The following is a 72,089-nucleotide window of genomic DNA, read 5'->3' on the forward strand; positions in this document are numbered from 1 at the left end:
AACTGAGTGACTTTCACTTTCCATCACACTTTCCAAAGCGTAAATACCTGAATATTCACAATGCATGTAGATTGGTCCCATTTTGTACAGGTATTTAGTGGCAAGGGCCAATAGTACTGATACATAATTCACTACATACCTAGGAGTCTAACACATCTAAAACATTCTAGACACTTATATGTTTGATATAAGACCCTTCACAGCATTTTATATAATAGAAAGAGTAAATAAAATATATCATGACACAATTATCATATGAAGTATTATGCAGCCCTCAAATAAATTTTTGAATGAAATAATTTCTATATGTAAGCAGGATACTAAATTATGTCAATGATCTGAGTCTAATTTTATTAAAATTACAAATACACATGGACATACTAGAAAGAAATATGTTATGTTATAGTGTTCATTAATGTGTGGTAGGTTATTAGTAACTTTTACATATTTTATTTGTATTATCAAAATCCTAAGTATTATTATTTTGCAATTTGATATTTTTTAGAAACACTGAACATTAATTTATACAATTAGTTTGCTATTTATACATATGGCACTAATTCTATATGTTACTTTGCCAAATTGACCTTTTAGTACATTGGTTCCCTCATCTTCAAAAATCATTTGACTTAAAGGATCTAATATCTCTTTAAACACAAAAATTCTCAGAATATCTAAATATAGAAGTGTCAAGAAAGCCCTAGGTTTATAATGTATTGCCCTAGAATCACTGCTTGGACTTGGCACTTTGCTATTTTGAACTCTGAACATGATCATGTCTTAAGTCATAATAAATGATCTTATTTTTCATCCTATCATTACATGAGTTTTGAACACAGCTAAGAAAGTACAAACAAGAGCACAAACTGTTGGGCAGTTGCTCTCTTAATTTTTCTTTATATTATTTTAAGTAATATTCTCATATAAAAGTCCATATTGTCAAAGCTATGATTTTTTCCAGTAGTCATGTAGGGATGTGAGAGCTGGACCATAAAGAAAACTAAGCACCAAATAATTAATGTTTTTTGAACTGTGGTGCTGGTGAAGACTCTTGAGAGTCCCTTTGATGTCAAGAAGATCAAAGCAGTCAATCCTAAAGGAAATCAACCCTGAATATTCATGGGAAGGACTGATGCTGATGCTGAAGCTCCAATACTTTGGCCACCTGATGCAAAGAGCTGATGAAACTTTTTTCTTCACCATTATCTGATTACAAATGAATATACTTGTGATCACGCTAATTCACTTCAGTTGTGTCTGACTCTGTGACCCCCCCCCCCCCCCATTGACTTGACTCTGTAGCCCATCAAGCTCCTCTGTCCATGGATTTCCCAGGCAAGAATACTGGATTGCGTTGCCATTTCCTCCTGCAGGGGATCTTCCCGACCCAGGGATAGAGCCCACATCTCTTGTCTCCTGTATTGGCAGGTGGGTTCTTTAGCACTAGTGCCACTAGCTTCACCAAAATTCTGGTGCAAGAGTTCCCATGTGTCCAAGGGCAGGCTGGTAGAGTACGATCTTCCCAGAAGAATAGAGACCACACAAATAAATGCAACTCCTGATCTGGTATGATTTTAAGTGATACTACTTTGCAAATGAATTCAGTTCACCATCTGAGTTTGCAAATATGTTTCTTTGCATATTTCTTCAATACCAAGCAGTTTCTTCCTTGTACCACAAAACAAGCAAAAACAAAGAAAACAAAACAAACAGAACTAAGTGCACATCATTACTGGAAAGATTAATACTAAAGTTTTCTTTTTTAAAAAATGTACATAAAATGTTGAATTACCATGAATACTAAACTAATGAAAGTAGAGGTAACATCTAACAGAATCATAAGTAGCTGCCATATGTTATGTTTTCAATGTTGAATTCATTGGTGACTTGACTGCAGGTGATAACAAGCAAGCAGTAATGTGATCAGAGGAGAAAGCAAGCAAAGGGCAAACATGATAAAGTGTAATTAAGTAATTGAGATTTTTCTCTATTGACCTTATATGCTATCAATAATGAACTCAGATTAACATGTGACATTCTTACTATAATGATTCACTGAGAAGAGGAAGATATTATTGACCTTCTGTAGGGTTTTGTTTGTAATGAGTTACTTTATTTTGTTTAAATTTGGGATTCATAAAGGGGTATAACACTCGAGCTCACCCTCTGATTCAGTAATAAAAAATTTGTTTTTCGTAAGCATGAGACCTTATAACCTGAATATGAAGTTCCTCCATTAACAGGGCTTCAAATTGTTCTTGGAGTTTATTAAAGTGTCTCTTCTCTTGTTTTTGCTTGTGATACATCCAAAAAAGTTAATGTTTTCTATTAAAAACTGTTAGTCTAATGAACTTGATTCCTTTTAGGGCTTTTCATTACATCTTCTTGGTTAGTAATCTTATAATTGCTTGTGCTTACTTTTAAGTAAGCTTGATTAGCAGTCATGTTATTTACTTTTAAAAAAGTCCTAAAGTTGTCTATATTTCATTACTGCTACTGCTGCTAAGTTGCTTCAGTCGTGTCCGACTCTGCGACCCCATAGACAGCAGCCCACCAGGCTCCCCTGTCCCTGGGATTCTCCAGGCAAGAACACTGGAGTGGGTTGCCATTTCCTTCTCCAATGCATGAAAGTGAAAAGGGAAAGTGAAGTCGCTCAGTCGTGTCTGACTCTTAGCAACCCCATGGACTGTAGCCCACCAGGCTCCTCCATCCATGGGATTTTCCAGGCAAGAGTACTGGAGTGGGGTGCCATTGCCTTCTCCACTATATTTCATTACTTCCTTTTTATTCTGTAAACCACTGAAATATGGTGTCCATTCCTAGCATTTCAATAAAATTGTCCTTTCTAAGATTGGTAATGGGCTTTTTACTTACTAGACCCTCCGGAAACTGTTAAATATTTAACTGATAGCAAGAACAAATGTATATTAAAATGTCTCTTGTGCTCAGATTTCCTGGATTTTCTTTGAAACCTAATAATTATCTCTCTAGATAATTGTTTGATATTGGCCAAATAAGTAGAAATTTTATGCCCTAAATTTAACTCTTTTGTTTTGTTGGTTTAGATTTGGGGTAAGTAAAAATTGTTTGATTTGTGCAAAGTGAAGAATCAAAACAGATAAGCTCATCAGATGGTGACTGATAAAGCTGTAGCTCCAAGTTTAAACCTCAGGAAAAGATTTAGCAAGATTTAGCCCTGTGCCTCCTCCCAGGGCGACAGTAGCCAGGGATGCAGCAGCCTGGTCACTCCCTTCCTGCTCACTGAAACAGAGCTCTGGAGCACTCCTTCTCTCTCTTTCTTGTCTACTTGTCCCTCACTGCTCCCCCCAAAAAAGGGAACTACTGTACCACAGGGCCCTGAAACTACATAGCGCAATACTACTTTACTTCCACTTAACTCACATCCACCACTAGGCTTCGGGTTGCAGTTAAGATTATGGGATATATTTTCTGTTCAGTGACTTCCTTTCCCTTCTAGGATAGGGAAGTAGAGGTCATAATAAATTAGACATGGTATTGAACTCAAAGGTCTGGGTGAGTACTCCTTTCCTTGTCATTAGATGCAAAAAATAAGACAGGATCTTATGACCTAAGTGCTAAGTGCAAGACTCTGCCCCACAACCACAATTTCTCACACCTCTTACAGCTATAACACCACTGATCACGTCCTCATTAAAAGTCTCTCCCTCCTTAGTTTTAGAAATATTACACTTCTGTTATACATGGTGCTCTTTGTCCTTTCCCACTTTCAGTCTCACTAGTGTTTAATGAGCTCATTAAACACTGGGGTCTCTTATTTCCATGCTTGACCCACTCCTCATGCTCCAAACTCAATACTGTAAGTCTGTTTCAATATATTCAACTTTTGTGCATATTTCAAGTTTTCTCAACAGGTATGTAGGATCCACTGTCTCAGGTTTGATACCCCCAGGCATCTCACACTTGCCTAATCTAACTAGACTTTACTCCTAATCTCATTCTGTGATGTCTATATGTATGCACTGTCATCTATCCAGGTTTTCAAAATGAAGCCATTCTTAAAATAATCCCCTCCCTTTTTCCTCCCCCAAATCTGCTGTCACCAAGCAACATCTATATTTTTACTTTTTCCTATCTCTGGAATGCCTCTTCTCCTTGCCGATTCCACTAAACACGATCTCTCTCGTTATTTTTCAGGAAAGTATTTTTGTCACTAAAATATCTCCTTTCTCTTCCTACTCTACAAATCACTCTGTCACAATTTAGTCCTTCTTAAAGCAAGAAGTGACTTAGTATGCATGCAAAGCAAGAGCTTAATAGTGTCTTTTTCATACTTAAAATTGTATCATACTTCAGTCTCCAAGATCAAACCCAATCTCTTCAGCACAGTGTATGACCTTTAACTTGTGGTTCCTGCCCAACTTTTCCAGAATTGATTAGTCTAGATGCTGATAGCTCCTGTAACAAATTGTAATGACTTTTCTCACTCCAACTTTCTTTCTCTTCCCCGTAACTGACACGGTGAAAATTTCTAATCCATGGGCAGCTTTCATTCACACAGTGTTTCAGGGCCACAAAACCTCTGTTTTGTAGTTCTGTCATCTCTTAGGGTCTCAGCATAAACCAATGGAAGAGAAACAGTATGGTGAAGGCCCACCTGCTGCTTAAGATTCTTAGCTTGGAAGTAATAACATTTGTTTCTTCTCAAACTCTGTTGGCTGAAATTCAGTCACATGTTAGTTGGCCAGTTCTCAGTAACAGTTCTATACCAAGGAAGAAAGAACACAAACTTTGGTGAACAGTTTACTTTTTCTGCGTTAACACAGACTGTCTCTTTCCATTCCATGTCTTGCTCCCTCGTGCACTGCAGCCATGCTTAACCCTCATAATCCTGAAATACACTATGTCTCTTGGCATATATTGCTGCCTTTTGCTCATGGCTATCCTCTACTCATCTTTAAAAAACATAGCTGAGAAATCTTTTTGTGTAGAAAACTGTTACGGAACTCTTATTTTTGGATTAACAACCTCCTCATGTATTCTATATTTTTTTGTTGCAATAGGTTCTTGGAAAATCTTGATAGATGCAGTTATGTACATCATAATTTCAAAAATGTCCATTTCTCTTCTCAGTGGGACCTGAAAAAATATGAGTATTAAAAATGAAGCCTGACTCATTTAGACCATATTAAAAATTTATGAAAATATTTTTTGGTAAAGTCAAATTTATGATTTTATAAGTAGCTGTTATCATACATCTGGCAATATACAGTTTGTTAAACAGAAGCTTTTTGTTATTTTTAATCATATGTAAAAAACCTATAGAAGATGGTATAAAAATCACTTCCTTAGTAACTCATTACTTATCTTTCTGAAGAGATACAAGTGAGGCCATATAATTGAGTTCTGCCCAAGGAAATGTAGACAGAAATATGTGTATCAATTTCAAACCTGGCCCATAAAAACCTTTCATAGGCAACAACTTCTCCTTTCTTCTGCAAACTCAATGTCAAAGCCCAGAAAAATCTCAAAAACCGTACATGAAATTTCCATGAGCCTGGGTCCTTGAGTGATGCTGTAAAACAGAGCCCCAAGTCCACCAATAGGGAACATTTCCATTTGGCTGTTGTGTCATGAAAAAACAAAACAAAACTATGTCATTGATATTTTGAGGTTGATAATACCATCAGCATTATCCAAAATTATGCCCAGAGTTAATGACTAAAGAATTCATATATGGTGACCTCTTGGAAAATTAAAAATCTTTGCTTACATTAATAACTCAAAATAGAAAATTTTGTCTAATGGTGAGCCTGAGGTACCCATATTTCAAGACCTCCTTATGCTGTTTCCCAGGAAATCTATTATACCAACTTCACCTTGGGGCTGCGGCACTCTCTTGGAGCTACTGGTTACAGCAGCTGGCCTGAACAGGAAAACAAAGAGCAAAAGAGAGGATTTTAGAATATGTTTAAGATTTTCAGCGGTACAATGCTAAGATTACTTCATATTAATGCTGTGCCGTGCTAAGTTGCTTCAGTCACATCCAACTCTTTGTGACCCTATGGACTGCAGCCCACCAGGCTCCTCTGTCCATGGGATTCTCCAGGCAAGAATACTGGAGTGGGTTGCCATGCCCTCCTCCAGAGGATCTTCCTGACCCAGGGATTTGAACCCATGTCTCTTAAGTCTCCTGCATTGGCAGATGGGTTCTTTACCACTAGTGCCATATGGGAAGCACACTTTTTATTAATACTCTTCAACAGCTTAAACAGAAAGCAAGAATCATGAAGAGTTACAACCATGGTGTAAAATTATTAAGACATAAACCCCATCCAGGTAGAAGGGGACAGCAATATAGAAACTTGCTCATTTTGAGTAAGAAATCAGGTGAAAAACAAAAATAAATACTCTTGGTGAGTCCACAACCACAGGCCAGACTTCATAAAATAAAACATCTGGACTATGTAAGTCAGGGTCAGTGCTACAACTCAAAGGGGTCATCAAGTTCTTGGGATCTTCCCACAAGTCCTATATGTTTGTGTATATATGTGTGTATATGTAAGTGTGTATTCTTTGGAGGGAATGATGAAAGCTGAAGCTCTAGTACTTTGGCCACCTCATGCGAAGAGTTGACTCATTGGAAAAGACTCTGATGCTGGGAGGGATTGGGGGCAGGAGGAAAAGGGGATGATAGAGGATGAGATGGCTGGATGGCATCACCGACTCCATGGATATGAGTTTGAGTGAACTCCGGGAGTTGGTGATGGACAGGGAGGCCTGGTGTGCTGTGATTCATGGGGTCACAAAGAGTTGGATATGACTGAGCGACTGAAATGAACTGAACTGAACTGATATATGTATTTGTGTATGTATATACAGGCTTCCCTGGTAGCTCAGCTCAGTTCAGTCGCTTAGTCATATCCAACTCTGCGACCCCACGGACTGTAGCACGCCAGGCTTCCCTGTCCTTCACCAACTCCTGGAGCTTGCTCAAACTCATGTCCATCGAGTCAGTGATGCCATCCAACCGTCTCATCCTCTGTCGTCCCCTTCCCTTCCTGCCTTCAATCTTTCCCAGCATCTGGGTCTTTTCCAATGAGTCAGTTCTTCGCATCAGGTGGCCAAAGTATTGGAGTTTCAGCACCAACATCAGTCCTTCCAATGAATATTCAGGACTGATTTCCTTTAGGATTGACTGGTTTGATCTCCCTGCAGTCCAAGGGACTCTCAAGAGTCTTCTCCAACACCACAGTTCAAAAGCATTGATTCATCAGTTCTTGGCGTTCTTTATAGGCCAACTCTCACATCCATACATGACTACTGGAAAAACCATAGCTTAGTAGACAGAGCACATATATATATGTATGTGTGTGTATATATACATGTAAATATGTATATACACACAATTATATTTAAAATTAGGTAGGAATGCTTTTCTAGAAATCTTCAAGATTTTTCCTCAGCCAAATCTGAGAAATATGCCAACATGTGCACCAATAACAGGCAAAAGAGACAGGCTGGTGTCACCATGATTGTCCACCAATCAAAATTCATACTTCAGACTAGGACCCTTGTTCCATGAATGCACTGCTCCCCAATATCTGACCAAAATAGGATATCTTAACCAAGTGGTTCTTAAAGTGAGGTCCGTAGGATAACATTATCAACATCACATTTGAATTTATCAGAAAAGCACATTCCAGGCTCAATCCCAAACTACTGACTCAGAAAATTGAAAATAGTGCTTCACAAATTGAGTTTTAACAAGAATTTCAGGTGGTTCTGATGCACATTAAAGCTTGAGAACCACTAGTTTACCCTATAAAAGCAGATGCTGAGTTTTGGATAGGCAACTAATAATTTATGCTATGCATAGACATTTTCTAATTAAAGATATTTTCTAATTAAAAGTACTTTTCTTTAGAGATCATAATAAAATGAAAGCAAATGTAGTTAAAACAAAACAAAAACCAAAGCTATTAAAAGTACAAGAACAACAAGAAAATGTTAATGTACAGAGGGGAATAAAATCTTAACATGTTTGAGAAAATAGGAAGAGGCAGATGTAACTATTTTATAATAGGAAGTTATAGTGTGTAAAGAGGGGTGTAAGAAGAAAGAGATTCAACTTAGCACCACAGAATCTCCGAGAGACTGTCCTAGAGACTGAAGACTTCCTGATTTCAAACAAAAGGGGGAATAAAGCTGAAATTATAGATCAAAATGAGAAATTCTTGGAAATCCATATTCAAGAGGCTGAAGCACCAACCCTCATTCTCTATTGCCATGGAGAGAATGTGGCAATGGTATAAACCAACCGTAAGCAAGATGATGGAGACAGAAATGGCAACCCACTCCAGTATTCTTACCTAGAGATTCCACGGACGGAGGAGGCTGGTGGGCTGCCGTCTGTGGAGTAGCACAGAGTCGGACACGACTGAAGCGACTTAGCAGCAGCAAGAGCAGTAAGCAGATGAAGGAGATATCTTCTGTTAAAAGAAAACAGAACGTCTAGAGATTCAAGAACAATATTCATAGAAGAGGGGAGATTGAAAAATAACATTGTAATGCAACGTACTGGATCTCTACAGTTTTCCTATTCCTTCTGCAATAGATAATTAGCAATCAGAGAGCTAAAAGGCAAGGTACATCTCACTTCTTTTCTCCATATTCGGCTTTAATTGTTTAGAAGGTCATGTGTCACTTTGGTAAATGAAAGTGTGAATTGAAAAACAACAATGAATCTTTTATTTTAACAAATATTTTCTTGGTGTGCCTGTTTGCTAGTAGGAGCGCTGTAAACAGTAAACATTCTAAAGGGCTCTTCAAAGGAGTTAAACGCCATTTAGTGGAAAGAGAGAGACAGGAGCAGAGAGAGCAGAGACCAAAACAGAAAAAGGCTTGTTGCAGGAGATAAACAATCGCAACTCGTTGCCCTGTGTACTCTACTGCTCTCAGCTTCCCGGCTGGAAAGCTACTGGACTCTAAAGGACAGAGGTCGGTCAAGGCAACCGTAAAGGAAACTCCGCGGAACTCCGCACCCAGAGTGCCCCCGGAGGCGGCCACTCCCTGTTAATGACTTTGTAAGTTTCCAGCTGATTTCGATCTCCCAGTTCCTCGCGGACCTGAACCTCAAGACCTAAGTATTTGGAGCCGCTCTAGGGGCAAGGAAAGCAGCCTACAGCCTCTCCTCGCCGCACCGGGGCGTCGGTCCAGCCCCCAGGTCTCGCGCAGAGACGCGGAAGTGCCCAAGTGAGGAAGAAGGCGGGAAGCCCTTTTGTTACCCAGAATTTAGGAAACGAAAGTAGAAACCACGGGTTTCGTCACCGACGTCGCTCAGAAGACTGGGTAACTCCAGCCAAGGTTGTGTGTAAGGAGCACGCTCGATCGCCAAGCGTTGGAAGCAGAGCACAGGCTCCGCTCCCGGGTTCCCGCAGCTCCTCTCACCGCAGGTAGCGCCGGAGCAGCTGTGCAGACAGGTGGGCGGGCACCCGGCGCGGGGCAGCGAGGGTTCCCAGGGTGGGGCGGAGGGGCGCTGGGGCACTTGGGAGCGAGGGGCGCGAGCGCAGGCGGGTTGCGTTTGCGCTGAGATTGGGGGTAGAGGGTGGGGGTTGGGGCCCCAGCGGCCTAGAAAAGCGACCGCCGAAGCTGAGCAGGAACTGAGCCCGGGGTCCGGGCGTCCCAGTCCCATCCTGGCCAGTCTCAGAGTCTTTCCAAGGTCAAGGTATTTTCTTCTTGAAACCTCCTTGTAGGTTCGAATTAGCTTAGTCCATCTCTTAACTTTGGCCACCTCATGCGAAGAGTTGACTCATTGGAAAAGACTCTGATGCTGGGAGGGATTGGGGACAGGAGGAGAAGGGGACGACAGAGGATGAGATGGCTGGATGGCATCACTGACTCAATGGACAAGAGTCTGGGTGAACTCCGGGAGTTGGTGATGGACAGGGAGGCCTGGCGTGCTGCGATTCATGGGGTCGCAGAGTCGGACACTACTGTGCGACTGAACTGATCTCTTAACGAGCGGAGCAGCGCTGGGTCGTGACCAGAACCTGAACTCAAGGGTTATCTCCCAGCATTTGAGGGAAATCAAAGGGACGATTAATAGAGCCTGCTAGCTGTCTTTGAACAGGAAGTATTAATCAGGATTGTGGATGGAGGCAAAACTATGCTAGGCACCCGGAAACACAGGAAGAATTGCCAAGACAGGTGGTTTATCACGTAGAAGGTAAAGTAGGAATCCACCTGCCTGACTTGAACGTGTCTCTACTACTTGATTTCTGTGGACTCCTGGGCACTTTCCTCCTACACATTCCTTTCTTGGCTCATATCTGAAATTGGGTAACGATCAAAAGTTACAAGAGTTAGAGTATGATGTATAACTTTGGCACTGCAGAATATGCTCAGTAACGTTAGATTTATTACATTTAATATCTGACCAAGCCCCTGCTTCTCCAGGCTCACTGTCTGGTTCCCATGTGATTTATTCAGACAGCTCTTCCAGCAAGTCCTGGCACAGCCACTTTCCAGTTCCAGGAACAGGCAGGCAGTATTTCTCTTAGTTTAGCAGTCTGAGATACATGGTCAATGTATGTGTCACTTGCTTAGTGGAAAGTATCAGGCGATTCAGGATACCCTTCTTCTTCCTGGAACTTTCTTGACAATAGAACTTTCTCTTAATAGTGCCCTGGCAAGTATTAGGATTGTAGGGCTTTGAACGCTGAACAAGCACAAAGAAATGGAAAGGGAAATGAGTAGGTTTCTGCATTTGGATAGAAGTATCAGGTAAGATGGCTGAGTCACAGGTTAGCCAACCTTCACATCTGATTGGTAACTGTTCTTTCTGACCAAAGGGAATGAAATAATACTGAACACACTTTTGAATCAATCAACAAGCACCAATTAAGTGTCTTATCCTGACAGTCCATGTGCTGGCTTTTGAAAGTTTAGAGAGACAGAAAACCTGTAAGAACTGCTCCCTGTCCACCTCTCCATTTTCTTGTCTAATGATCTCTTTCTTTGCTCTGCCACCCACAGATCTTCATAACCTTGAATGAGCCAAGCTCTCTCACTCCAGCCACAGGACTTCTACCCATACAGTTCCCCCTGCCTCCCTGCCTCAATGCCTCGCCCCCCAAACACACACACATACACACACACACACACACACACACATACCTCCCTAACCTGGTTGATTTTAAACTGCCTTTGGCACTCAGATCTCACTTTTTGACAACCCACCACCACCATCTAAATTAGTGCCCCCATAACTCTTTTTATAGAGCCATTATTTTTATTCATAACACTATTATTTGTAATAATATGTTAATTGTCCATCATTTTGTCCTAATGATTGTTATAGTGCCTTCCATGCTCTGTGCCTTCCAGCAATATTCCTGGAAAACGGGCACAAACTTTATACTGAGTGAGTATTTACAGACATATGTATACATATATATATGTGTGTGTGTGTGGATTTATTTATGTGGGCATGTGTGTGTATGCTCTTGCATTTTCTTTCATAGTGCTAACTTTAAAAACCAAAGCATTGTAGTTAAACAGTGCTAACTACTGTGTTTACATTTTTCAAATTTTGAAAATAAGTGTTTACAGAAAAACTCTTGCATGCTATCCACCTTACCTAAGAAAGATACCATAAAGAAAGTCTTTTAACAAATTTCACTGGAACTTGGCAATTTGGGAGAATGTCCTTTTTTTTTTTTTTTTTTTCCTCAATGAGTCAAGGACATAATGGCAAAGGAAATGAATCATGAATCATTTAAATGAGCTAGATGAGTGAGTGAGTGAAGTTGCTCAGTCGTGTCCGACTCTTTGTGACCCCATGGACAGTAGCCTACCAGGCTCTGCCGTCCATGGGATTTTTCCAGGCAAGAATACTGGAGTGGGCTGCCATTTCCTTCTCCAGGGGATCTTCCCAACCCAGGGATCGAACCCAGGTCTCCTGCATTGCAGACAGACGCTTTACCATTTGAGCCACCAGCTAGATAGTGAGGTATATAACATTAAGTAACTATCTGTGCCGGGGTCCAGCCCCAGCAGGATCCAGGGGTATCCTCAGGATGATGGTATAGGCGATAAGGAAAGTAAAAAGAGAGAGAGAAGCTTGATCTTCTTGGTTTACACAGAAAGCCAATAAAGCTCCTGTGTTCCAAGGAGTCATCCTGAAAGAAGAACAGAAAGAGAAAAGGAGAGAAAAGGAAAAAAGAATGATACGGGGAGACCAAGCTTCGGTGAGCGAGGCCCATAACTTTATTTTCAAAAGGAACTTTTATATCTTGACTTGTACATAGAGGGAAATGAAAGATGCAAAGTCATACAGAGTCAGCCCAAACATTACATCTGTTTTGTCTTTATCAAAACCAGGATTTTTTCTGCATACCTTTCCCACAAACAATGTTGTGTACAATATCTTCTGGCCTTGGAGGCCTGTGGACATTTTATGACCCTTTTTTGATAAAGGCTGATCAGCCAGAAAACTTGTTTTCCCTTAAAGTGTTTCTTCTTTATTTCTCCCAGCCTCAGAAAGTACTAAACAGAGTTACATTCTCACTGAGCAAAGGTGCAGTGGGTCACAACAAAGAAAGAACCAATTAGCTCAAAGGTCTGATGTGGTTAATTCCAAGGCTGCTACTTGTTTTTCTTACATTCCAACTACGTTAACTAATGCACTCCCAGGTACACAGTGGATAAGGGGTATGGGCACTTGGCAGCAAGCTTTGGCCCAATAATGAAGCCCTTTACCAGTACTATCTATTCTAATAATTTTTCATCCCTTAAAGGACTCTATGCTCATTAGGACTTTTAGAATGTTTTGGCCTCCCGTGCCTTTCAAGGTTGGGGAAGAGTATGGATAAACCTGTCAGGCAAGCTATAATGCCAACAGAAGGGTGAAAATAGAAATATTCCTTTCATGCCCAGGAGACTTATTAATTAAAGCCCTAAGTTGACTTTTTCCAGAGAAAGGTGGTTGGGGATAGCCCCCTGTTAATGACAGAAGAATTGGTGAAAGGCACAAAATAGTAAGACAGACAGATTCTAGTTTTGGGGTAGATGCTCGAGCAGATTCAGGGGGTCCCTTGAGGCCTGATCCGCCTTTGCCTGTCAGATTCTCTCCGCATGACCTTTGTCATGGGTGGGATCTCCCGTGGTGGCTTCCGGCATATCTGGGCTTAGTTTCCTCATTTATAATCTTTCCGGACTTTGTTTCCTCATTTATAAGGAGGAAAGGAAACAAAACAAATTTGTGAGGGAGCTATAAGTTGCCAGGGAAAGGTTTTTCAGGAGTAATAAAGCAACCAAACTAGGATAACTAACATAAAGATTAGTTTATGTGTCTTTGGTCTCTTTGGTTTAGTTGTTTTGTAGGACACTTGACCACCTGTCAGATGGCACCAATTGATGTAATGCCTATGATTTTCTTCAAGGTTTACTGTTAAATGCTATTCCAATGTGGTTCTAAGTATATTTGTTTTCATTTCTTGAATCTAAAATACCGCAGTGGTATTTTATAGATAGGGTTCTTCCCTGGTGGCTCAGTGGTAAAGAATCTGCCAGCTAAATGCAGGGGATGCAGATTTGATCCCTGAGTTGGGAAGATCCCCTGAAGAAGGAAATTGCAACCCACTCCAGGATTCTTGCCTGGAAATCCCATGGACAGAGGAGCCCGGCAGGTTGCAGTACGTGGGGCTGCAAAGGAATCGGACATGACTTAGTGATTAAAAAACAAAACACATTTTATAGATAGACTCCTTCTCATCAGGTTCCTTGCGTTGATAATAGCCTCAGCCATCCCACTCTGTGCCATCTTGGATGCGCATGTTCTGATGTACTCAAATCCACACCAACATCTTGGCTACCTATTTGTGTGAACCAACCCATCTGTGTTTGCTCCATTTGCCCTTTACTAAAACTACAGTTCAACAAATGAAATGCTTTCCCTTTAGATGTTAACCTTTTAAATGTGTAAATTTTACCTGCAAACATAGCTGAGCAACATGGAAATTGCTTGATTTGTGACTTACCTCAGCAAGTACTGAGTTCTCCACTACCTCTGTGTAATTCCTTGCCTCTCCCTTAGTCTAGTACCTGATTTTCACTTATTCATAGGAAGTTAAGGATATAGAATTCTGGGATTGTGCTTAGAACAGTAATGTTTTCCTAAAATAATAACACATATTCCCATCCTGGGACTTGGAGAAAAATGTCAACTGGCTTGGTTTTAGGCAATTAAGAAGTAGATTTGGATAAGTAATCCAAATCTAGTTAATACCTAGTTTATAGGCATAGTAGTTTCAGAATCTTTCAAAAGTTAGGGATATTTACCCTTTGAATTGCAGGTTATACTTTAATATTTCTTGACACAATAAGATAAAAACTTCAGAACCCCAAGAGATGGGTCAAAGGGTTTCCTGGAATATGAATTGTGGGAACATAACTGTATATGACCTGCACTATTTCTCCTTCTCCCTGGTAGAAGTTTATGATTAATATCCCAGAGCATCAATAGAATAGGTCTGATAGACTAAATCTGACAGAGATATGCTTATATGTGTATAGTATATGATGCTTTAATTTTCTCAGATGCTCTCATTGAACAGGTTAGGAGTGTGTAGTAATCCAATTATAATTTGAAGTTCTGTATTTGTCCTGAAGCAGTTATGATTCCAGTGGTACAGTATATAATATGATTTCATTAGAGATCTTTTTCTACTACTACAAGATAAATATGATTTTCTTGGAAGTCTTTCTGTGATTTGTTTCTTACTAGGAGCAGTGGAAGACATGATTTAAAAGTTATATTGAATTAAGTAACTAATTAATTATTCCAGGACACAGCCCAGTCATTTCTAAAACTGAGTGATGTTATTTATATCTTGTAATAGACCCATTAAGTCTGTCGTTTTACCTTGAAACAGCAAAGGAGACCAGACAGGGATGAACATGGGGGATGTCTTTAGTCCACAAGTACGTTGTTGTACCTGGCACATGTACAGGTTCCACTGTTACTTCACATTTTATACCAGAGCTTATGATATACCATTTTTCCTGCTTCAGATATTATGAAATTGTGAAAATTCTAAAACCTACAGAAAATTGAGGACCCAGATTTTGTTCTGTCGTTTTACCAACAGATATTCATCCTCACAAAGCTATAGGTTAAGACTCAGAGTAATGTGACCTGGTGAAAGTGAAAGTAAAGTCACTCAGTCGTGTCCCACTCTTTGCGACCCCATGGACGGTAGCCTACCAGGCTCCGCTGTCCATGGGATTTTCCAGGCAAGAATGCTGGAGTGGGCTGCCATTTCCTTCTCCAGGGGATCTTCCCAACCCAGGGACCGAACCCGGGTCTCCTGCATTGCAGACAGACGCTTTACCATCTGAGCCACCAGGGAAGCCCAAATGTGACCTGGTAGGAAGGGAAAATGTAAGTATGAGCAAATTAGCTCTGAGTCTATTTAGTTTCCCTTCCTTGGATTTCTGTGTAAGGAGGGAATTATCTCTGGCTTCATGAAAGGTAAACACCCTTATATTCACAGTTAGTACCCATTTAGCAAGGATTTGGGAACTTATTTCTCTGTTATTTAAGAGCCTCCACCTATTCCTAATGTGATGCACAGCATTTGTGTATAAATTTCCTCTCTTTGTAGCACATTCTTTATTTCTGACGACACTGGATTTCCCAGGATCAAACAACAAAATGATAAGAAATACACTGTAAATTAAAACAATTTTTTCCATTTCAAATGGATAGACTTGCCCTCCAGAAACAATGAATTTTTTTTTTACTAATTTAGTGATTTTCTCATAAAAATAAATTATTTAATTCTAAAAATAATATCTCCAGGTATTATTTGAGATTTTTCCTTGAACTGAGTTTCCTTCTGGCCCTTTAGGAAAGGGAAGAATGACTGAAACAATACTTCCTTAAAATTACTTAGTTGATTAAAGAGCCATAAAACATTTTTTAAAGACTAATCATACTTATAAAGTGATCCTATGAGAAACAGTGGTAAAGTAAAAACTTGAGCTGTTTAGACTAGTGTGTTAACTAAGGGATACTACCCATTTCTACTCCAGAATGTATTAGGTTTTAAATTTTTGTATATGTTAAGGAACTCTTAGTACATTTGAAGATAATGAGTATGAATTTCAATATACACTCTTTGATCACAGAAATGAGTGTTGACAAAAGTAATCATGGCTTATTGTATATAAGAATTTAGTCTTCTTTTTTAGTTCATGTGATAGAACATAAAACACTAATATGGTCTTTGAAAATTTTTGGCATACGTTGGTACTTGTGTTTTTTAGTTTATTGTTCACTGTTCTAGAATAACTGCAGAAAAGCATAAGATGTTATTTTTTTGTTCTTTTGGCCTGAGGAGGTCCATAGCACTTGGTTTCTGACCAGTTAATGCTAACAGGAGTTATTATTGTTCTAAAAAAATCCAAAAAATCAACACTACAACAAGAAACATATTTTTTTAACTTTTCCAAAGCTAAGAAAACCCATTACTGAACTTCTTGAGTATATATAATTAAGAGGTGACTATAATTGGAATATATTTAAGAGCTTTGCTGTATTATTAAAATTTACGCTTATGACAGGCAATGACAAATCAATAATTTGGAAGAGAGGAAGGATGCGGTTTCTTCTCGGGAACACCAGATTTTAGTTAAGGATATGGAAGGATCAGTTGGCTTTTACTTATCATTTAGGGTAACACAGTAGTTGGAGTTATTAAAGGGGCAGCAAAGACTGGAGAGGGCCTGGAAAGGGCTGAGCTGATTCATATTAGTGTGCAGGTCCCAGAGAAAACAGTCAAGTAGCAAGTTTTTGCCTAAGGTGTTAATTATAATTAACATGCATACCGGGATTGGGATTTAAGGTAGAGAGGTGGAAAAAGTAGTGACTAGGTAATAGTGGGAAAAACTAGGATGGATCAAGTCACTAGAAGACAAAAACAGCTTCTACAACCTCTGGGTGTACGTTTTTAGGCTAAAAATCATTAATTGATATACAAACAGGGGGCCAGGCCTTCTCAAATTTGCTATTCAAGCTGGGCAGAAAATATCCTCAGGGCCTGGGATTTCCAGAGATATCTGCAATAGTGTGACCCGATAGCTAACCTTTCTCCCTTTCATGGTGGACCACAGCTGGAGCCCAGCACTGTGGCTCGGTCCTGGATTACATGCTCCCTGTAGGTTGTGTAGATTGGAAGGCTCAAGTTTTTAACTGGAGGGCCTTGGGCTCACAGTGTTTCTTTTCTGTCTTCCTTCCTCTTTGGACCCTCTCCTCCCAAGATTTTTAGAAATCGTTCACCATCCTGGACTGACCCACAATTTCTAAAATCCTACTCAGAAACACAGCAGTGGGAAACAAAGTCAAGACCGAAGGGTTCAAATGACCAGATTCTCAATGGTTAGATGAATAGAGGAGTATCTTGTGTGTACATAGTTTCCGGGTATCCTTTTACATATATTTGACCTATATATTTATATCAGGTCTTCTTTTTCAGAACTGTTTAAATCATGGACAAGCAAAGTAAGTAATCTGTTTATTTTCCTCCTATAATATTAAATCTCTTGTTAATGTATTACTTGTCAAAATGTTTTATTCAGTTTCTGAAAGAATAGAATTTGATTTGTGTTGTTTATGTTCCAGAACCCTCAGTCTGGGGCAGTGTTTTGACTATAGAGAAGATGTACACAAATATCCACTACCACTAACTTTCCCTTTAAAAATAAAAAAGCCTTAGATAAACCTATGAAATTTTAGGCTTAAAAAAAATGAGATCTTAGGTTTACTGGAAAATATATAATTTAATATTACACTTCATCTGAATCAGGTTTCCCTTTTCTTTGTACATTTTATATACAAAAAAAAAGACTATTCAAGTCATATTATTTAATAAACAATGGACTTAATATGCCAGGGCATTGTAATAAAATGCTCAGGTACATCCCCAATATATATCTCATAAAATACACATTTGAATAGGTTTAAATAAATATGTCTTTATTTTCTGGCTTTTTTATTTCCTCAAGAAAATTCTAAGATGAGTATTGGCCAAACATGTAATAAAAGACTTTGTCTTTCAAAAAATCTAAGTTTCTGAAGAGAAAAAAAATCAAATTGGGAAAAAAAATCCTGTCTTCAGAAGGATCTCTATTCTCTATCTTTACTTAGATAACCAAAGAGATGTTTATCTCTACCACAATGCCAGCCTTGCTACATATATCAGATCCTCTTTAGGGCCAGAAACCTTGACTTTCTTTCACAAAGTTTCATGATTTTTCTTAATATATGCTATATTAATTTAATTAACAATACTAAAAACTTTCAGAATGTAAATTCATATAAAATTAAGCTATTTTCTTTGCTGTAAGCTTTAAGATGCTTCAAGTCACTTAAATAATTGATTGGGTCATGGTCATAATTACCTTTTAACTCTTCAGCTTCATATATACAAATGTATGAATTTGTGTGTATACATGTACATAAGTAGAATGTATATGTATGTGTGTGTGTGTATATATATATATATATATATATACACTGATACAGAGAAATAACAATAAAATAACTTGTTGACAATATGAAAGTCCTATGATTTTTTAAGTTATTCTAAGTTACATTGCACAAATGCAGAAATACATCCATAATTCATTTGTTCTTTGATCTACTTGAGCACTTGCCCATTCACTTATTGTTTTTCTTTGTATAACTCCCCCCTGGAATTCCTGAAACTGGGATTGTTGCTCTGATACTGAAACCCCAGAGATCAGAGCCTCCTAATTTCTTGACTCTGTCAGCTCCTTGATTTGTGTGTGTATTTACTGTTGTTCAAACAGCGGTACCTGGTAAGAAGTGCCAAAATGTGACATACCATTTAAGGATGGGTCTCGAAGTCACACTTGTAGTGTGTTTCCTTGAGATCTGTTGAGTCTTACTCTGTGAGGGGGCTGTGGGCAGAGCCTGAGGAGCTAGAGAACTGGAACTGGCCCACTCACCTGAAGCCAAGACAAGCAAAGAAGAGATGGTTATGACAGAATGACTTGTGATATTGCAGTGATGTGTAATAATTTGGGGTATGCTGTGGTCCATATGGGGAAAAGCCCTAACTCAAGTAGAGGATTTTCTGTTGCCTGAATTTGCACAGTATCCATGGACTCCATTCAGCTGAAGTTATTATGAAGCCAATAATGGGAAAAAAAAAAGAGGGTAGGAGTAGGGCATAACCCAGTCTTCCTGTGATATCATATGACTTGAGTGGTCTTTCAAGGCACATGATAGAGAAATATACAGGAAATGTGTCAGATTGAAAGTCTGGTCAACTTTTTATTCTACATTCATGCTATGTTCCCATTATTCAAAAACAAACTATTTTGAATTTACAGTTAATAAGCCATAGGAAAGAAAGGAGAACATTGCATAAACGGAGTGTCTGAAAGTGAAAGTGAAGTCGCTCAGTCGTGTCCAACTCTTTGCGACCCCGTTGACTAGCCTACCAGGCTCCTCTGTCCATGGGATTCTCCAGGCAAGAATACTGGAGTGGGTTGCCATTTCCTTCTCCAGGAGATCTTCCCAACCCAGGGATTGAACCCGAGTCTCCCACATTGCAGGCAGACACTTTAGCCGAGTGTCTACTAGACCATAAATTCCATAAAGGCAGAGCCAGTGTAGCCATTGAACCTAACTGAGGGCTGACACATGACATGCTAATAAATACTTATTTTCTGGCCAAGGTGGTTGCTAAAGGAATGACTAGACAAATGCAGATATGAAGAAATAGGAAACTGAAAAATTTGTACATACATTGAGATTATTGAAAGCACACTGATTCGCATATAGCAAAATGTAATATGTTTGTTTATTGTAATTAACTCAGTTATGATTTTTGTCAGTCAAAATCAGTCAAATACTAGGAATTTCCTATGGTATAAACTTAATGGGATAGTTCCAGAGTAAGTATTAAAAGGATATTTAAATACTGAAGTACATGTAAATATTTAAAACATAATTCTTCAAGCAACAATTAACAGATTAGATCAGTCGCTCAGTCATGTCCAACTCTTTGCGACCCCATGAATCGCAGCACTCCAGGCCTCCCTGTCCATCACCAACTCCTGGAGTTCACTGAAACTCACGTCCATCGAGTCAGTGATGTCATCCAGCCATTTCATCCTCCGTCGTCCCCTTCTCCTCCTGCCCCCAATCCCTCCCAGCATCAGAGTCTTTTCCAATGAGTCAACTCTTCGCATGAGGTGGCCAAAGTACTGGAGTTTCAGCTTTAGCATCATTCCTTCCAAAGAAATCCTGGGGCTGATCTCCTTCAGAATGGACTGGTCGGATCTCCTTGCAGTCCAAGGGACTCTCAAGAGTCTTCTCGAACACCACAGTTCAAAAGCATCAATTCTTTGGCGCTCAGCCTTCTTCACAGTCCAACTCTCACATCCATACATGACCACAGGAAAAACCATAGCCTTGACTAGACGGACCTTTGTTGGCAAAGTAATGTCTCTACTTACCAAACCCACATCCAACTAGTGTCATTTATCTGTTTCTCCAGTCTATATGTGGTTTTAAAACAATCTATTTTTTCCTCATAACAAAATCAAAATATGGAAGAGAACACTCATCAGACTTTTTTGAGACATAGAAATTCAGTACCAGTAACTTAGCTGCCTATTTTATTCAAAGAGAATTTGAATCAGGATTCTACTGCAAATTACCTTTGATAACAGGCACCACTTTTGTTAAGTGAAGAATCCACACGGTTTCAATACAACACGAAAGCATGTAAATGAAATTATCTAAGAACTATGCATTTTTCTGATATGTATATATATTTTTAAGAAGATATATGTTTACCTTTTGTTGAATTACAGATGTGCAAATGAATCCTCCACACCCAGGAACAAATTTAACAGGTGAGTATCCCCTTGAATATCCATCAGCAGCATTCCCAGGTAAACATTGGCTTAAAGAATAAAAAAAAAAAAATTTATCAGTTATGGACATTCCCCAAAGGATGTGTGTGTGTGTGTGTGTGTCTGTATGTGTGTGCCTATCTCTGTGTGTATTTTAGTAGTGTCTTTTATTAAAGGGGCAATAATGAAATTGACAGTGTAGTTCTTGATTTTTTCTTTGATTATATGTTTTCATAAAGATCATTAAAATATTTTTTCTATACAGGATAGTAAAAATATAGTGTTAATAAAAACAGTAGTGAGTTGACAGTAAATGAAATACAAGGTTGCACATAAATTAAAAACCAAAATACACATATTAAGTAACAGATTTTATTCATTCTCCATTTGTTCTGAAAAATATGGTTATTCAATCACATGTAGGAGATTTGTCTATGGGTATTTCTGAGTTATTTATTATCTGGAGTTAATTGTGTTCGGTGATTGTCATGCAAAAGAGATGACTGCTTAAGCATGGAAGTTTCACTCAACTGAAACATAGCTACCCGGGATAATTCTCACTTTCATTTTGAAACACAAGAATGTGAAAGCTTTACTTTTATATACATACTCAACTGTGCCTTGCCTTTCTAAGAAAGGTAACTGAGTCATATCACTACATACACCAAGGAATATATTATTTCTTTTGAACCACTGCCTAGAAGGCTTCAGAGATTTTCGTTTAGACAAACGCAGTCATCAACATTTCCAGAACTTTACCAGATGGCAGAGTTCATTTGCAAGTAGGCAGGCTACATCTTGAGAGACCAGGACTTAGGATCAAAAGGGATCCAGTTTGGCCACAAGGGTTTATGCATTTTGTATTCTACTCTGAGCAAGCACATCTCCTTGGAGCTGAGTGACTTGTTTAGCTGTCTAGCCAGGAACCTCTCAGTGGAGCCTGGATCTCCTCCAGATGTTTGTGTTTAAAAAAATGTGAAGTAGAAAGACTGCCAAGGTTCTAAGATAATAGTTCTCAGAGGTGCCTAGGCTTAAGTATTACTTGTTAACTGTTGAAAACCCTAGCACCGGGGCACCATCCCAGGAAAATTGAAGCAGAAGCTCTGGTTGTGGCACCCTGGGATTAGTAACTTTTTAATTTCCCAGGTGATTCTAATGTGCAGCCAGGGCTGAGAACTGCTACTTGAAAATTTTATATGGTTGGTGTTTAGAGAATTATTAGCACTTGGGGGATATTTTAATCCACCCATGGCTAAATAACAGTAGATGGTACATAATTAGGTTCTAACCAGACTGGCGAGCTTGTGAGAAAAATAGCTCAACTTTATTTCTCAAGTCTAAGGCTCATGTAGCACAGGTCTTTTATGATAATGATGCTAACAACAGTGATGGATTAAAATTGAGAGCTAATCATGCCGACTGTGGATTAACTCATTTAATTGTCAGACAATATTAACAGGGTAAATACTATTAATTATCACCATTATGCAAGTGCAAAAACAGGCATAGAGAGACTGGATCAGGCTTCAAGTTCTGGCTTCTATATTTAATCACTGTGTAGTGGTTTTAAGCAAGTTGCTGTGCCTCCAAGCCTCAGTTCTTGTGTATAAAATGGGCATAATATTTTCTAATTCAGGTGGTCTGAAGATTAAATGAGACTATGTGTAAAACACCCAGCACAATGCTTTACAATTAATAAATGACAAATATTTGCTATTATATTAGTAATATATTAAATCAGTTGGGCTTTAAGTAAATCAAATATTATTTCAGGTAATTCCATATGCCTATTTAATCCATTGATTTGGAAAATAACTATTCTCTCAAAGAATCCTGTGAAGATTTAATAATGCTAATAATGTAACCAATTAATTCACATCTCTCCCTCACTGGCTTCCTATGGTTTGATCTTTGCACTATAGTCAGTGCTGTTTAAAAATAGATATGTTAATGTTACAGACAGTACCTAATGGGTGAGGCTTCCCTGGTGGCTGGCTCAATGGTAAAGATACCACCTGACAATGCAGATGATATGGGTTCAATCTCTGGGTTGAGAAGATCCCCTGGAGAAGGAAATGGCAATCCACTAAGTATTCCTGCCTGGGAAACCCCACGGACAGAGGGGCTTGGTTGTTACAGTCCATGGGGTTGCAAAAAAGTTGGACACAGGAACTGAAAACAACCAACAACTATTAAAATATTGTAGGACACAGAATTTTCTTCGAAGTTATATTCCATTCCTATGGAACAGTTCCTCTGTGGACTATTCATTTAAATTATAAAGTTACAAAGCTTCATATTTGTAATCACAAATTCATGTGGAATAGAATAAATACTTATTGAATTTCTTCCATGACTGTGCTTAATAAATACTTGAGGCAATTTTGCCTGCTAGAAGTTTTTACCTTCCTTGATTCTCAAGTTATATTTTCCAGAGAGTTGCTAAATTGTGAAATTTAAATTTGGAATGTAAGTATCATAATTAAACTTTTTTTTTTTTTTTTTGTCTATGTGGAGGGTTTTAGGAATGGAATATACCATGGGTTAAAACTTCAGGCAAAACTGTTAACCCAAGGGAGTATCTTGACAGTAGTGGAAGGAATGACATGCATTTACCTCTTTATGAGGGTTTCTCAACAAAGGCACCATAATATTTTCAGAGGGATAATTCTTTTTTTTTCAGGGCACTGTTCTGGTGCTTTTAGGCTATTTAGCAACATCCCTGGCTTTCACCCACCTGATGCTAATTCTACCCTCTAATTGTAACAGCCAGAAGGGTCTCCAGATGTTGTCGAGTATGCAACGAAGGGACAAAACTACTGTGAGAGCTATACATATTGGAAATGTCACTTGTTAGAATTCTAGAATCATTTTTTCACAAGGTGGTTTGGCCATAGAAATGCTGACTCAGAGCCTCTATTTGGGGCTTTCTACTCAATGCCATCCCTCTTTTTCAAGAAGCTGTTTCAGAAGTTTTATGTACCTGACTCCAGATTGTTGTTGACTTTCTTTTACTTCCTTAGTTTTCAGGCATATTTTCTTCTGAGTTTTGAATGATAAGGGTAAGTCTGTGTGGCAACTCTGTACACAGAGCCTAAAATCCTCAAAATAGGAGTGGACATGAAACCACAGATATCTCATTGAAAAATCACTGAAAGATAAAAATATCTTAGAATCCTAAGAATCTTAAATATCTTAAGATTTAAAAATATCTTAGAATCCTGTTTCTTACGGGATTTCTGAGTAGAAATTGTAGTTTGTAGACAACTGGGGTGATCCTAAAAGACTTGGTTTGCATTTTTCTGTGCAGTTACGAATTATTTCACATGTCCATATTTCAGGACCTCCAGGACATATTGGCTATCCTGGCCCCCAGGCTGGCTATGCGGTGCCACCACCTGGCTATGCAAGTCCTGGCCCAGTCGGCTTTCCTGTCCAACACCAGCCAGTGACTGGTCACCCAGGAGCGCCCACACAGGTACCGTGGATGCCAGCACCACTACCTCCATTAAACTGCCCGCCAGGACTGGAATATTTAACTCAGGTAATTCAATGCCTAAAACACTCATTAAAAACAAAACAGTGCTCCCAGTTTACTTAATGAGATTAACAATTAACTAATTCACAAAAGTGTGAAACAGTAAACAACTTTACTAACAAATTACTCTAATTCTTCTAGGTCAGGTTTACTTTTACAGCAAAATGCAAATGTCTTAGGAAATTGTGTGTTCTATGATCTGGAATATAATCTGCAGTAACAACCAGTAGCAAACCTTTAGTAAGCACTGTTTTCCATGCTTTATTCCTAAGTATAATACATGCATTAACTCATTTAATTCTTATGAAAAATTCTGTGATATGTAAGCATTATAATTATCACCATTTTACAGAAGAAGACACTTAGGTACAGAGAAGTTACATAATTTGCTCAACATCAAAATGCACAGGAGTAGGAACAGATTTTTACTTCCGGGACCTTGGCTCTGAAAACTGTGCCCTTTAATCCCAACACTGAATAATTTCCCAGGAGTTGGAAAGAAACGTCAAACTCAATTTAGTGTTCGTTTTCCACAAGTGGTACTAAGAAAGGAGTTAATAATCTGTGTATGATATGACCTACCTTTTATAATAATTAGAAAAATACATTTTTATGTTGCTTTTGTTCTTTGGAAGACCCAATTTTATTAATGCTACCAATAAGGAAAAAACATTCCTGGGTTTTAATGTACAGCATAATGGCTTACCTCAGCAATATGAGGTTTAGTATTTGTTTGCCATTAGAAATCTGGTAAGTTAGTTTTCAGCAAATGAGCTCTCTATTGCACTCTGCACTAATTTAATTTCCCATAATGCACTTGGGCAGCATATAATATAAGAATTTGGTAGTTCCTAAATTCTCTAAGAAATACCCTAAGTATGTATTTTTTAAAAGAAAAATTAAGCCCTTACAATATATTTGGGGAAGTCATCACCTACTACAAATGATATTAAGCACACTTAAAAAGAAAAATATTTTTATTTGTAGAAAAAAGCTCTTTAAATGGATGAAAAGGTCTTAATATTTCTTAGGCCCTTTCTGGAAGGAACATTTTTTTCTAATCTTATAGGGATTCCAGTGTAAGTCAATTTTGCTTGACTTGAATTTGCCCACATTAAAAATAAACACGTTTCAGTAGTTGTTAAAAATATACTAACTTTAGTTTTATACCTAGAAGTGATATAAACAGTTATGAACTATTGATAGTATTGATAAATGTTGATAACTGATTATATACCGTTCTTTTAAAACATACAAACACTGATGTTAATTTGTTTGGCTTAATAACATGGTTACAGCTCTTTTTTTTTTTTTTTTTTTTTTTTACTATAATAGATAGATCAGCTATTGATTCATCAGCAAATTGAACTTCTGGAAGGTATGTATTCATTGTATTTATCATATTTCTAGGAAGAGAGGACATTTATGCAGATAAAAGCGTATCATCAAACACAGATATAACACCTTCAATGATGTTGAAATTAAACTTGGTTTTAAAAATATCTCTGTGATAATGATAATCCTGATAAGGATTATCAGCAGCTCATTTTTTGAAATTAATAGTCAAGTGGTAAAATACCATTAAGCTGGACATCTGTCCTCATGATACAGACCATGACTTGGGAGGAAACCAATCAAAACTTACTTTTGTTCAGTCTTCTCTCTAGAAATCACTTCAGTGATTTTATCACTAACCCACCCTAACCTCTAACTTTTCTTTCTGCAGTTTGTGATGAGCTTGAGATTGTTGAAGAGTCACAAGCAGTAGTTCAGTTACCTTACTACATTTCCAAAGTAAATGAACACTGAATTTGGATGGATGGGGATGTTTTGGAAAACCTCATTATTGTTCATGGTTTTTCTTGGGAGTTCAGATGAACCCTATAAAACCTTGGTTCCATGGGCTATGAATTATCACCTTGGGCACAGGGCCACTGCACTGAAGGGTGCTGACCAGTCAGCCAAAACACCTGACTTCCTAGAATATCACTGCTGTTCCTATGAATGGGGCCTGACTCCTACAGTTGTTTCCTTTGGTCCAGGGCTCCTCAGGTGCAAAGTAAACTTAAGAAAGCCAGTAGATGTTTTAGGACTGCTGCCAGGGAAAGAGAACCTGGGTAAATTCATGAACCAACGTATTTTCCTTATAGACAATTCAGTGAAAACTCTAATGGATTTTAGAATATATCTATTAAATCTTTCTTCACATCTCTGCAAAGTTCTTTACCACTGATAGGAATAATAAAGTGAATTGTACTACTATAGTAATATGGTTAATATTTGGTTAGAATATATAACTGTTTATTCCACTTAAATTACTTGTGATGTTCACTGTTAGAAATTTAATGTTCTCTTTTTTTGGGCGGGGGGGTCCTGCTGCCCAGCTTGTGGGATCTCAGTTCCCTGACCAGGGATTGAACCCAGGCCCTCGGCAGTTGGAGCGTGAGATCCTAACAACTAGAGCACCAGGGAATTCTCTGTGGGGAGTTTTATTTGTTTTATTTTTTAGTGTCTGGTCATGTCTCTCAGTATGGGCGATCTAAGTTACCCAACCAGGGATCGAACCCACACCCCCTGAATTGGAAATGTAGTCTTAACCACTGGACCACCAGGGAGTCTCATCATGTTCTCATTTTTATTAGTTTGTTTATACTATATTTTCTCTGGAAAGGAGTATGATAATTTGAATTTTCATTTTTTTAATGATTCATTTTAGGGTTTATTTTTGATATTATAAAAACCAAAAAATCAGACACTGTACATTATATAGCACTCCATTTATAATTTTCAGATTTATAAGTTTTATATATATTTGAAAAAATATGTATGTATTAGTCATGAAATACAAAGTAAATTTCAAATTTAATAATTATAAATTCTTCAGTTTTTTAAAAAGTGTATCTAATTTTCTTATTTTTGTCTTAAATTGCAAGTTTATATTTTACCATTATAAATAGTATAAAGAAAAGATTACTCAGTTTATTTTTTAGCACCTGAGACGTGTCCCAGTTCAAAACTTAAGAGATAATGAAGACAAAACCATAGAATTCTTTTATTTGTTTTCATTTTTTTATGTAACTAGAAAGAAAGAGATTATGTAAGCTCACTTATCTCACTTTACAGATAAACAAGCTGAAGAATTTTGAGATTAATTTACTTAAGAAGCACTTAGGTAATAGATTCCATTTAGTGATTACTTTAACTTTTTTATGTAAAATATTTGACAGGTGGATATTGAGGTAAAGGGTGGCTCTTTTAAAGGCAGAGTCAGGGTCTGCGTAAGTCATAGCAAAGACACCTAAGGGAGGTCATGGTGACGAAACTTGTGAAGAACGTCTGTATCTAAATCCATCCACACCAATATTAGAGGCTGATTTTTGTCTCTATATGTTTTAATTGCTCCATATTTTGATGACTTCTAATATCCCATGACTCACGTTAAAGAGGGCTGTGGACAAGTGTGTACATGTGTGCTCAGCTGTTCAGCTGTGTGCCACTCTGTGCAACCCCAGGGACGGGAGCCTGCCGGGTTCCTCTGTCCATGGGACTTTCCCAGCAAGAATACTGCAGTAGGGTGCCATTTCCTGCTCCAGGTGGTCTTCCTGACCCAGGGATTGAACCCCCATCTCTTGGCTCTCCTGCGTTGGTAGGCACTTTACCTCTGTGCCACCTGAGAAGCCCTTGTATCTCATATAGAAATTCCAAATTTCTCTGTACTCTAATACCCTCTCCTCCATCCCCTTCATTTTTTTCTATATTTAGATCATTTCTAAACACCTTTCCTTTTATTCCTCCTGTGTTAAATGAAGTACTGTCTAAAAATGGTATAGCTAGACACTATAGCATCTTAGGATAGACTGATTATTCTTTTAATGCTGTAGACATAATGAGTCCCTCTTTTTATGTTTTTAGTCCTGATAGGTTTTGAAACTAATAACAAATATGAAATTAAGAACAGCCTTGGACAGAGGATTTACTTTGCAGCAGAGGATACTGATTGCTGTACTCGAAATTGCTGTGGGCCTTCTAGGCCTTTTACCATGAGGATTCTTGATAATATGGGCCGAGAAGTCATAACTCTGGAAAGACCACTACGGTGTACCAGCTGCTGTTTTCCCTGCTGCCTGCAAGAGGTGGGTGAGCGATTAACATGGTAATTTTTACAAATACTTTGCAAAGTAGTTCTGTAGGAATTTTCACCTTATCAGTAAATTTATATAATAAAATGAGATTTAAAGGTGAAGTGGTTCACCAGCTATTAGTTTATGCTTGAGAGTAAATTGTAGGAAGGCAAGCAGGTGAAAAGGAGTGATCAGTTTGGCCCACATTTCTGAGCATTGTGCCCTCTAGGGTGAGATCAGAGATCTCAGAGACCAGACTTCTTGATCTTCAGGGAGAGCTGAGAACGTAGGGTACCTGGGTCAAGGCTCTTACCTGAAATGACCATGAGAGCCTGGCCAAAGCCAGATGAGGGCCCCATAGGGAATATCCTCAAATGCCATCCCAGTAGCAAGTGGACAGAAGAGTGAGGAAAAGAACACATATGTTCATCTCATAATTTTAGCCAACCTGTAGGGATCTAAGGAGGGCTTCCCAGGTGACACTAGCAGTAAAGAACCCTCCTACCAATGCAGGTGGATGTAAGTGACATGGGTTCGATCCCTGGATTGGGAAGATACCCTGAAGGAGGGTACGGCAACCCACTCCAGTATTCTTGCCTGGAGAATCCCATGGAAAGAAGAACCTGGTGGGCTACAGTCCATAGAGTCACAAAGAGTCTGACACAACTGAAGCGACTTAGCACAGGTGGCTTAGTGGTAAAGAATCTGCCTACCAGTGGAAGAGACCCAAGAGATGCAGGTTCAGTCCCTAGGTTGGGAAGATGCCCTGGAATAGGAAATGGCAACCCACTCCAGTATTCTTGCCTGAAAAATCCCATGGACAGAGGAACCTGGTGGACTACAGTCTAGAGACACGCAGAGTCAGACGTGACTGATCATGAATGTACACACAGGGAGCTACCCTAGGGGAGGCTCCCTCTGAGAAATTTCAATTCCTATGTTTTTCAGTTCTCCATTTGAAAGAGTAGTATATTTGAGTTCCTGTAATTCCTATTACAGAATAGTGCAAGTTGTGAGCACCTTCAGGCCCATAAAGATCAGGTGTCTTTTCCATAGCACTTGACAGCCCTATGACAGAGAACATGGATCTTGGGGGGGACACCAGGGCACAGAGTGTTTATAGGAAGTTGATCTTTCCTGTATCTCCACCGGCCTGAGACCAGTGCTGCTTGGGTTGCTCAGTCGTCCTCACGGGTAGCTGTGAGAGCAGGACAGACAGAACTACAAGCACATGGAAATTTGATGTCTAATACTGCACTGATTTTGAAAGGATAACTGAAGTTGTTCACACTGAATTATTTTGTTTTCCATGTCAATTAGTTTAGATATAATAATATTCAAGAATAGCTGAGGTAAAACAGAGTTTGATAGAATATGATTTACAATTTATAGAGCATGTTAGCATATAATTGGCCTTAATAAACAGATCTAGGAAGTCCTCAGTTACAGATGAACATGCCGAGATGCTCTCAAGGTTGCAGAGTTGAGGTTCAGCTTCAAGATTCCAGGCCCCATCTTCTTTCCATGCTGGCACTACTGACCTTATTTGAAGATTGCTCCAGTGATCTGGGCTCTGTCTATACATCTGCTGCTCCTGCTGCTGCTGCTAAGTCGCTTCAGTCGTATCCGACTCTGTGCGACCCCATAGACGGCAGCCCACCAGGCTCTCCGTCCCTGGGATTCTCCAGGCAAGAACACTGGAGTGGGTTGCCATTTCCTTCTCCAATGCATGAAAGTGAAAAGTGAAAGTGAAGTCGCTCAGTCGTGTCCGACTCCTAGCGACCCCATGGACTGCAGCCTACCAGGCTCCTCCGTCCATGGGATTTTCCAGGCAAGAGTACTGGAGTGGGTTGCCATTGCCTTCTCTGGTCCATACATCTAAACCCCTATTTTTAAAGGAGTTTAAAAAATAGCTTTTAATAATTTAGACATTTTTCATAAGTATGGAAATTGAAAAATATACGAGACTGACAGAGCAGTACTTCAGAGTAGATACTGGGCATGCAGCCTCCCTGAGTTGGTGTCTCATCTCTTCCACTTTGCAGCTGGGGAATCTGATACAAGTTAATTTACCTCTCTGTTCCTCCCCTTACTTACTGTATAAATAGGGATAATAGTTACAACCTGGTAAGAACATAGAGTGAGTTAACTGGTGCTTAGAACAGTGTCTGACAAACAATTTATATATCCTTTTGCTTTTGTAGATAGAAATCCAGGCTCCTCCTGGTGTCCCAGTAGGTTACGTTACTCAGACCTGGCACCCTTGCCTGCCGAAGTTTACAATTCAAAATGAGAGGCGAGAGGATGTGCTAAGAATCTCTGGTCCATGTGTCATCTGCAGCTGTTGTGCAGATATTGATTTTGAGGTAAGACGTGTGATAATGTTTATAGGTTTTGCTTTCCTAGTTAATAAAATAAGCTGGGAGGATGTTACAAATATATTAAATGAATATTTACATCCTGATATTCCAAGAGGGACTCAGTGTGCTCATACATTTATCTTTGGTCAGAGAGATGGTTATTGCTCTGATTAAGTGTTAGGGCTGATTATGCTAAGTGGAAAAAGAGAAGCAGAGATTTGTAGTCAAATAAATATAAACAAAGCATCTAACATTTAAACATGGTGGTTTCTGTGTAGAGGCACTGTATATTATCCCTTTGGAGTAAAACATTAACCTTGTCATTAATGTCTGGTTTCCAAAGCATATGGTCTTTCCTTAGTCTGAAACACAGGCTATCAGTGCTCTAGGCCCTCTTCAGAATCTCTGGCATCTTTGAGTTCCTACAAAAAGCCTAATTACACAAAGAGAATTTTAACAATAATATATTAGGTACAACCCTACCATGCTTCTCTATGATCTGTCCTTTATCTTTGTCTTAAAGTAACTAGAAATCATGATTTATCTGTGTATTTACTACCTCAAAGAACTTCATTTCAGCAGTTTTCAACAAATGGGGCCCAGACTTACAGCCCAAATTAATTGGATGCAAATGCTTAAAAGTCAAGCAACTATAAAACTTAATCTTGATAACATAATTCTCTTGTATAAGCATAAAATCTGTTAAACTGGACAATTTCCACAGAAGGGACAAATTCTAAAACTGAGCAGGGCTGGCCCCCTTATGATGAACCTATAGATTTCTTTTTAGAATAGTTTATCAGTTATTTATATTAAATTTATAAGTTAATCAACATAATAGTAATATAAGTTTATTATTTCTAGAAATTGAAATCATTTTATTATTTAGGTTTTTGTTTTTAAGATTTTTTTTTTAGAATTTAGTTAAAAATCATCTAGTCCTATTGACTTTCCAGTTGTATATCCGTATATACTTTTCTGTTCCTTTCCATTAAAAATTTACATATTCTTACATAAATTTTTGGTGAATTTTTAAATTTCTTTCTGTAGGAACAAAAAAAGGAAATCTTAATATCTTATAAGTCTAGTAGTAGGATTGTGGTGGCTGATAAATTATTTTTTGTATATTTAATTTAAAAGTTTTTCAAAAATCAAAAATAATCAAATTAAAAATAAAATGTAAGGTATAGATGTTTAGATGACAGCTATTAACAGATGAAACATGTAAGTGTGCAATAGAGAATTTGTATTAGTCTATTTTGCCATCGTAGCATAACAAACAGCCCCTAAAACTCATTGGCTTAAGAAAACAGGAATTTATTCTCATGCTTATGGATCTCAAGGTCAGCTGTGTCTGGAGGATATATACCTAGGCTTAGACAGATGGCCCTGATTTAGGCTGTAAGTTGGCCTCAGGTCTGCTCCAGGTATGTTCACTCTGGAGTTGCATCAACAGCAACTGCCTGGATCATGGTTTTTTAGTGGCTGATCACTGAAGAGCAGGACCAAGGCCAAGATCTCTGCTGGTGTCACATCCACTAACCCTCCATTGGTTAAACAAGGAACATGGCCAAGTCTTAATTTCAGCGTGCAGGGAAGTATACTGGATTTCAGAGGGAGGACACTGAAATGACTATTTGATGAACAGTAATCCAGGCTATCACAGCATTCATAGTAGAAGTTTATTTCAGGTTTTTAAAGAACTTAACTATCTACATCCAAATAAAATGAGTCAACTGTTTTTAATCTCCCCACATTTATGTAGCTGGTTTCAACCTAAGATAGGGCTTCAAATGTTGTTACCAGCATGTGTGGTACCTTGTGTACATTTGAAAAGCACACTTCTCTTCCTGTTCTGATGCAGCCCTGCCTATAAATACCCTGGCGAGTGTGGGCTACATTCAGCCCCCAAATGTCCACTTTGTGAGGTTCATTCCACTGGCTACAAGCTGTTCCATTCTTTATCATGGGCCTGAGCTTTACTTAGATAGAAACATAAAATTAGAAAAACTTTACTTTGGAGTCCTTTTGTTTCATACATCCTTCTTCTTTTATTGTTCAGTCCCATTCTGTTGTCCAGTCTTAACCCAAGCCTTGACCTGGGGCATCCCATCAAATTACTTATTGGTTACTTTACTTCACTCAAAACTACCAGTCCTCTTTTCCAGCCTCTTGGCATTTTATGTTTTCCTGAGTCCTTCCATCACCTTTAAACACTCGACCTATGTCAACTTTCTGTGCTAATCTTAAAGCTGAAGTCAGATTAGAGTTTCATTTACTACCCGCTCCCCCCACCAGATGGCTTCTAGAAATTTCATGCAAATAATTATTTCATAGTTGTATCTTTTCCTGCTTGAATTTTATTTTGGATAGATTCAACTAATTTATTACTGTATATCTTAAAGGAGAATAGAAAATGTTAACTATTTCAGCTAAACTACTTTCATATTAGTTCTCTGTAGCAAATAAAGTTTTTAAAATGAATCCGTAAGTAAACATAGGAATCTACCTGCATCTACTGAGTGATATAATGTTCACAGTTATGAATGGCATATAATTTTAATATTGGTTTAATTTTACTTCTACTTGGAAAGTAGCTTTATTAGTTTGCTAGAAGTTTTTGTCCTTTTTCTTTTTTCAATTTAGGTTAAATCTCTTGATGATAAGTATGTGGTTGGCAAGATTTCCAAGCACTGGACTGGCCTTATTAAAGAGTTATTTACAGATGTTGATAACTTTGGCATCCAGTTCCCGTTAGACCTTGATGTGAAAATGAAAGCTGTGATGCTCGGCGCATGTTTCCTCATTGTAAGTTTACTCCTGCCAATCTAGGGTACAGATGGTTTCTCTAGTTTTATTCTGAAATAATTTTTTAAATTTTATATATGTAAATGACCTTAAATTTGTAGGTTTTATTGAAAGTGGTCCTGTTTAATCTTAGCTCTGAAATTCCATTTTCTTCTGCTACTCTTGGTTCACAGGTGACTAGCGTCTCTCTGGAGGGTCTGTGTAGTTTCACACTGTAACAAAAGGATGTTATATGTTAAGGAGAAGTTCTGGTTTTAGTGGTTAAAAAAAAAAAGCCAGCACCACCACCAATAACCAAAAAAAACCCCAAATTGATACTTTGGAGAAGAGTTTGAATCTTCTAGTGTGTTTAAATGAAATAAGTCTCAGTGAAACAAGGAAATTTCTTCCTTATTCATTATTAAACCATCTAATACAGAAATACCAACTGCAATAAGAATCTACATTTGATCAAGTCTTGGATGGAACTATCAATTGAGAGGAAATGTATGGAATACAGCATTGATTCTGAACTTGTCTTCACATTAAATTAGCTAGGAAGTTTTTAGTAGTAAGCCATACCCCAGTTTAACTAAATCAGAAGCACACCATTAAAAGTTTGTGTAGCTCCCCAGATGATTCCTTATGTGGCCAATGTCAAGGTCTCTGGGGACAGAGCAGTGGTTTTCCACCTTAGCTGCACAGTAGAAACACCTGGGTAGCTTTTGCACTCCCTATGTCAAGACTACCCAGATCCAGTAAACTAAATCTGGAGATGGAACCAAGCCATCAAATGTTCAAGCTGTCATATGATTGCAATGCAAGTGAGGTTTGGAGCCACTAGATTAATATCTTAAACACTGACATGCAGAAGCAATCAGAAAAAAAAAAAAAACCCAAACACTAAAAAGTGAGAGAACATACAGAAAAGGATTCAGTTACTTCAACAAATAAATATCAGGAAGATAAAAATGAAAAGAGAAATATCAGTTTAATATAGTTTGTAGACTCTGTTTGGATACTGATTTAAACAAACCAGTATAAAAAGACAGTTACAAGACCCTCATGCATTTGAGAACACTGGCTATTTGATGATATTAATGAATTATTAAGGTTTTTAAAATGATGTTGTTATTATGGTTATGCAAAAACAAAACAGTCCATATTTATTAAGGGTATATACTGAAGTATTTCAGTATGAAATGATATGGTTATTTATCACAGATTTGCTTTTAAATAAGGGAGATGAAGCCAGGGGGACATAAGGGGTGGATTAATTGGTGAACTAAGCTGGGTGAGTAGTCACTGGAACTTTATTATGCTATTCTATCTAATTTGGGACAATATTTTCTATATAAAATTTTAAAGATAACTACAATTCTGTTTAAAAACTGTGCTTTCAACAAATGTTTATTTCACATGAGGAGAAAACTGTAATCTTAATCTTGGGGAACTGTTTAACCAATGATTTACACACCATAACCAAAGATATGATGTGTACAGGGCAGAGAGAGTAGTCTGGGATGTCTGGTTAGATGAGATATGGGATTGGAGGGTGCTGGTGGGGTTATGAAGTGAAAGTCCCTCAGTCCTGTCCAACTCTTTGTGACCCCATGGACTATACAGTCCATGGAATTCTCCAGCCCAGAATACTGGAGTGGGGTTATTAAGAAGTGAATATAGGGTAGATTGGGCAACTTCTTATAGACCTTGGGAAGATACTAAAAATTGTTTCCTTAACTGGTTAGTTTTAAGCTATGTATAAATAGAAATAATTATAAATCCAAATTTTAGAATGATAAATCCTGATGACGAACTGTATTAGTGCAACTGCAAGTGAATGGTTATAAAGATTCAGTTATTCCTTTATAAAGGAATAAAGGAAAATGACAGATGTGAGAGAACTAAAATCCATACAATTTAGAAGTCATAGGGATGAAAATTTGGTTAGAAACTGATGGAGTAAGACAAACTTAGGAACAGAGAGACAGGCTTGGAAGAGAAGTCATAAAATTGGGCCCCAAAATTCTAAGATGTTATTCTAAGTCTAAGATGGCTGTCATTCTCCTGAAACAATCTAAAGATTGTACATGGAACTCCATGTACAGTCATAACACAAGTTATATTACTAGAGAAGAAGTTCAAAAAGTTGAGGAAGAAATATTGAAAAAGGAACATTCTAAGAAACATGAAAAAAAGTGAAACTTAGAGAAATTACCTGATAATTACTTAAGTTCATGCAGGTATCAATAAGTTAACAGAATTGTAGGATTTAATTGACATTAAACTGGAAAGTTGAAGCTATCAATTTTTCCTGGATCTACCTATTACAGTTGATTTTTCTTGTTTAGCAAGTATGTTATTGTGTTTCATCAGATCCCTTAGCATTTATGCGTCTGAGAGCTGATCTCTGCTTGGTGCTGAAAACTCATTTCTATATTTTGTTTTTCTCTAGGACTTCATGTTCTTTGAAATGACTAGAGGTGAACAGAGAGCAGGAGTGTGGTAGTACATTCATGAAAGTCTCAGAAAATCTGAAGTCCGTATATCAATTGGGACTATGTAAAAAAAAAATTGGGTGGATTTTTTCTTTATGTAAATGACTTATTACAGCATGTGTAAATTATACTAGGATACCTGAAGCTTCAGGATTAATGATTTTACTTTTCAAATTAAACAGTCTATTTTCTATATCACTTACTTATAAATGTTTTTATACATTTTCTTTTTCATAGTGCATTTTGGAGAAAGGATATAGAAATTTTTACATTTAAACATAACTTCCTACGATGAATTGCTTTAAACTAGAGTTTCTGCTTTGTTTTCAATATGTACAGCAAAATTAATTAAAGTGTTTTTAAAGTAATACTAATATAAACATACATTATTTTATTAAATCTAGTTATTTCCTATGTAACAACTGTTATTTTGCAAAAATGATATATTCAAAAAAGTTCAAAATGAACATAATTTTCAGTGTTTATTTTTATAATTATGCTCAAATAATACTCAATATTCATATTATCAAGTGTATTTTTTTGTTCAGAAAATCACACTATGTTTAACTTCTATAATCTGCAGCTATTAACATTTTTATATTGACAAGACTATAAATTACCAAATTTTGATGATTTTTCATGAATAAAAGAATGATTGTGTACCAAAGAAGGACACACTTAGAGATTCACTCACTCTAAAACTGGGATACTATAATATTTTGAAGTAATTATTTATATATGGAATAATTAGCTTCTGTTCCATATTCTTTCATTCATGGAATATAGTAGTTTTCAGATCACTCAAGTGTTAATTAAATAGAACATATATATTCTGTCTGACTATAAATGTTTATAATGGTCTATTAGATTATTTTTGCCAACAATTAAATAACTAAAATAAAACATTGCTGATATAGTTCTTTGAATGTTTGGTTTTTGTTTTTAAACAAACTGTGAACAGTCAGTTCACATGATATTCTGAACTTTACACATTTACCTCACTTTCCCTTTCAAATCTTTAAAGAGCTAAAGCATATGATAATCTTTGGTAAAATACATATATACCTATGCTGGAAACTGAGTTTTCTTCCTGTCAGAAAGTTAGTGCAATTTTTATACACTGTTTCGTAGGGAAAACTGAATCTTGTGAGAGATGTGCAACCCACCATTTACCTCATGGGAAGGAAAAGTGTGTTTAGGAAATAAAGAGCTTAGGGGAGATTCTCTTTTATCCACAGCAGAACTCCAGCACCACTGGCTCCTAAGGATGGCAGAGGAGCTGGAGGAGGAGTCACGGCTAGACCACCTTTCACCAGCCTAAATAACTCACCAGTTGTCACATCCAATGATGAGGTGTAACCAGGCACTAACATTCAGTTTATAGATGGTACAGACAGCATGCCAGATACAGTGAGGTATTTGCACAGCTGGATTCTAGTGGCATTAGTTATGCCAGTTAGAGAAGGGAGGCTTTCCAAGCCAGCTGTAATGCCACAGTCAACCCAAAATGAGGCTAAAAGGACTAACGTTATCCCTGTGAGAGCTATATCTGGCTTTCACTTTCCCCTTCCTCCTCCCAATCTCCCCTAATCCTCCTCCTTCTTCGGATAGAACTCAAGATCTCTGGGTAAGCAAAGTAAAACTACAACTTATCTGAACAGTTCCTTCCTTCTTCAACTACACAAAGAAGATCTGAGCAGAAACCCACACTTTATCTGTAGAATCCATATAAGTTTAAATACTAGAAGAATATGCTCTCATTAAATATTTACAAAGAGAAGACTCATGATACATGGAAAGCTGCAAATTTATGAAAAACACTAGGACTTGCAACAAATGTCTTCATTGGTAATCTCAATGAGATTTGAAGGAATGTTGCAGATTTATTTCTGGAACAGGCAGGAGAGAAAAAGGAACACTCTGATGAGGAAAAGTTTTAATAAAGTTGAAAAGTATGATAACCACCCTTTAAAGTATGATGGAGACACTGGAACAATAGATTGAATTCGGTAGAAAGATAACACGATACAATAAAAGATATTTTAAAGAATAATCCCAGAAGTCAGATTAACACAAAGTACAGAGAGAAAAGGTAATTCCTGAGGAACACATAAATCCACGTCAAGTTACACACAACATAAATTCCAGAAGCAGAAATTAAATGGAGCGAAGAGAATACTTTATTTCCAATCAAAACAGACTGCTGTCTCTAGGTTAATGGATTTATCATATACAAGAAAAATTAATGAAAATGACCTATTTGTTTATAACTTTTGAAGAATAATTTCATCTATACAAAATTCCAGGTTATTGGTTTTTTCTCTCACTAAATATTTCACTCCACTCTCTTCTTGCTTGCATGGTTTCCAAACAGAAGTCAGATATTATTCTGATCTTTGTTTTTCAATAGGTATGGTGTTTTCCCCTGGCTCCTTTCACAATCTTTTTTACTCTTTGATTTTATGTAGCTTAAAAATAATATGCTAGGGTAGGTTTTTTTTTTTTCCCTCCTCATTTTTTTCCTGCCTCATGTTTGCTAAGCGCTCTGAACCTGTGGGTGGGTGTCTGACAATATGAGAAAATTCTCAGTTATTACTATTTCAAACATTTCTTCTGTTTGTTCATCTCTTTATCTTTCTTCTGGTATTCATATTACATTTCAGTTCAGTCACTCAGTCGTGTCCGACTCTGCGACCCCATGAATTGCAGCACGCAAGGCCTCCCTGTCCATCACCAACTCCCGGAGTTCACTCAGACTCACGTCCATTGAGTCAGTGATGCCATCCAGCCATCTCATCCTCTGTCGTCCCCTTCTCCTCCTGCTCCCAATCCCTCCCAGCATCAGAGTCTTTTCCAATGAGTCAACTCTTCGCATGAGGTGGCCAAAGTACTGGAGTTTCAGCTTTAGCATCATTCATTTTATGTTACACTTTTGTATTTTTCCCACAGTCCCTGAATTCTTTTTTTTTTTTTTCCAGTCTTTGATCTACCTGCTTTTCAGTTTTGGAGCTTCCTATTGAGACATCTTCAGGTTATATCTTCAGCTGTGTCTAGCCTACTAATAAGCTCATCAAAGACATTCTTCATTTCTGTCGCAATGTTTTTGATCTACAGAATTTCCTTTTGGTTCTTTCTTAAGGTTTCCATCACTTTGTTACCTTCCCCTCCTATGTTTGCAAGCTGTCTACTTTATCCATTAGAGACCTTAGCATTTTAATCAGGGTTGTTTTAAATTCCTAGTGGTAATTCCAATACCCCTTCCATATCTATTTCTGATGCTCGTCTCTTCAAATGTGTTTTTTGACTTTTGGTATGCATTGTAATTTATCCTGATAGCTGGGCATGATATACGAGATAAAAGGAATATTGTAAATAGGGATTTTGTACTGTGATGGTGACATGGGGGAGAATGGAAAGTGTTCTGTACTCCAGTGATTACATCTCCGTCTTTTACTGAGCTTTCCCCTGTGGACTGGAAACTTCACAAGTGTTTTTTTCAGTATTTTTTTTCTCCCTTCTTTGATGGGTCAGGAAGGCTATCAGTGAGCTGGAGTTGGGTATTTCCCTTCTATCACATGAAAGGCTAGAGCTGAATGGAGTTCAGTATTTCCTTGCCACCAGGTCATTTAGGCCATGGTTAACTACTTTTTCCTGAGGGCAGACCTTGTTAAGAACAGAGTGCTCCGGTGTCTTTCAAAATGAACGTTTTCCCCACCCCCTGTAGGAAGCACAAGGGCATTTAATTGTTTTAATTTACTGTGAGAACCTGATTGAGCTCCTGAGGGAACCTGTCACAAAATTGTGTCCCATCCTCCCCACACCCACCAATGACAGGGTTCGTGTGGAGTTTTTAACTCCCTGACTTGTCCACACTGAGTGTGCACCAATACATTTTCCTTCTATGGCACTGGTTCCTGTAGGTCTTAGCTCCAATAAGCCCTGATTCCCTGTGTTCACCTGTCTCTTCAGTCTTGGGGCAGCAGTTGCCCTTGTGACCTCACTTCTGTTACTAGATCCTAGAGTTAACTTTTCAGTCAGTTCAGCTTTTTATTTTTTAGGATAGAAGGGCGACTTCCAAGCACCTTCATGCAAAACCAGAAGTCAGTAAAGTGAAAGTGAAAATCTCTCAGTTGCGTCAGACTCTATGACAACATGAACTGTAGCCTGCCAAGCTCCTCTGTCCATAGAATTCTCCAGGCCAGAATACTGGAGTGGGTAACCATTCCCTTCTACAGGGGATCTTCCCAAGCCAGGGATCCCAGGTCTCCCGCATTGCAGGCGGATTCCTCATTGTCTGTGCCATGAGGAAAGCCCAAGAATACCAGAGTGGGTAGCCTATCCCTTCTCCAGTGGATCTTCCTGACCCAGGAATCGAACCAGTGTCCCATGTATTGCAGGCAGATTGTTTACCAGCTGAGCTACTAGGGAAGATGGAAGTGGCCCTTTAATTTTTTAATGTCAAAATTGTTGCTGCAATCAAATTCTTCTCTAGCTTGCATTTAGGCTGTTATTTCTCCTTTTCATGCCATAAAATAAAATGATAATTTTATTATGAATGTGAGCACATTTTACCCTATATCTATCTATCTTCTGTTTGTGATTCATCTTCTTTACTGGAGTGTGTGCTCCTTCTGGGTAAGCTCTGCCTCGAAATCATTTTCTTATCTATCCCCAATAATGACAGAAATGCTGTCCATTGCATATAGTTAATGTCAATAAATATTTCTTTTCATGTTGTGGAACAAATGAAAATTTTAAACAGATAACATATAACATCTCAGATGACTGAAAATCATCAAAATTTCAAAACTGAGAGTGTATTAACATTTCATGTAAAAGGAAAACAGGAGTTTATTTCATGATAGACCCAAGAAACCTCCAAAATAGCTAGAGTTTTTAAAGATGAACTGACAGAAATACAATACCCATAATGAGAGTGGTAGCTCTGGCACTGTATGTGTCAATGATACTCATCCTGGGGGTTATAAATACGACAATAACAGAATCCAAGCTCTTAGAACACTGGCAAAACAGGACCTCTGAGAAATAGGATTAAAGGAAGAAGAGTATGAAAACCATGCTCTACGAAGTATGACTATATAGCCTCAAGAGAAGACGTGGGTGCTGAACTATGGAAGTGGAATATCTTTATTCTTATATATGTGCTAAGCCACTTCAGTGTTAAGTCATTTCAGTGTTAAGTCGCTTCAATCGTGTCTGACTCTTTATGACCATATGGACTGTAGCCCACCAGGCTCCTTTGTCCATGGGTTCTCCAGGCAAGAATACTTGAGTGGGTTGCCATGCCCTCCTCCAGGGGATCTTCCCGACCAAGCTTGCACTGCAGGCAGACTCTTTGCCACGTGGTAAGCACAAATTTATTCTTAGTTGTTCCATAATATCACAGATTTCTTAGCTATAAAACAGATACCATAATTATATAATTCTCATAGAGGTGTTATAAGAGTTAAGTTACAACACGTTAAGCTCTTAAAATATGTTCTGCCACACTCTAAACACTATAAAAATGCTAGATATTATTATCATTATTATTCCTCCAAAGGGTTGAACAAGGACCAATGATTACTCATTGGAGAAGGGCATGGCAACCCACTCCAGTGTTCTTGCCTGGAGAATTCCATGGACAGAGGAGCCTAGTGGCTATAGTCCATGGGGTTGCAAAGAGTTGGACAAGACTGAGTGACTCACACTAACGCAATGATTACACATAGAGAGATTTTTCTTTGTATAAGAAAGAGCTTCAGCATAAATAGAATTTTACAACCTCTCAAAATAGTGAGATAGTTCATCTTTCAGCTTAAAGGCTTCGAGGTCAGATATAGAGAGAGTTTCAGTCGTGTGAAGAAGTCAAACTGCACAACCTCCCAAACTCTATATAGGAACTACTGATGAGCTGAATACAGCTATAATCATAAATGACAAATGTCTTGGAAAGTCAGGAGTGAGGAGTCTGCAAGATGGTCAAGAGCATTCCAAGCTGCCCTCCTGGCACTAAGCTGAAATTACTTACACTTTCAGTCAGCAATGTCTTCATGTTGGTGAGTATATTTTCATGATGAAATGTATGGCCATATGTACAGAACACTAAAATTAGGATTCTTTAGACATAAAGAACAATAAGAGTATGGGTTTAGGAGAAAAAGAGAATAAGTCAGGCATTGGCAAAGTGTCCACTTCATGACTCTAAAATACATCTTTTTTAAAAAATAGAGGGTAGTCAGTTCAGTCACCCAGTCGTGTCTGACTCTTTGTGACTCCTTGGACTGCAGCAACCAGGCTTCCCTGTCTATTGCCATCTCCCAGAGCTTACTCAAACTCATGTCCATCAAGTCGGTGATGCCATCTAATCTTCTCATCCTCTGTCATCCCCTTCAATCTTTCTCAGCACCAGAGGAAAGATTTGGTCAAGATATTCCACCCAGTAATCTTGACCCAGACTTGCCAGTGAGTGTCCAGGAGTCTCTGGCAGAGGCATGGGTCTGTGGAGACACTGGTCAGAGGTGGCCTAGTACAAGGTCAGGGTAATTGAATGCAGCAATGCCTGCATGGGACCTTTTGAAGGAGGTTGCCACTATCTTCATTACCTCCACCATAGTTTGGCCTCAGGTCAAACAATAGGGAGGGAACACAGAACCACCCATCAACAGAAAATTGGATTAAGGATTTACTGAGCATGGCCTCGCCCATCAGAACAAGACCCAAATTCCCCCTCAGTCAGTCTCTCCCATCAGGAAGCTCCCATAAGCCTCTTATCATTATCCAGCAGAGGACAGACAAAATGAAAACCACAGTCACAGAAAACTAATCAAAATAATCACATTGACTACAGCCTTGTCTAATTCAATGAAACCATGAGCCATGAGTGTAGGGCCACCCAAGACAGTTGGGTCATAGGGGAGAGCTCTGTCAAAATTGTCCACTGGAGAAGGGAATGGCAAACCAATTCAGTATTCTTGCCTTGAGAACCTCATGAACAGTATGAAAAGGCAAAAATAGAGGGTAAGCAAAGGTATTAATTGGAGAATATACCATCGAAAGCATAATGTCCCCAATGAGCATGGCGTGCTCTGATCATCGATAGGAGATAGCCAACTAGAGCACCTGCCAGTGTTTTGTTTCTACTGGGGAAAATCCACAAAGTCACGTAGAGGACTGTCTATGTACTATTGTGCATCATTTGTATGTGGGTGCATGTATGTGTATGTATTATAGTTACTAAGAACTAGGAGAGAACATGTTCTTTTTCCATATTCCTAATTCTATAGTTACAAAGGATGACCTGAGAGACTCTAGGATTTGATTCAGCACCAAGAAGTTCAGCCCTAATTTTTCGTAAGGAAATAGTTTATATCATAGGCTCAATATTTACCTAATAATATTGATTATAGGTAATAATACTCAATAATGATCTAAAGTCATTAATTCCACTTAGGTAGCTCAGTCAGTAAAGAATCTGCCTGCAATGCAGGAGACCCGGGTTTGATCCTTGAGTGGGAAAGATTCTCTGGAGAAGGAAATGGCAACCCACTCCAGTATTCTTGCTTGGAGAATCCCATGGACATAAGTTTGAGCAAACTGAGGAAGATACTGAAGGACAGAGAAGCCTGGTAGGCTACAGTCTATAGGGTCTCAAAGAGTTGGAAACAACTGACGTGACTTAGATGCTTGAACAGCCATTATAGACATACTACTTGTGTGTCCTAGTCACTATGTTCTGCACTACTTTCAGAGAGGAACAGAGAGCCCCTTTCAATTTTTATTCCCTAGTGCAAGGCACAGTTCCTGATGAGATAAAAGAAGTCTGATAAATAGCTACCAAATGAAAGTCAATCTTAGCTTCTGACTCAGAAATATGCACCAAATTTTCATTATATTCACTCCCTACAATATAAATGGAACAGATCCCACAGATTTATTATTGGATTATGTAATAGTGGATATATATATATATATATATATATATATATATGTACACATATATATTAGTTGTTAAGTCACTAAGTTATGTCTGACTCTGCAACCCCATGAACTGCAGCACACCAGGATTCTCTGTCCTTCACTATCTCCCTGAGTTTGCTCAAACTCATGTCCATCAAGTCAGTGATGCCATCCAACCTGATGTCATCACCCCCTGATGTCCCTTTCTCCTCCTGCCTTCAATCTTTCCCAGTATCAGGGTCTTTTCCAGTGAGTCAGTTTTTTGCATCAGGTGGCCAGAGTACTGGAATTTCAGCTTCAGCACCAGTCCTTCCAATGAATATTCAAGGTTGGTTTTGTTTAGGATTGACTGGTTTGATATCCTTGCTGTCCAAGGGACTCTCAAGAGTCTTCTCCAGTACCACAGTTCAAAAGCATCAATTCTTTGGTACACAGTCTTTTTTATGGTCCAATTCTCACCTGCATATATATGTATATAACTCACATAATATAATATATGACTATTGGAAAAACCACAGCTTTGATTATAAAGACCTTAGTCAGCAAAGTAATGTCTCTGTTTTTTAATACACTGTCTAGGTGTTTTATAGTTTTTCTTCCAAGGAGCAAGCATCTTTTAATTTCATGGCTACAGTCACCATTCACAGTGATTTTGGAGTCCAAGAAAATGAAATCTGACACTGTTTCCATGTTTTCCCCATCTACTTGTCATGAAGTGATGGGACTGAATACCATAGTCTTCATTTTTTGAATGTTGAGTTTTAAGCCAGCTTTTTCATTCTCCTCTGTCACGTTTGTCAAGAGACTCTTTAGTTCCTCTTTACTTTAGGCCATTAAAGTGGTATCATCTGCCTATATGAGGTAGTTGATATTTCTCTTGGTAATCTTGATTCCAGCTTGTGATTCATCTAGTTCAGCACTTCATGTGATGTACTCTGCACAGCAGTTAAATAAGAAGGTGACTATATACAGCCTTTACATACTCCTTTCCCAATTTGGAACCAGTCATTGTCATGTCTGGTTTTAACTGTTGCTTCTTGACATGCATAAAAGTTTCTCAGGAGGCAGGTAAGGTGGTCTGCTATTCCCATCTCTTTAAGAATTTTCCACAGTTTGCTGTGATCCACATAGTCAAAGTCTTTAGTGCAGTCAACGAAGCAGAAGTTGATGTTTTTCTGGAATTCTCTTGCTTTTTCTACGGTCCAACAGATGTTGGCAATTTGATCTCTGGTTCCTCTGCCTTTTCTAAATCCAGCTTGTACCTCTGGAAGTTCTTGGTTAAGTGCTGCTGAAGCCTAGCCTGAAGGATTTTGAGCATTACTTTGCTAGTATGTGAAATGAGTGCAGTTGTCTGGTAGTTTGAACATTCTTTGGTATTGCCTTTCTTTGAGATTGCAATGAAAACTGACCTTCTCCATATAGATGGAATAGATATACATACATCTATACATATATGTGCATGAGTGTGTACTCATGTATGTATCAGGTCTTCAACTTACTTTTTTTTTTTTTTTTTTTAGAATGAGGGTGGAGAAGCACTGATGATGCCATCTAGTTGCTCAGGCCACAGCAGAAATTATGGCATCCGCTGACTGATCTGACCTCAGTCTTTCCATTCCTTTCCTATGTCACATTCCCCTTGTGGTAAAGGAAAAGGCAAAGCCCTATGCCGAGATGGTGGACATCTGTCTCACATAGAAATTACTCACTCTAACTGATATTATGAAAGAGGGGTTATTTTACATTCTGTTGCACCTGAGATTTTCAAATAAACACATGCCATATCCAATTAAATCAATAATTATACTCTGGAATCATGGCTAATTTCCTTAGTAAAACAAGGGAAAAGTTGAGCTTGCAGGTCTTATAAATGGATATATCTGATGTCATTTGAGCCAATAAGAAAAATATAATATTTAAGAATGCTGGCCCTGAAGGTAGACTACCTGGCCTCAATTCTACCTGCTGTGGTCCCATTCCTTAACTTTCTACAAACATCCATCATCTGTCAAACTGTGGTAAAATTTAACTAAAATGCAAGGAATTAAATTTTTATAATCAACTTAGCACTTAAACTTAGGTTTGGCATGTAGTAAGTGCTCAGCTGTTATTTTATTTACAAAAATTTACAGATTATTTCCTTTACAGTATTTCTAATCTCTTAATCTTTATACGGTTCTGCTTCACTTAACTAGAACCAAGAACCTAATATGTCTGGAAACTTATAAGAGTAAGACATTAGTAGAAAACTATGAAGTTCATATTATTTCTATCTGCATCTGCTATTAGCATTCCATGGTTACTCCGAAATTATTAAAATCTCAGCCCTGAAAGAGAATTCTGAGAGTTCATTTACTTTGACATCTAGTTGATACCTAAGGCTGAATATCACATATTTACAATTTTTTTAAAAATAATGTATATATAAATTGCATTGCATTTTTTTTCAGTTTTGGAGCTCATAGATATCATTTTTCATATATAGATTTAAATTAACATTTACATTAAGGAACATTATAGAAATACTGCTTAAGAAATATGATATTTATTGGGAAACAAATTTGAAATATTGAACCAGTCCAGTAGATTCCCTCTATCTATTCTCTCTTTTTATGTAATTTGCATATGAAAAAATGATTATCAGAGTACAATTGCCTACAAATGTTGAATATTAATATTTAACATATCTATAATTGTAATTAATCCTGGTTAAAGACATCACATGATACAAAGTTCATAATATTCATATATCAGTTCAGTTCAGTCGCTCATTTGTGTCCGACTCTTTGTGACCCCATGAACTAACTGCAGCACACCAGGCCTCCCTGTCCATCACCAACTCCCAGTGTCCACCCAAACCCAGATGGTCAACACCAAAATCAGGTTGATTATATTCTTTGCAGCCAAAGATGGAGAGCTCTATACAGTCAGCAAAAACAAGACCGGGAGCTGACTGTGGCTCAGATCATGAACTCCTTATTGCCAAATTCAGACTGAAATTGAAGAAAGTGGAGAAAACCATACACCATTCAGGTATGACTTAAATCAAATCCCTTATGATTATACAGTGGAAGTGAGAAATAGATTTAAGGGACTAGATCTGACAGACAGAGTGCCTGAGGAACTCTGGATAGAGGTTCATGACATTGTACATGAGACAGGGATCAAGACCATCCCCAAGAAAAATAAATGCAAAAAAGCAAAATGGCTGTCTCAGGAGGCCTTACAAATAGCTGTGAAAAGAAGGGAAGCAAAAAGCAAAGGAGAAAAGGAAAGATATAAACATCTGAATGCAGAGTTCCAAAAATAGCAAGGAGAGATAAGAAAGCTTTCCTCAGTGACCAGTGCAAAGAAATAGAGGAAAACAATAGAATGGGAAAGACTAGAGATCTCTTCAAGAAAATTAGAGATACCAAGGGAACATTTCATCAAAGATGGGCTCAATAAAGGACAGAAATGGTATGGACCTAACAGATGCAGAAGATATTAAGAAGAGATGGCAAGAATACACAGAAGAACTGTGCAAAAAAGATCTTCATGACCCAGATAATCATGATGGTGTGATCACTGACCTAGAGTGAGCATCCTGGAATGTGAAGTCAAGTGGGCCTTAGAAAGCATCACTATGAACAAAGCTAGTGGAGGTGATGGAATTCCAGTTGAGCTATTTAAAATCCTGGAAGATGCTGCTGTGAAAGTGCTGCACTCAATATGCCAGCAAATTTGGAAAACTCAGCAGTGGCCACAGGACTGGAAAAGGTCAGTTTTCATTCCAATATCAAAGAAAGGCAATGCCAAAGAATGCCCAAACTACTGCACAATTGCACTCATCTCACACACTAGTAAAGAAATGCTCAAAATTCTCTAAGCCAGGCTTTAGCAATATGTGAACCATGAACTTCTAGATGTTCAAGCTGGTTTTAGAAAAGGCAGAGGAACCTGAGACCAAATTGCCCCATCTGCTGGCTCATGGAAAAAGCAAGAGAATTCCAGAAAAACATCTATTTCTGCTTTATTGACTATGCCAAAGCCTTTGACTGTGTGGATCACAATAAACTGTGGAAAATTCTGAAAGAGATGGGAATACCAGACCACCTGACCTGCCTCTTGAGAAACCTGTATGCAGGTCAGGAAGCAACAGTTAGAACTGGACATGGAACAACAGACTGGTTCCAGATAGGAAAAGGGGTACGTCAAGGCTGTATATTGTCACCCTGCTTATTTAACTTCTATGCAGAGTACATCATGAGAAACGCTGGGCTGGAGGAAGCACAAGCTGGAATCAAATATTCATATATAAATGAACATATATACACATATTCAGTAAAATATAAAAAGAATAGGAGAATTCAAAAAAGAACCAAAGATTCCAGATCTAGGTGAGATGGAGTAAGCATATTGCTCCCTGTCTCTCCCACTTAACCTAACTATAAAGTCTGGATTGGACATAGAGCTGCTATTTAAGGAATATGAAAATGTAGCAGAAGGCAGATTATGTTAACATCCCAAAAGCTTTTGTTTATGTGGATCATATCTAGTGATATTTACTAGAATTAGAAATCAAAACTGAGATGTTTTTAAAAGACAGCTCACACTCAGTATTAACTGTCAGAGCAGTGACCACATATCACAAAACTTTGGAAATTTCCACTGCGCACTCATAGAAAAAAGAATGAAAAAGGCAATAGCATCTTAGTGATATAGTGAATAGCTTTTTTTTTAAATTTATTTTTTATTGAAGGATAATTGCTTTAAAGAATTTTGTTGTTTTCTGTCAAACCTCAACATGTATCAGCCATAGGTATACATATATATCCTCCCTTTTGAACCTCCCTCTCATCTCCCTCCCCATTCTACTCCTCTAGGTTGATACAGACACCCTGTTTGAGTTTCCTGAGCCATACAGCAAATTCCAGTTGGCTATCTATTTTGCATATGATAATGTAAGTTTCCTTGTTACTCTTTCCATACACCTCACCCTCTCTTTCCCTCTCCTTATGTCCATAAGTCTATTCTCTATGTCTATTTCTCCATTGTTGTCCTGTAAATAAGTTCTTCAGTACCATTCTTCTAGATTCTATATATACGTGTTAGAATACGATATTTATCTTCTCTTTCTGACTCACTTCACTCTGTATGATAGGTTCTAGTTTCATCCACCTCATCAGAACTGACTCAAATGCATTCCTTTTTATGGCTGAGTAATATTCCATTGTGTATATGTATCACAACTTCTTTATACATTCATCTGTCGATAGGCATCTAGGTTGCTTCCATGTTCTAGCTATTGTAAATAGTACTTCAATGAACAATGGGATACATGTGTCTTTTTCAATTTTGGTTTTCTCAGAGTATATGCCTAGAATGGGATTGGTGGGTCATATGGTGGTTTTATTCCTAGTTTTTAAAGGAATCTCCATACCGTCTTCCATAATGGCTGTATCAATTTACATTCCCACCAACAGTGCAAGAGCATTCCCTTTTCTCCACACCCTTTCCAGCATTTATTGTTTGTAGACTTCCTGATGATAGCCATTCTGACCAGTATGAGGGGATATCTCATTGTAGTTTTGATTTGAATTTCTCTAAAAATAAATGATGTTGAGCATCTTTTCATGTGTTTGTTAACCATCTGTATGTCTTCTTTGGAGAAATGTCTGTTTAGGTCTTTTTCCCACTTTTTCATTCAGCTGTTTGTTTTTCTGACATTGAGTTGTATGAGCCTGCTTGTATATTTTGGAAATTAATTCTTTGTCAGTTGTTTCATTTGCTATTATTTTCTCCCATCCTGAGGATTGTCTTTTACCTTGCTTATAGTTTCCTTTGCTGTGCAAAAGCTTTTAAGTTTAATCAGGTCCCACTTCTTTACTTTTGTTTTTATTTCCATTACTCTAGGAGGTGGGTCATAGAGGATCTTGCTTTGATTTATGTCATCAAGTGTTCTGCCTATGTTTTCCTCTAAGAGTTTTATAGTTTCTGGTCTTACGTTTAAGACTTTAATAATTCATTTTGAATTTATCTTTGTGTGTGGTGTTAGGAAGTGTTCTAATTTCATTCTTTTACATGTAGCTTTCCAGTTTTCCCAGCACCATTTATTGAAGTAGCTGTCTTTGCCCCATTGTATATTCTTTTTTCCTTTGTCAAAAATAAGGTAGCCATAGGTGCATGGGTTTATTTCTGGGCTTTTTATATTGTTCCATTGGTCTATATTTCTCTTTTTGTGCAGTACCATACTGTCTTGATGACTGTAGCTTTGTAGTATAATCTGAAGTCAGGAAGGTTGATTCCTCCAGCTCCATTCTTCTTTCTCAAGACTGCTTTGGCTGTTCTGGGTCTTTTGTTTTTCCGTATGAATTGTGAAATTTTTTGTTCTAGTTCTGTGAAAAATGCCATTGGTAATTTGATAGGGATCACATTGAATCTGTAGATTGCATTTTGTAGTATAGTTATTTTCACAATATTGATTCTTCCTACCCAGGAACATGGAATATCTTACCATCTGTTTACATTCATTGTCTTTGATTTCTTTCATTAGTGCCTCATAATTCTCTGTGTACAGTTCTTTTGTCCCCTTAGGTAAGTTTATTCCTAGATATTTAATTCTTTTTTGTTGCAATGGTGAATGGGATTGATTCTTTAATTTCTCTTTCTGATTTTTCATTATAAGTATATAGAAATGCAAGTGATTTCTGGGTATTAATTTTGTATCCTGCAACTTTGCTAAATTCACTGATTAGCTCTAGTAATTTTCTGATACTATCTTTAGGGTTTTCTATATACAATATCATGTCATCTGCAAACAGTGAGAGCATTAGTTCTTCTTTTCCAGTCTGGATTCCTTTTATTTCTTTTCTTCTCTGATTTCTGTAGCTAGGACTTGCAGAACTATGTTGAATAATAGTGGCAAAAGTGGACACTCTTGTCTTGTTCCTGATCTTAGAGCAAATGCTTTCAGTTTTTCACCATTAGGAATAACGTTTCCTATAGGCTTATCATATATGGACTTTACTATGTTGAGGTAGGTTCCTTCTATGCACATTTTTCTGAAGAGTTTAATCATAAATGGGTGCAGAATTTTGTCAAAAGCTTTTTCTACTTCTATTGAGATTATCATATGGTGGTTTTTTATCTTTCAATTTGTTAATATGAACTTCCAGATGTTCAAGCTGGTTTTAGAAAAGGCAGAGGAACCAGAGATCAAATTGCCAACATCTGCTGGATCATCAAAAAAGCAAGAGAGTTCCAGAAAAACATTTATTTCTGCTTTATTGACTATGCTAAAGCCATTGACTGTGTGGATCACAATAAACTGGAAAATCCTGAAAGAAATGGGAATACCAGACCACCTGACCTGCCTCTTGAGAAACCTATATGCAGGTTAGGAAGCAACAGTTAGAACTGGACATGGAACAACAGACTGGCTCCAAATGGGGAAAAGAGTACATCAAGGCTGTATATTGTCACCCTGGTTATTTAACTTATATGCAGACTACATTATGAGAAATGTTGGGCTGGAGGAAGCACAAGCTAGAATCAAGTTTGCCAGGAGAAATATCAATAACCTCAGATATGCAGATGACACCATCCTTATGGCAGAAGTGAAGAAGAACTAAAGAGCTTCTTGATGAAAGTGAAAGAGGAGAGTTAATGTTGGCTTAAAGCTCAACATTCAGAAAACTAGGATCATGGCATCTGTTTCCATCACTTCATGGGAAATAGATGGGGAAACAGTGGAAACAGTGTCGGACTTTATTTTTTGGGGCTCCAAAATCACTGCAGATGGTGACTACAGCCATGAAATTAAAAGACGCTTACTCCTTGAAAGCAAAGTTATGACCAACCTAGATAGTATATTAAAAAGCAGAGACACTATTTTGCCAATAAAGGTTCATCTAGTCAAGGCTACGGTTTTTCCAGTGGTCATGTATGGATGTGAGAGTTGGACTGTGAACAAAGCTGAGTGCAGAAGAATTGATGGTTTTGAACTGTGGTGTTGGAGAAGACTCTTGAGAGTCCCTTGGACTACATTGAGGTCCAACCAGTCCATCCTAAAGGAGATCAGTCTTGAGTGTTCATTGGAAGGACTGATATTGAAGCTGAAACTCCAATACTTTGGCCACCTGATGTGAAGTGTCGACTCATTGGAAAAGACCCTGATGATGGGAAAGATTGAGGGCAGGAGGAGAAGAGAACGACAGAGGATGAGATGGTTGGATGGTATCGCTGACTCAATGGACATGGGTTTGGGTAGACTCCGGGAGTTGGTGATGGACAGGGAGGCCTGGCGTGCTGCAGTTCATGGGGTCGCAAAGAGTCGGACACAACTGAGCGACTAAATTGAACTGAACTTTTAAATGGTGTGTCACGTTTATTTATTTCTGTATACTGAAGAATCCTTGCATTCCTGGAATAAACCAAACTTGATCATGGTGTATGAGCTTTTTGATGTGTTGCATCAGAATTTGCTGAATTCTGTGCACTAAAATTTTGTTGAGGATTTGTGCATGTATGTTTATCAGTGATATTGGCCTGTAGTTTTCTTTTTTTGTTGTCTTTTTCTGGTTTTGGTATCAGGGTAATGGTGGCATCGTAGAATGAGTTTGGAAGTGTTCCTTCCTCTGCAACTTTTGGAAAGAGTTTTAGAAGGGTAGGCATTAGCTCTTCTCTAAATGTTTGACAGAATTATCCTCTGATACCATCGGGTCCTGGACTTTTGTCTTTTGGGACATTTTAGATAACAGCTTAAATTTCAGTTCTTGTATTGGTTGTTCATAATTTCTATTTCTTCCTGGTTTAGTCTTGGAAGATTGAACTTTTCTAAGAATCTGTCCATTTCTTCCAGGTTATCCATGCTATTGCCACATAGCTGTTCATAATAGTCTCTTATAATCCTTTGTATTTCTACATTGTTTGTTGTAACCACTCATTTTTGATTTCTAATTTTGTTGATTTGATTCTTCTCTCTTTTTCTTGATGAGTCTGGCTAAATAAAGGTTTGTCAACTTTGTTTATCTTCTCAAATTACCAGCTTTTAGTTTGATTAATCTTTACTATTCTTTCTTTCATTTGTTTTTCACTTATTTCTACTTGGCTCTTTATGATTTCTTTCCTTCTACTAATTTTGGGGTTTTTTTTGTTCTTCTTTCTCCAGTTGTTTTAGGTATAAAGTTAGATTGTATATTCAATATTTTTCTTATTTCTTGAGGTAGGATTGTAGTGCTATAAATTTCCCTCTTAGAATTGCTTTTTCTGCATCCCATAGATTTTGAGTTGTCATGTTTTCATTGTCATTTATTTCTAGAAATTTTGTGATTTCCCTTTTGATTTCTTCAGTAATCTGTTGGTTATTTAGAAATGTGTGGTTTAATCTCCATTTGTTTGTGTTTCTTACAGCTTTTTTCTTGCAATTGCCATCTAGTCTCATAGAGCTGTGGTCAGAGAAGATGCTTGATATGATTTCAATTTTCTTAAATATACTGAGGTTTGATTCATGATCCAAGATGTGGTCCCACCTGGAGAATGTTCCATGTGTACTTGACAAGAAGGTGTATTCATCTGCATTTGGATGGAATGTCCTGAATATCAATAGGTATCAATGAGATCCATCTCATCTAATGCATAATTTAAGACTTGTGTTTCCTTATTAATTTTATGTTGTGATGATCTGACAATTGGTGCAAGTGGTGTGTTAAAATCTCTTACTATTATTATGTTACTGACAATTTCTCCTTTTCTGTCTGTTAGTATTTGTCTTATATATTGAGGTGCTCCTATGTTGGATGCATAGATATTTACAATTGCTATGTTTTCCTGTTGGCTTGATCCCTTGATCATCATGTAGTGTCCTTCCTTATTTCTTGTAATATTCTTTATTCTTTTGTCTGATATGAGGATTGCTACTCCAGCTTTCTTTTGATTCCCATTTGCATAGAATATATTTTTCCATCCTCTCACCTTCAGTCTATGTGTCTTGAGGTCTGAAGTGGGTTTCTTGTAGACAGCATTTATGGGTTTTGGTTTTGTATCCATTCAGCCAGTCTGTGACTTTTAGTTGGAGCATTTAATCCATTTACATTTAAAGTAATTATTGATATATATGTTCCTATTGCCATTTTCTTAATTGTTTGGGTTAATTTTGTAGATCTTTTTTCTTGTCTTGTATCTCTTGACTATATAAGTCCCTTTAACATTTGTTGTAAAGCTGGTTTGGTGGTACTGAATTCTCTTAACTTTTGCTTGTCTGAAAACTTTTTATTTCTCCATCAATTTTGAATGAGATCTTTGCTGGGTACAGTAATCTTGGTTGTATATTTTTCCCTTTCAGTACTTCAAATATATCCTGCCATTCCCTTCTGGCCTGCAGAGTTTCTGCTGAGAGATCAGCTGTTAAGTGTATGGGGTTTCCCTTGTATGTTACTTGCTTCTCCCTTCTGCTTTTAATATTGTTTCTTTGTGTTTAGTCTTTGTTAGTTTGGTTAGTATGTGTCTTGGCATGTTTCTCCTTGGGTTCATCCTGTAAGGGACTTTTGGTGCCTCTTGGATTTGATTGACTATTTCCCTTTCCATGTTGGGGAATTTTTCAACTATAATCTCTTCAAAAATTTTCTCATACCCTTTTTTTTTTTCCTCTTCTTCTTCTGTGACCCTTATAATTCAAATGTTGGTGCATTTGATATTGTCCCAGTGGTCTCTGGGACTATTCTCAGTTATTTTCATTATTTTTACTTTATTCTGCTCTTCAGACGTTATTTCCAATATTTTATCTTCCAGTTCATTGATTTGTTCTTCTGCTTCAGATATTCTGCTATTGATTACTTCTAGAGTATGTTAAATTTCAGCCATTATGTTGTTTGTCTCTGTGTGTTTATCCTTTAATTCTTCTCTGTCTTTTTAATTGATTCTTCATTTATTCCATTTGTTTTCAAAGTTTTTTGATCATTTTTACTATCATTATTCTGAATTATTTTTCAGGTAGTTTGCCTATTTCCTCTTCATCTATTTGGACTTATGTGTTTCTAATTTGTTCCTTCATTTGTATAGTATTTCTCTGCCTTTTCATTATTTTTTTTTTTAACTTATTGTGTTTGAGGTCTCCTTTTCCCAGGCTTCAAGGCTGAATTCTTTCTTCCTTTTGGTTTCTGCCCTCCTAAGGTTGGTCCTTGCTTCTATCACTGCTGCTGCTGCTGCTGCTAAGTCACTTCAGTCGTGTCCAACTCTATGTGACCCCATAGACGGTAGCCACCAGGTTCCCCCATCCCTGGGATTCTCCAGGCAATAACACTGGAGTGGGTTGCCATTTCCTTCTCCAATGCAGGAAAGTGAAAAGTGAAAGTGCAGTTGCTCAGTCGTGTCCGACTCTGAGCGACCCCATGGACTGCAGCCTACCAGGTTCCTCCTCCAACCATGGGATTTTCCAGGCAAGAGTACTGGAGTGGGGTACCATTGCCTTCTCTGGTTTCTATCACTAGTCACATCCAAAACTGGGTATTGTTTTTACTTTGGCTCCATCCCTTCATTCTTTCTGGAGTTATTTCTCCACTGATCTCCAGAAGGATATTGGGCACCTACTGACCTGGGGAGTTCCTCTTTCAGTATCCTATCATTTTGCCTTTTCATACTGTTCATGGGGTTCTCAAGGCAAGAATACTGAAATGGTTTGCCATTTCCTTCTCCAGTGGACATCAAGTTGGCCTTAGAAAGCATCACTACGAACAAAGCTAGTGGAGGTGATGGAATTCCAGTTGAGCTATTTCAAATCCTGAAAGATGATGCTGTGAAAGTGCTGCACTCAATATGCCAGCAAATTTGGAAATCTCAGCAGTGGCCACAAGACTGGAAAAGGTCAGTTTTCATTCCAATCCCAAAGACAGGCAATGCCAAAGAATGCTCAAACTATTGCATATTTGCACTCATCTCGCACGCTAGTAAAGTAATGCTCAAATTTCTCCAAGCCAGACTTCAGCAATATGTGAACTGTGAACTTCCAGATGTTCAAGCTGGTTTTAGAAAAGGCAGAGGAATCAGAGATCAAATTGTCGACATCTGCTGGATCATTGAAAAAGCAAGAGAGTTCCAGAAAAACATCTATTTCTGCTTTATTGACTATGCCAAAGCCTTTGACTTTGTGGATCACAATAAACTGTGGAAAATTCTGGAAGAGATGGGAATACTAGACCACCTGACCTGCCTCTTGAGAAATTTGTATGCAGGTCAGGAAGCAACAGTTAGAACTGGACATGGAACAGCAGACTGGTTCCAAATGGGAAAAGGAGTATGTCAAGGCTGTATATTGTCACCCTGCTTATTTAACTTATATGCAGACTACAAAATGAGAAATGCTGGGCTTGAAGAAGCACAAGCTGGAATCAAGATTGCTGGGAGAAATATCAATAACCTCAGATATGCAGATGACACCACCCTTATGGCAGAAAGTGAAGAGGAACTAAAAAGCCTCTTGATGAAAGTGAAAGAGGAGAGTGAAAAAGTTGGCTTAAAGCTCAACATTCAGAAAACTAAGATCATGGCATCTGGTCCCATCACTTCATGGGAAATAGATGGGGAAACAGTGGAAACAGTGTCAGACTTCATTTTTTGGGCTCCAAAATCACTGCAGATGGTGACTGCAGCCATGAAATTAAAAGATGCTTACTCCTTGGAAAGAAAGTTATGACCAACCTAGATAGCATATTGAAAAGCAGAGACATTACTTTGCCAATAAAGGTCTGTCTAGTGAAGGCTATGGTTTTTCCAGTAATCATGTATGGATGTGAGAGTTGGACTGTGAAGAAAGCTGAGCACCAAAGAATTGATGCTTTTGAACTGTGGTGTTGGAGAAGACTCTTGAGAGTCCCTTGGACTGCAAGGAGATCCAACCAGTCCATTCTAAAGCAGATCAGTCCTGGTTGTTCTTTGGAAGGACTGATGCTACAGCTGAAACTCCAATACTTTGGCCACCTCATGCGAAGGGTTGACTCGTTGGAACAGACCCTGATGTTGGGATTGATTGGGGCAGGAGGAGAAGGGGACGACAGCGGATGAGATGACTAGATGGCATCAATGAAAACAAAACTAACAAATATGTTGAGAGGAAAGGAAAGAACGAAACATAAGAAAGAATAGATATGCAAAGTTGTAGAGGTAGATAAAGAAGATTTATGTACATTAAAGATTAAGTGCAAGGGGTAAAGAACAGTGGAAAGGCAAACAAAGGGATACATGTAGAAAAAATATAATACGTTTTTAAAAATTAGAAATTAAAATTACAAAAAGGAGAAAAGAAGAAAAAAAAATGGAAGAAGGGGGAAAAGAGGGAAAAAAAAAAAAAAGGGAAAACTCCATAGAACTGCAAAAGCCCAACGTGGAGGCAGAGGTTTGTAACAACAGTAAAAAGTGTGACTGACTATTCACATATACATATACACCCATAAGCAAAATCAAAGCAGTTCAACAAAAATAAAGTACAGTAGTAGATTGACCTGGCAAACTAAGGAAATGAAAAATTATATCTACCAGCACAAAACTAACTAAAGCACAAACTGGAAAACAAAACTAAAGCAAGGTGCCAACTGAGGAATAAAGCAGTGAAAATAAAGTTAACAAATATGTTTAGAGGAAAGGAAAGAAAGCAAATAAAGAAAGACTAGATATGCAACTTTAAATAGAGGTAGATCAAGAAGGTTTATATACATTAAAGATTAACTGCAAAGAAAAAAGGAAAAAAAGAACATTAGGAAAGGCAAACAAAGACATAAGTGTATAAAAAAATAATAGGTTTTTAAAAATTAAAAATTAAAGGTATAAAAAAGAGGGGGGAAAAAAAGGAAGAAATAAAAAGGGGGGAGGTGGGAGGATAACTCCAAAGAACTGCAAAAGCCTAATGTAATGGCGAGGTTTATCACAACAATAAAAAACATAACAGTAGAAAAGAAAAAAAACTTAATTATATTTCATAGTGCCAATAAAATCAACAATGGCAACAGAGCGGGGGAAAAAAGGAAAAAAAAAATCCAAAAGAATCTACAGAACAAGTCAAAACTTAAGAATAAATATATTTCTTGAGTCACTGCTGTCAGAGCCCTTTCCCTTGCTGGGAGTCACAGTCCACCTCACCTCCCTAGGATGCCCTCCAACATTTTGCTGAGCTCTGGACCTGCTGTGGAGGCAGCTCAGATTCTAATCTGGTCCTATCCCTGTGTGTTCTTGCCTCCAATGTCCACAGCTATCAGAGCTAGTGCGTTTTCTTTTGTAGGTGCTCTCAATGACCTTTTATATATTCCATAGACTCAGAGTCTGCCTAGTTGATCATGTGTATTTAATCTGCAGCTTGTACAGCTGATGGGAAGGTTTTGAGTCTTCTTCCTTAGCCACACTGCCCCTGGGTTTCAATTATAGTTTTATTTCCACCTCTGCATGTGGGTCTTCCACTGGGGTTTGCTCTTGAGGCGGCCCTGGAGGAGGTGGGTTTGCCCCTGTGAGGGCCAGGTGTGGAGGTGGTGCAGCTGCTTGGGTTTCAGGGCTTCTTGCAGCATCAGGTACTCAGAGGAGTTGGCAGCTAGAGCAGCAGGAAATATAGTGCTCTAGAAGGGCATGGCAACCAGTATTGGCCAATACGCTCCAGTATTCTTGCCTGGAGAACTCCCCTCCCTGACAGAGAAGCCTGACAGACCACAGTCTACAGAGTTGGACACTACTGAAGTGACCCTATGTGCATAGATACAAGACATTTTTTTGCCTGTCGCAGCTCTGCCCCAGTGAGAGTTGAGCATGAAGATGGCACAGCTGCTTGGCTTGCAGGGACCCTGGCAGCGCCAAGTGTACAGGGACATGAATTGCCTCCACCGCAGGAGTTATGGCCCTCTCAGAGTCTTTTTTTGAGTCTCTTGTAGCTGGTGATCAGAAGATTTCTTTGGCCAGTCTTTCTCCGAAGCTCCGCCCATTCAGGCATTTAGAGGGCTCCCTTGCCTGGGGTCCTTCTCTGTTGTTCAATGCGTCAGGCACATACAGGGGGCCCCCCTGGCTGGGGTTCTACTCTGTAGTTCAGTGCCTTCAGGTGTTTGATGGGCTAGCCTCTCTAGTGTTCAGCTGCCAGATGCTGGCTTGTGGGGACAGAGAGGCTACGGTGATGGCTCCACTCCCTGTGTGTGACTCAGCAGTATCGCCTTGCTTCCATAGCTGCCTGGCTTTCTTCTACAGGCATTTCTGCCACAGTCTCCTCCCTCACATCCCCTCGATCCATCTTTCTTCAGTCAACAGCAGCCTTTGCCCTGGGATTGCACCACAATCCCTAAACTCCAGCTCAAAGCCACTGTGCTTTCCAGGGTACCTGTGTCCCTGTTGGGGGTATGTATGGCTGTGGCGAGGACAGATTCTCATTCCATTTAGGCTGCCACAGATCAGCTGTTTCACTCTCAGCCTTAAATGTTTCTCCTCTGACTCTGAAAATTGCCCCATTATGGGGATCGGACCCCTGCTTCAGTTCCCCCACCAGCCAAGGGAAGGTCCAGTCCTACTAACACTCCTGTTTTCCCCCCTAGTTCCATCATCCTACCGAGTTTTGCGTGGGCCTATTTATTCTTTTCCACTGGTCAGGTATTCCTGTCTGCTCTCAGCTGGTGTTCTGCATGCACTTCTGTGTCTGAAGGTATATTCCTGATGCATCCGTGGAGAGAGATGTTCGCCACATCCAGCTACTCCTCTTTCTTGTTCTCTGCTAGTGAATAGCTTTGACCATACTTTGAGAACTCCTGCCCTATGTGCAATCAATGAAGAATAAATATTGTTTTGAAGCACACATGAAACATTCACCAAAATCTACAACAAAAGATCTTTTAACAAGTATTTTTAAAACTAATTTCATATAAAAAATAATGAAAAAGAACAAACCCAAGAACATGCAACAGAGTACACTAACAAAAAGATATAAAAATGTTCAGAAAATAAAAGATATTCCTAAGAAATAAAGACACAAGTCTATTTTGTGTTTTCTTCTGCCTTGGTACCTAGCACTTTACTTTCTTAAGACTCTCCATTCATATAGGGTTAAAAAGGCCACCAGATTCATATACTGTTGATACCTTTTACATATGTGTTTATATTGCTACTGAAGAAGACCTCACTATTAAAACTTTGGTAATTATATTTAAAAAAACTCTTTACATCAAGCTTATCCAAATTTTGAACAAATTCAACACTTACCATATCTTGGGTAATGAAGGTACCAGTATCAGCATTCAAATGCCCTTGAATAGTCTCAATTCTTCAGCATTCCAGAATGCAAACCTCTTTGTTCAATTTATTGCTGTTCAAGGAAGACTCTGAAAAAGATAAATGGTCAACATTTACCATAAGGTGCATCCATGAGAAGTTATCAGATGTTACACCTATTAAAAATGATTGACTTATGATGGCCTATCTAGAGTAATATTTTTCAAATCTGTAAGAAAAAATTCTGTAGAGTACTTTTGATTTTATAACATAGCATTAATTTCTGTAAGTTTAAAAAACTTTTCAGCAAAAATAATTTCCTTATCTGGCTTAAAACATGTGAGGGGCAAGCAATTCTCAATACTCAAATGACATGCTAGATTTTTTAAAATACATTTTTAGTTCAAAAGATAATATATGAACTTTAGTTTTAGAACGTATAAACAAGCATATCACATATGGTGGAACATGAAATGGCTTTTGGCCATATTAAAATGTGATGTTAATTTGTAACTATAAAATATGATATTGTAGGTCTGGCCATGAAATCTGAACCTGGGGAAAGGATGTATGTGCTTCGTCACTGAGCTGTGTCCGAGTCTTTTTCGACCCCATGGGCTGTAACCCACCAGACTCCTCTGTCCTTGGAATTTTCAAGGTAAGAATACTGGAGTGGTTTGCCATTTCCTACTACAGGGGATATTCCCAGCCCAGAGATAGAACCCACATCTGCATTGGAGGGTGGGTTCTTTACCAACTGAGCCAGGAGAAAGGATAGTCTTTCCAATAAATCATGTTAGGAAAACTGGATCTTCATATGCAAAAGGATGAAAGTAGACTCTCATATCCTACACAAAATTCAACTTAAAATTTTAATCCATAAAACCCCCAAAGAAAGTATGGGGAAAAGCCTCTTGAGGTTGGGCCTGGCAAAGATTTCACGGCCATTATGACACCAAAAGAAAAGGCAACAAAAGCAAAAATACACAAAAGAGACTATGTCAAGCTAAAAAGACTCTGCACAGCAAAAGTGAAAGTGAAAGTCACTCAGTTGTATCTGAATCTTTGCGACCCTGTGGACTATATATACAGTCCCTGAAATTCTCTAGGCCAGAATACTGGACTGGGTAGCCTTTCCCTTCTTCAGGGGCTCTTTCCAACCCAGGGATCAAATCAAGTCTCCCACATTGCAGGTGAGTTCTTTACCTGCTGAGCCACCAGGGAAGCCTAAGAATACTGGAATGGGTCAACTCAATTCAGTTGCTCAGTCATGTCTGACTCTTTGCGACCCCATGGACTGCAGCATGCCAGGCTTCCCTGTCCATCACCAACTCTTGGAGATTACTCAAACTCATGTCCATAGAGTTGGTGATGCCATGCAACCATCTCATCCTCTGTCATCCCCTTCTCCTCCTGCCTTCAATCTTTCCCAGCATCAGGGTCTTTTCCAATGAGTCAGTCCTTTGCATCAGGTGGCCAAAGTATCAGAGTTTCAGCTTCAGCATCAATCCTTCCAATGAATATTCTGGCCTGATTTCTTTTAGGATGGACTGGTTGGATCTCCTTGCAGCTACTGGAATGGGTAGCCTATCCCTTCTCCAGTGGATCTTCCCAAGCCAGGAATCAAACCAGGGTCTCCTGCATTGCAGGCTGATTCTTTACCAGCTGAGCTCCCAGGGAAGCCCCTGCACAGCAAAGGAAACAAAATGAAAACCTACAGAAAGGGAAAATAAATGTGTAAGCTGTGAATCTGAAAGCGTTGATATTCATAATTTACAATTAGTAAAAGTTGGGATATGAGTAGTTAGATGACAAATTATGTTCATTTAAACTATAAACATATAGCTATTAACTATGATAAGTGAGATAACATGAGGAATCACACAAATAAGGAATCGTATCCAGTATCAAGCTTTAGTAGAATTTTTCAATATATAAATAGTCCAGTTGCCACACAGAGGTAAAGCAGCAGGAAGAGGCCCAGGAACACTGACAGAAATCCTTGAGTCCTATCTTGCCATTTCAGGACATACTCTGGCCAAAATTAATATAACTAATTGCTAAATAATTTATGCACCTACATTACTTAACAGAATGGATTTATTTGGGTCTGAAACATCTCCATTTTATACCCAGATGGTTACACAGCTCATTTGATATTTTCCAGGGTAAGTGCTCCCTCAGTCCACAGATTCTAGATTTGCTCACAGTATACATCCTAGACAAGCCAGCTCACAGTATAAATCTTAGACAAGCCAGCTCCATCACCATTAGTTCCTTAGCCAGGAGATCTGTCATTAGAATATTTACATGAAATTTGACCATGTCAGATTTTTTCTTGAGGGCCAAAATGGCAAAGTGAGACACTAAATTACAGAACTGCTACTTATATTTTTCCATCCCAGACTTATTAGGGACTCACAGATAAATATTAGCACCTTTGATCTTGCAGAATTATTAAAACAAAACAAAATAAAACAAAAACACAATTATCAGCCAAACTCTCAGAATAGCTGTTTGGGGATTTTTTTCATTATTGAATTTTATTAAAGCATTTTATTTTTTATTATTTTGTATTCTATATTTTAATTAAATAATCCTCAAATAATTACTCAAGCAGCCCTGCATTTATTTTCTAGAGCCTTGAAAAAGCTTTTTATATGCTGAAGACCAGTTTAAGTGGTTTTGCTCTTACTTACAAGTCTGATTTTTCTAATATGTGAACCAAAGCACCTCACAAATTTCCATTTTTCGGTTTCTAATTTTTCAAAATGTTGATTTTAATTGCATTAGACTCTTCTCTAGATTAAGAATCCAACAAATTTTTGTTCCAATGCTGCTGCTGCTAAGTTGCTTCAGTCGTGTCCAACTCTGTGCAACCCCAGAGACGACAGCCCACCAGGCTCCCCTGTCCCTGGGATTCTCCAGGCAAGAACACTAGAGTGGGTTACCATTGATGACATTTCTAATTTCATTGTATTTAGTTAAGATAGGTCCTCTGAATTCATATCAAACTGAGTTAGTAGGGGAAATAGTCATAACAATATTAGTCATGGTAACTGTAGCCATAACAGAAAAAGTAATTTATTGCCATTTCCAAATCTATAAATGTGATTCTCTCTTACATTCCAGTTAGTGGTATCAAACACTGGAGTCTGAGATGAGCCTTTTAAAGTGGATGAGATGGGAATCATTCTGACTCAGAGTCCTTCCTGGTGGTGCAGCCTTGTCAAGATGGATGCCAGCAGGGATTCTGGGAAGTGGTTGGGCACAATGTGTCATTTTTTGACCTTTCCTGAACTCTCCCAGTTGGCAGTAGCTTATTAGCTCTGTGTTCCTTACCAGGATATCCTGTCATAAAACAACTGATGCAAATGGTTACTATGGTGCCTGGCCAGAATGGGTAGTTTCAGTCAGTGTGCTTCCCGTAACCGAGGTGTTAGGAAAATAAAATAGAAGTAGTCTTGTTCAGGCTTCAGAGGCAAAAGAGCACAGCAGGCCTCTGACCTTGCTTCTGACCTTCCTGGACTGTCCTGACTATTGCAGTGGGTGTCAGCCACACCTGCTGTAAGTTTGGAGAAGAGAAAACAGGGTAGATAGATAGGGAGGGGATTTTGGAATTTGTTAAGTCCCGGGTTGGCAGGTCTGGCCAACCACTCCCTGGACTTAGCAACATTCCAAGATTTGCAGAACAAAGCAAACAGCATTGTAAAAAATTAACATAATACCAGAGCTGCAGTTTTGCTCCCAGACTAATAATGATACCTGTTTGTGATCTGGGGATTATAAACAGAGAGGGCCAGACACAGCAGTCCAAAGTCTCACCCACACAGTGGATGCACTGCCTGGGACTTTTTCCCAGCTGGAATTCCAGACTACTGTCACAAGGATACTTCCCAGCACTGTTTAAGTCTGGATGTCGGAAAATCCAATTTGGTGATATATGTACTGGTGGGCTGCAGTCCATGGGGTTGCTAAGAGTTGGATATGATTGAGCGTCTTCACTTTCACTTTTCACTTTCATGCATTGGAGAAGGAAATAGCAACCCACTCCAGTGTTCTTGCCTGGAGAATCCCAGGGACGGGGGAGCCTGGTGGGCTGCCGACTCGGACATGACTGAAGCGACTTAGCAGCAGCAGCAGCAGCAGCAGTACTATTGCTCTCCTCTATTGTTTCTATTTCGTTTTCCTTTTAATGTTAGTATATATTGAAAGTAGACTAGATAGTTCTGTAATATTTGAATTGTTTATTTGTATATAACGAGTGGCTTATTTTGTTAACAAATCCTTTGGCCTGAGATAAAAGAGGAAACATTTGGTGAAACAGGAGGGCACAATGAATTAGACATTATGTCTAACCAGAAGGTATGTATGAGCACTGTATCTTGTCACTGAGTACAAACAAAAGGACACGATCTTGTGACCTGCGTAGGACCTGGCCACCATAGCCACAACTTCTTTTACTTCCTGCGTCTTATGTCTCATTTGATCACCTCTCATTCAAAGTCACTCTGACCTTAGTTTCAGAACCATCACACTTCTGTTTTACAAATCTTCTCTTGTCCTCCTTTTCAAGCCTCTTTAGGCAAAAGATGAAGAATCAATACTTGTTGCTTAACAGTTGTCTCTTCTTTGATGCCCCACTAGCATCTAAAATAGCATCTCTGCTTATTAAAAAGCAGAAATGTTACTTTGCCAACAAAGGTCTGTCTAGTCAAAACTATGGTTTTTCCAGTACTCATGTATGGATGTGAGAGTTGGACTATAAAGAAAATCGAGCGCCGAAGAACTCATGCTTTTGAACTGTGGTGTTGGAGAAGACTCTTGAGAGTCCCTTGGACTGCAAGGAGATCCAACCAGTCCATCCTAAAGGAAATCAATCCTGAATATTCATTGGAAGGACTGATGCTGAAGCTGAAACTCCAATACTTTGGCCACCTGATGCGAAGAACTGACTCATCTGAAAAGACCTTGATGCTAGGAAAGATTGAAGGTGGGAGGAGAAGGGGATGACAGAGGATGAGATGGTTGCATGGCATCACCAACTCAATGGACATGAGTTTGAATAAGCACCAGGAATTGGTGATGGACGGGGAAACCTGGTGTGCTGCAGACCATGGGATCACAGAGTCAGACACGACTGACTGAACTGAACTGAGCATCTTAAATTCATTAATCTAACTGGAATTTACCCCAAATCACATCCTGTGATCCTTCCTTATATTTGTGCACTGCCACTCATACAACTGCTTCCCTGGTGGCTCAGAAGGTAAAGAATCCGTCTACAATGTGGGAGACCTGGGTTCGAACCCTGGGTTGGGAAGATCCCCTGTGACTCTGTTATCTGGAGAAGGAAATGGCAACCCACTCCAGTATTCTTTCCTGGAGAATACCATGGACAGAGGAGCCTGGTGGGTCCATGGGGTTGCAAGAGTTGGACATGACTTAGCAATTAAACCAACACCACCCATATAGCTGCTCAGTTGAAAACCTTCTTAAAATAATCCTCTTCCCTTTCTCTCTCCCAAACCTTTTTATTCACCAAACATCACTTTGCTTCTATTCCTATTTCTCCCCCTCTACTTTCTCCCTATTCATCTCTGAAACCCCTCCCCTTCTGATTTTGCTAAACAATATCTATATTTTTAGGATTACATGATTTCATGTCTGGAATTGTCACTACATGATCTCTCAGCTGCTGTTTTACAAATCATCCTTCACCCTGTCACTAATTTAGTTTTTCTAAAGCCAAAGTCATTCTCACACTAAAAGTGTATCATTCTTCAACCCATCCTCCAAAATAAAACCCAACCTCTCCAGTACAGTGTATGACCTTTTATAAATGTTGCCTGCCTGACTTTTCCAAGACTGATTATGTTGAACAGTGGTGGCTACAGTAAGAAAATTTCAAAGGCTTCTCCTAATAGCGTTGTATGTCTCTACTACAAACTATCAAGGTGGGGTTTCTGATCTGTGGATAGCTTTTATTGACATGGCTTCAGGACCACAATAACCTTTGGTTTTGTTTTCTCTTTCTGTACATCTCATCACCTTCTGCATTAAGGCAACAGTGGGGAGACAGCATGGTGAAGGCTCAGTTACTTCTTTAATATTATTTATTTATTTACTTACTTTTGGCTATGCTGGGTCTTTGTTGTTATGTTCAGGCTCTCTCTAGCTGTGGGCTTCTCATTGCGAGGGACTCTCTTGTTGCAGAGCACACACTTTAGGGCCCAAGGGCTTCAGTAGTTGAGGCTCACGGGCAGGCTCAGTGGTTGTGGCACACAAGTTTAGCTGTATTGAGGCAAGTGAAATCTTCCTGGACCAGGATCAATCCCATGTCCCCTGTGTTGGCAGGCAGATTCATAATAACTGGACCACCAGGGAAGTCCTTCATCTACTCCATAAGAACCCTGGCCTCGAGGTTATATATTTGATGCATCTCACATCAGTTACCAGAAATGCAATCACATGTCTAATCTAAACACAAGACACTGTAGTTCTAAGCTAGACATCAAATTCTCAGCAACAATTCTATACCATGGAAGAAGGAACACAAATGATCCTAGTTACCATGCAATTTATATTTGACCAACAGAATGTGAAGAGCAATGATGTGTGTGTGTGTCAATTCCAGGCCTGGCCCATAAAACCCTTCCATATGCAACTCTCTCCTCCCTTCTCGTCTCTGCAGACTCATTGTTAAAGCCCAGAAAACTTTGGAAATCACATACTAAACATGCTAGTGCTTCCATTACCCTGGGTCCCAAATAATGCTGGCAAGCAGAGCCCCAGTGCACCAGAAGGTAACATTTCCATTTGGCTTTTATGTCATGAAATAACAACAAGAATAAAAAGACTGTGCTATGCTATAAAAGCTTTATGTTTGCTAATGCTACCCGTATTACTCCTAGACTTATAGCCCAACCTTGATGATTAAAGAATTAGTGTTAGTAATCTAACTGAAAATTAAAATACCCTACTAAGCCAATTTCATCAAAACAGAAAACTGGGCCCTACTTCAGGTATAAACCTGATGCACCCAGCTGTCAGGACTTTTCCTGTGGCTTCTCGTGAAGCCCTATTATGCCAGTTCTACCACAGGGCCAAGGCACTCTTGGAGCTACTAGCTATAGCAGCTGGACAAGATAAAAAATGAAAAACAGAGACATAAGAGCAAATAGGAGAATTTTAGAAGGAATATGTTTAAGATCCTCAGTGATACAATGCTTTTGACTGAAAAGAATCTAAATAGCTTAAACAAAGAGCCCAAATCAGGAGAATCACAACCATAGTACAAAATTTTAAAAAGACTCAAACCCCATCATTCACACAGGAGAACAAAGAAATCCACTTTGACTATGAAATCAGGTGAAGAACAAAAATAAATTTCCTCTAAGGGTTCATAATCACACGCCAGCCTTCATGTAACAAGTCATGGGGAACCATACGTCAGGGTCAGTGCTGGGGTTCATCAGTGTCATCGAGTTCTTGGGCTCTTTCCACAATTCAGTCCTACCATCCACAAGACTTTTCACAATGTCTTAAGATGCTGTCACAATCCCACATATCACTGCACACCCAAAGGAGGACACACATACAAGATCTATGTATCTTGCGTGAAAGCAGGCAGGAAACACTTTCCTTAAAGTCCTCAAGAAGATTTTCCCTTAGCCGAGTCTGGGCAATATGCCATAGGTACACCAATTACAGTATAAAAGAAGGCTGTTGTCTATAATGGTTGTATACTAATAAAAATTCATCTTTAGGGTTGGGATCCTTGTTTCATAAACATATTGCTCTTCAATGCCTGACAAAAACAACATTGCTTTACCCATGCTTCTAAAGTGAGGTTCATAGAACAGCATCATCAGCATTACATGGGAGCTTGTTAGAAAAGCAAATTATCAGGCCCCATCCAAGACACACTGAATCAGAAACTCTAGATTGGGCCCTGAAAATGAGTTTCACAAGACTTCCAGATAATTCAGATGCACTCTAAAATTTGAGGACCATAGTTAACCATGTTAAAGTAGATACAGATGGTCTTCTAGCATCCATAGATTCTACAAACCTCTGATCAAATATACTGTAAAAATATTTCCATAAAATTTCTGAAAGTAAATTAGAATTTTCTGTGGAACAACAACTACTTACATAGCATTTACATTATATTTACAACAGCTTACATAGCACTTATATTGTACTAGGTATAATATTATGATCTAGAGATTATTTAAAGTATAAGAGTTCTCCAGGCCAGAATACTGAAGTGGGTAGCCTTTCCCTTCTCCAGGGGATCCTCCCAACCCAGGGATTGAACCCAGGTCTCCCGCATTGCATGTGGATTCTTTACCAATTGAGCCACCAAGGAAGCCCTATAATATTATAATCTAGAGATTATTTAAAGTATAAATGAGATATGTGTAGATCATATGCAAATACCACACAACTTTATACAAGGTACTTGAGCATCAGTGGGTTATGGTATCCTAAATAGGAAAAGGAGTACGTCAAGGCTATATATTGTCACCCTGTTTATTTAACTTACATGCAGAATACATCATGAGAAACGCTGGACTGGAAGAAACATAAGCTGGAATCAAGATTGCCGGGAGAAATATCAATAACCTCAGATATGCAGATGACACCATCCTTATGGCAGAAAGTGAAGAGGAACTGAAAAGCCTCTTGATAAAAGTGAAAGTGGAGAGTGAAAAAGTTGGCTTAAAGCTCAACATTCAGAAAATGAAGATCATGGCATCCGGTCCCATCACTTCATGGCAAATAGATGGGGAAACAGTGGAAACAGTGTCAGACTTTATTTTTCTGGGCTCCAAAATCACTTCAGATGGTGATTTCAGCCATGAAATTAAAAGACTCTTATTCCTTGGAAGGAAAGTTATGACCAACCTAGATAGCATATTCAAAAGCAGAGACATTACTTTGCCAACAAAGATTCATCTAGTCAAGGCCATGGTTGTATGGATGTGAGAGTTGGACTGTGAAGAAGGCTGAGTGCCGAAGAATTGATGCTTTTGAACTGTGGTGTTGGAGAAGAGTCTTGAGAGTCCCTTGGACTGCAAGGAGATCCAACCAGTCCATTCTGAAGGAGATCAGCCCTGGGATTTCTTTGGAAGGAATGATGCTAAAGCTGAAACTCCAGTACTTTGGCCACCTCATGTGAAGAGTTGACTCATTGGAGAAGACTCTGATGCTGGGAGGGATTGAGGGCAAGAGGAGAAGTGGACAACAGAGGATGAGATGGCTGGATGGCATCACTGACTCAATGGACGTGAGTCTGAGTGAACTCCGGGAGTTGGTGATGGACAGGGAGGCCTGGCGTGCTGCGATTCATGGGGTCGCAAAGAATCGGACACGACTGAGCGACTGATCTGATCTGAGAGGGTTCTAGAACCAGGCCTCAGTATGATCACACTGAGTTTTGGGTAGGCAACAACAGATTATAGCATGCTGCTGCTGTTGCTGCTGCTGCTAAGTCGCTTCAGTCGTGTCCGACTCTGTGTGACCCCATAGACAGAAGCCCACCAGGCTCCCCCATCCCTGGGATTCTCCAGGCAAGAACACTGGAGTGGGTTGCCATTTCCTTCTCCACTGCATGAAAGTGAAAAGTGAAAGTGAAGTTGCTCACTCGTGTCCGACTCTTCATGACCCCATGGACCGCAGCTTACCAGGCTCCTCCATCCATGGGATTTTCCAGGCAAGAGTACTGGAGTGGGGTGCCATTGCCTTCTCCTGATTATAGCATACCAAGATGTTTTTGAAATAAAGATGGTACTTTTCTTCAGAGATCATAATAAAATAGTTAAAACAAACAGACAAAAAACTCAAAAGCTACAATAACTCCAAGGACAATAAGAACATGAGAATATACAATAGGGAGAGAATGGAAAATATAAACATATGTGGTAAATGATGTTGGAAAACAGAGGAAACCACAACTTAAAGTAAATAAAGAAGGATTAAGAATGAAGATACACATTTTAATTCCATAGAACCCAAGGAAACTCATGATGAGTATTTGACTCAATGATGCCAAATAAAGAGGAGGATAAAGCTGAAAATTAGAAATTAAAATGAAGAATGCGCAAGAGTTTACATTCAGAAGCCTGTTCATCCACCCTCATTCATTGCCTTTATGGAGAAAATGTGGCAATGGTCTGGATTACACTAAACAAGAGATGGAAGATTTCTTCTCTGTAAAACTAAACAGAGAAGTCTTGGGATTCACTGGGGAATGAAAGATTTAAAAATAACATTTAAATTGGAAACTACTGGATCTCTACAGTTTTCCTACCCCATCGGCAGCAGAAGTTCAGCAGTCAGGAAGCTAAACCCCAGGAGAAGTCTCTGGACACAGTGGAGACCTTGGCATCTACCTTGACTACTGCATAAAAATGCTGTGAACTGAGTGTTCCTTTCCCCCAAATTTCATATGTTGAAGTCCCCCCACCAATGCGATAGTATTTGAAGATGTGGCCTTTGGGAGATACCTAGGTTTAGGTGAGATCATGAGAGGGGCGGTGCATAAAGGGCTTAGAAAACTTATAAGAGAAAGAGATAAAGCTAGTTCTCTCTGTCCTGTGAGGAAATGGTGAGAAGCCTACTGTGTGCAAGCAGGAAGTGGTCCCTTACCAGGAACCAAATCTGCTGACACTCTGATCATGGACTTCCTAGCTTCTAAAACTGTAGGAAAAAAAAAAAAAAAGTCTGTTGTTAAAGCCACCCAGTCTATGGAATTCTGTTACAGTAGACAAGCTGAATAAAACTGATGTTAAGATCAAAGATAAATTTCAGAACCCATCAAGAAGAAAAAGAGAAGAAAAAGAAAAAGAGAAGACTCCCCCCCCTAAAATGTGTTCACAAAATGTTACCACCTTGTAAAATCCAAGAGCATGATACATGAAGCCCCAAGCATGAAGAAGGGAAAAGTACAGAGGAAACTTGACCCTCTTGACATGTTTCCAGATGAGAGAATATATCTATATTTATCTATGTGTGAATATATATATATATATACACACACACATATATATGAATATATTTATGAATTAAACATTAATTTCACACAAACTAGATATAAAGGAAAAGAAAACTAAAAGGAAAGAGAAATACTTCATAATGATGAATGTTCAATTCATCAGGAATATACAACATTCAGGTTTTTCCTGATCACATAACTTCAGAATGAATGGGAAAATAAATCAAAGCAATAAGAAACAAAGAAATTCATAATTATAGTTGATATTTTAAAATCCCTCTGAATTAATGATAGAACAAAATAAAATGACAATACAATTAAAAAAGTAAGTCAATTATAAAACAGAGCACTATATACCCACAACTGAAGACCAACACTATTTTTCATATAATTATAAAGTAAGTACAAAAATTGGGTGTGTACCAAAAGGTTCTTATATTACAATTACAAATAATAATAATAAACTAAAACTAGAATTCGCACCCCTTAGAAATTAGGAAATAAATAGGTGTCTAGGAGGAAGCCATAATAAATATCCTGGGGCACAATTGGTTTTTTAAAATCAAGGCACAGAACCCAGAAGTCAAAAAAAAAAAAAAAAAAAAGTTAAAATTATTAGAAACAAAAACTTACAAAACATGAAAGCAAGTTTAAATAAGTTATAAACCAGAGACCTATTGAGCAAAA

General features: G+C 38.4%; 2 protein-coding genes across 8 annotated transcripts; one reads left to right on the forward strand and one right to left on the reverse strand.

Moving 5' to 3' along the window:
* Positions 1-1,397: 1,397 nt before the first annotated feature.
* On the reverse strand, positions 1,398-9,673 carry LOC129644518 (uncharacterized). The gene is made up of 5 exons (XM_055570116.1): positions 9,267-9,673; positions 8,352-8,471; positions 5,859-5,905; positions 5,520-5,602; positions 1,398-5,118 (listed from the first exon to the last, which is right to left on the reverse strand). Exons 1-5 carry the CDS (start codon positions 9,671-9,673, stop codon positions 4,978-4,980), a joined length of 798 nt encoding a protein of 265 aa, XP_055426091.1. The 3' UTR covers positions 1,398-4,977.
* LOC129644070 (phospholipid scramblase 2) lies at positions 9,018-37,154 on the forward strand. 7 transcript variants are annotated; one of them, XM_055569406.1, is made up of 9 exons: positions 9,018-9,434; positions 17,520-17,545; positions 20,893-20,934; positions 24,276-24,478; positions 25,808-25,850; positions 28,385-28,605; positions 30,798-30,959; positions 33,600-33,761; positions 36,196-37,154. In XM_055569406.1, the coding sequence occupies exons 2-9, from the start codon at positions 17,533-17,535 to the stop codon at positions 36,247-36,249; spliced, it is 900 nt and encodes a 299-aa protein (XP_055425381.1). In that variant the 5' UTR covers positions 9,018-9,434; positions 17,520-17,532; the 3' UTR covers positions 36,250-37,154. The 7 variants fall into 7 exon arrangements, with proteins under 7 accessions (XP_055425381.1, XP_055425380.1, XP_055425379.1 ...); XM_055569405.1 differs by having other exon boundaries at positions 9,021-9,461; XM_055569404.1 differs by lacking the exon at positions 17,520-17,545 and adding an exon at positions 11,342-11,404 and having other exon boundaries at positions 9,025-9,461.
* Positions 37,155-72,089: the final 34,935 nt, after the last annotated feature.

The sequence above is a fragment of the Bubalus kerabau genome, chromosome 2, assembly GCF_029407905.1.
Source record: "Bubalus kerabau isolate K-KA32 ecotype Philippines breed swamp buffalo chromosome 2, PCC_UOA_SB_1v2, whole genome shotgun sequence".
Classification (NCBI taxonomy): domain Eukaryota; kingdom Metazoa; phylum Chordata; class Mammalia; order Artiodactyla; family Bovidae; genus Bubalus; species Bubalus kerabau.

What these genes read in the sequence shown, in the direction of transcription:
- LOC129644070 (XM_055569404.1), top strand. Translation starts at nt 11,350, where the DNA reads ATGCTCTGTGCCTTCCAGCAATATTCCTGGAAAACGGGCACAAACTTT. An exon ending in CCCAGGAACAAATTTAACAG is followed by an intron (nt 20,935 to 24,275) that starts GTGAGTATCCCC and finishes TCCATATTTCAG; the next exon opens with GACCTCCAGGACATATTGGC. An exon ending in GTGCAGATATTGATTTTGAG is followed by an intron (nt 30,960 to 33,599) that starts GTAAGACGTGTG and finishes TTTTCAATTTAG; the next exon opens with GTTAAATCTCTTGATGATAA.
- LOC129644518 (XM_055570116.1), bottom strand. Translation starts at nt 9,673, where the DNA reads ATGGGACTGGGACGCCCGGACCCCGGGCTCAGTTCCTGCTCAGCTTCG. An exon ending in GAGAGTGCCGCAGCCCCAAG is followed by an intron (nt 5,603 to 5,858) that starts GTGAAGTTGGTA and finishes ATGACACAACAG; the next exon opens with CCAAATGGAAATGTTCCCTA. An exon ending in CAGGCTCATGGAAATTTCAT is followed by an intron (nt 5,119 to 5,519) that starts GTACGGTTTTTG and finishes ATATTTTTTCAG; the next exon opens with GTCCCACTGAGAAGAGAAAT.